A 72,089-nucleotide genomic window follows, 5' to 3' on the forward strand; every position below is an offset into this window, starting at 1 on the left:
GGTTAGCAGCAGCTAAGATAGCCAATGAAGCATGGCAAACCCTCAAGACAGCCTACCAAGGAATGGAAAGAGTGAAGACAACAAAACTACAATTGCTGAGAAAGGATTTTGAGAACTTGAACATGAAGGAGTCAGATAACATTGACTCATTCTTCACTCATGTGATTGGTGTAATCACACAAATGAGAACTCATAGAGAAACCATTGAAGATAGAAGGATTGTGGAGAAAATATTGAGGGTCTTACCCTCAAGGTTTGATGCCATAGTCACCACCATTGAAGAGACAAAGGATCTCTCAAACTATTCAGTTGATGAGCTACATGCATCACTGATAACACATGAGCAGAGGTTGAGTAGGAATGAAAACTCATCCCTTGAGCAAGCCTTCAAGACCCAGATGTCCTTTGGAAGAGGAAGAGGTCAAGGAAGAGGAAACCGAAGAGGAAGAGGCAGAAGCCAGAACAGAGGAGGAAGGAACAACCCATCAAATGCACAAGGAAGAGGCAGCAATCCAAATCAGAACCAAAGTCAAGGCAGCAGCCAACAAAGAGATCAACATCATGCTCAAGGACAAAGGTATGATAAATCTAATGTTCAATGCTATTATTGCAAAAAGTATGGACATTATGCTAGTGATTGTAGAAAGAAACAACATGATATGAACAGCAGACAAAATGCAAATGTTACAAGAGAAAACAACAGTCAAGACAATGTTCTGTTAGCTTGTAACATGGCTGAAACACATAGTGAGGACATATGGTTTTTAGACTCAGGTTGCAGCAACCATATGACCGGAAACATAGCCTTCTTTTCTGCCCTAGATAAAAATGTGAAATCAGAAGTCACATTAGGAACTGATAGTAAAGTGTCTGTTATGGGAAAAGGAGAAATAAAAATACTTTCAAAGCAAGGAGAAAGGAAAACCATAGCAGATGTATACTATGTCCCCGGAATGAGATGTAATCTCTTGAGTATTGGACAGCTTGTCCATAAGGGCTACAATGTTTTCTTTAAAAATGATGTGTGCACCATCATGGATATACCACCCAGCAAAAGATGCATTGCTGAAGTGAAGATGACAAGGAACAGGATGTTCCCTCTCAGGATCAGGGCTGATTTGAAAAACAAAGGTGAAATTGCAGCAGTCACCCAAGAGGCCTTCCAAAGCGTGCCAAAGGATGAGAACTGGTTATGGCACTTGAGATTTGGGCATCTCAATTTTGGAGGCCTAAACTTATTGAGCAGAAAAGGAATGGTAAAGGGATTACCATTGATAGAGAAGCCGGACAGCCTTTGTGAAGGTTGTATATTGGGCAAACAACATAGAGAGAGTTTTCCATCAGGGAAAAGCATAAGGGCAAAGACACCCTTAGAGATTATCCACTCAGATTTGTGTGGACCAATGCAAGCTCCATCATTAGCTGGCAGCCAATATTTCTTGACATTCATTGATGATTGTACAAGAAAAACTTGGATATATTTCCTTAAAAACAAAAGTGAAGTGTTTGAGAAATTCCAAAATTTCAAAGCACTTGTGGAGAACCAAAGCGGGCTGCATATAAAAGTTTTGAGAACTGATAGAGGAGGTGAGTATATCTCCAAGGAATTCCTAAGATTTTGTAGAGAAAATGGAATTCATAAACAGTTTACAACTCGGTACACCCCACAGCAAAATGGAGTTGCTGAAAGGAAGAACAGGACCATTATGGATATGGCAAGGAGCATGTTGAAAGCAAAGCATTTGCCAAATGAGTATTGGGCTGAAGCTGTACATTGTGCAGTTTATATATTGAACAGGTGTCCTACAAAAGCAGTGATGAACAAAGTGCCAGAAGAGGCATGGAGTGGGAGAAAGCAAGGAGTCACCCACATGAGAGTTTTTGGGTGTGTGGCCTATGCACACATTCCGGATCAGCTAAGGAGGAAGTTGGACAGCAAAGGGGAGAAGTGTCTTTTCATTGGATACAATGAGGAATCCAAAGCCTACAGGTTGTATATCCCATCCACCAAGAAGTTTTTTGTCAGCAGAGATGTTCAATTCATTGAAGAGGAAGCTTGGGATGGAAGCATAGAGAAAACAGTTAATGTCAAGAACTGTTTGTCTCATGATGAAGATGAAGAGGAGGTGGCTGAAATGCATCCCCAAACAATAGCGCCAACACAAGGACAGCAAGAGACACCATTGAGGATCAATGAGAGTGCTTCTCCAATCACACCACAAGGAGGAAATTCAAGTGCATCTTCAAGCACTTGCACACCAAGTGAAAGAGGTAAGAAATTTAGAAATCTAAGTGACATTTATAATGAAGGAATGAATTCCTTATTTGCCTTGTATTGTCATGTTGGTGATCCTATTCATTTCGAGGATGCAATCAAAGATAGGAAATGGATAGAAGCTATGGATGAGGAAATTAATGCCATAGAGAGAAACAAAACATGGGATTTGGTTGAGTTACCAAAAGGCAAAGAAGTCATTGGTGTGAAATGGGTTTATAAGACCAAGAGCAATGCTGAAGGCAAGATTGAAAGGCACAAGGCAAGGCTGGTTGTCAAAGGGTACAAGCAGCAGTATGGGAGAGATTATGAGGAGACTTTCGCACCGGTTGCAAGAATGGAAACCGTGAGAGCAGTGCTGTCCATAGCAGCTCAAAACAAATGGAAAGTCTACCAAATGGATGTGAAATCAGCATTCCTAAATGGAGTGTTAATGGAAGAGGTCTATGTGGAACAGCCTCTCGGATATGAGAAGAAAGGTGAAGAGCACAAAGTGTGCAAATTGAAGAAAGCTCTTTATGGGCTGAAGCAAGCGCCAAGAGCATGGTACAGCAGGATAGATTCTTATCTATTGGATAATGAATTTGACAAATGTGAAGGAGAACCCACCGTCTACATCAAAGAAAAGGATGGTAAGATTTTGATTGTGGTCTTATATGTTGATGATGTTATTTTTACAGGTAATGATGATCAGCTCATTAAGAATTTTAAATCAGTCATGAAGGATGAATTTGAAATGACTGATATGGGTTTCTTGAGATACTTCTTAGGCATAGAAGTAGAGCAAAATGAAAAAGGAATTTTCATATCTCAAGCAAGATATGTAAATCAAATTTTGAGCAGATTTAAGATGGAAGAATGCAAGGCAGCAATCACTCCCACAGTGATGGGATTAAAGCTCAGCAGAGAGGACAGCAGCAAGGATTTTGATCCTAGCCTATACAAAAGCATTGTAGGCAGCCTTATGTATTTAACAGCAACTAGGCCTGATTTAATGTATGCTGTTAGTTTAATTTCCAGGTTCATGGAGAGGCCAAAGGAGGCACATTGGCAGGCAGCAAAGAGAATTTTGAGGTATGTCAAGGGTACCAAAATGTTTGGCATATTATATAGCGTCTCAGAAAGTTCAGATTTAATTGGTTACACTGATAGCGATTGGGCTGGAAGTGTAGATGATCGGAAGAGCACTTCCGGTTATGTTTTTCATATGGGTTCAGGAGCCATTTCATGGGCTTCTAAGAAGCAGTCCATTGTAGCATTGTCTACAGCAGAGGCTGAATACGTGGCAGCTACAGCAGCAGCATGTCAAGCAGTGTGGATGAGAAGAATGTTGAGAAGCTTAGGCCAAGAGCAGGCAAAAGCGACAGTCATCTTTTGTGACAATAGCTCTGCTATCGCATTGTCAAAGAATTCAGTGTTTCATAAGAGAACGAAACACATTGATACAAGGTTTCACTACATCAGAGAATTGGTAAGCAATGGAGAAATCAGTTTACAACATTGCAGTACTCAGGAACAAGTAGCAGACATTTTGACAAAGCCATTGGATCAGAAAAGCTTCGAATTTTTGAGGAAGTGTTTGGGTATGATTGAATGCCCGACAGTTGAAATTAAAGGGGAGTGTTGAAAATATAATTTCAACTGCGATCGCCGATATCGCATCGGCAAAGTCGAAGTGAAGAAATATAAAGAAGCTTTTGTGTTTCCGACGAGCGATCGCCGATATCGCATCGGCAAAGTCGAAGTGAAGGAATTATAAAGAAGCTTTTGTGTTTGCGATGAGCGATCGCCGATATCGCATCGGCACATCACTATCGGCAATATCATAGGGTCGGGGTCTTTGACATGAGTAAAGTTGCGATGCGATGGAGTGGACCCGATGGCTTCCCAAAACCAAATTGCATAATGTTTGAAATTCACCCGACGGCAAATATTAAATGTTGCGTGGAGTAAATCTAAGTTTTGGTTGACCATACGTCTTAATGAAATGTCAGTAAAACAGTAAATGCAATTTACTGTGGGTTGGTAAGTTTTGGTGAAGTTTTTAATTTTATTTCAGCGGAAGTATGGGCAAATTTAAAGAATGGTATGGGCAAGTCATCGCTCTATCTTTAATGTTTTTTTTGGTATATGTTTCTAGAGTGTGCTCATTTTTCGTAGATGAGAAAATTGCACAGGTAATTAAAATGTGAATGATAACACACAGCAGTGTGTAAAAAGATAGAACCAGGGTGATGTAATTTCAGGTGTAGGGAAAAACCATGTGTGGTTTTGCACAGCAGTGCATAAAGATAATGGTGGAGCGAGTTTTTTGTAACTCTGTAAGTTTTGTTTTACAGCAGCATGTAAAAGTGTTTTTCACACCAGTGAATGTAAATTTTGTTTTACAGCAGTAAGCTCATGTAAACCTTTGTTACAGCAGTAAGTTATTTTTCACAGCAGTGAATATAAAAGGGATTTTACAGTGGTAAATCTTTGTATCAATTTTTAATGAATAGAAAGTTTTATGGTGGTGAATTACTCTGTTTTCTCTGTGAAATTTTTTTAAGTCTCTCTGTGCATAAAAGATCCTGGAGCAAAGTAAAAACAGAGCATTGCCTCTGTGTGTTTGAACATTGGTTTTTGGTATTTTCCCCATTTTTAAAAGAAAAATATCCAACACAGCGGATCTGCGGGTTTGATTTTGCTTCTTGGCTACCTTCCCACGGTTGATTCTCTGATTTTCAGTTTTATAGTTTGTCGGAGACCACGGAAAAAAAGAAAAAGAAAGAAGAGTTGAAGTGATTCTACCATATTCTCTATGTATCTCTAGGATTAGTGGGGTTCCTTATGGTTCTAATCGTGATTGAAAATGTGTCAATATGTGTCAATTAATTTCCCTATTGGAGGCTACATCATCGTAGTTTCAGTGATCATTCTTTAATTTGACTTAGACCCTTTCAAATATTATCCACGTATTTGCCACCGTTTTAATTTAAATAAACAAATTATTTCAAATGAGAAATTGTCAGCCATTTAGAATATTCCTCAAAATGTCTTTACTCAATCGCTGAGGGTTTGTAGGCATATGGTTTTGAGATTACAGAGCTGAAACGACCTTGCAATGGGCATCCTGAAAGCATTCAGAGCTCAAATTCAACCACATCGCAAAATTCTGAGGGGTGCTTTTAAGAATTGTACAACACTTTCAATTTGAAAATATATAATAAACGGATGATCCTCGGTTTATTATTCACCTAAAGAGGCAGCGACACCCCCGGGCCGCCCCGCCCCGTCCGACCGGCGGTGGGTTGATTCCGGGAATCGACCCGCCGCCGGTCGGGCGGGGCGGGGCGGCCCGGGGGTGCCACTGCCTCTTTAGGTGAATAAGCTTTTCTTTTGAATCAGTTTACCTCATTTTTTAGTTATTTATTTCATTTTGATATGAGGCTAACAAACATTTACGTGGACTTGTTACGAGTGATCTGCCGGGGAGAGTGGAAGAGTTAAAATCACCGCTCATTTTCACCTCTCCTTTGCAGCCATTGCCGTGAGCCACGATCGAGTCCGAGCCGCTTAGCGTGATGTGGAAGTACGAAATTTTTATAATAATGATTTCTTGAACGATTTGATTGGGTACGTGGCACAAAGCTATTTATTCGGAGTTTTTTTTTTTTTCTGGTCACTTGAAAAAGTGTTGAAATAAGAATGGGTGAGCTGGCTCTGTAATGTTTGATAAGAATAGGGGACTCGGCTTTTTCAATGTGTTGTCTAACGTTAGTTCGCTTTTCGGTACAGCTGGATAGGTCTAATTTGTGATATAGTTCAGGAATGTGAGAACTTATCATAAAATGTTTTAATTAATAAAGGGGGTTTGAACTTCGTTGAAAAATAGATATTAACGGGATTGATTGTGATAGGTAATAAAAAATTTCCTTTGTTTATAGATTTAGTTATATAACGTATACTTTTATACACCAATTATTATAATTTGTGTAATATAAAAAGTAATCCTGAGTACAAATTCATTGGAATAAAATAACGTGTGGCATAAAATAACGTGAGTAAATAAAATTGGTTTGGTTAATCTCGAAATGGCTTTGTTGATTTGCTCGAGTTGAAAGTTTATTGTTGCGCGCGTAGCGGCACCCCCGGGCCGCCCTGCCCCGCTGCCCCAGCGGCGGGGCAGGGCGGCCCGGGGGTGCTGCTACTTCTTGGAGTCCATCCGAAATATAAATCTGGATTTACAATTAGGGCTACTAAGCTTCCATTGGACATGGATCAATAATTCTTAAAAAGGATAGTCATGTTAATTGAAGCATGATTTTTATATTTTATGGAGACTTCAATATTTGTTCCATCCTTATGATTACTATCTATATTATACGATCTGAAATATAGATAGATATTTACATAAAAGTTATTCGAATATGGATTTTTTTTTCAAGAAATTTTGATAGAATGGTCTAATTTATTAACCATTTAAAAATAAATGACTTACATCAAAGAAAAAATTGTTAATTTTTCGCTGTCATGAATACTCTCTTTTATATAATAATAATTAACATAAATCTATCTTAAGCCTCAATCTATTAAGCTTCTAGAAAGATTAAATATCTTTAAAATGCAAACCTATTTTAAAATGAAAAACTTGAAGAAATCATCACTTAATAAATATGAAATTAAGATAAATCTTACATTAATATATAAACTATAAAAAATCTCTTATAAATTTTATGATCTTTAATGTTTTTCCCTTCTCTCCCGTACGAAATTTATCATTCAAGTATGATATATATGAATTAAAAACCCAAGCATAGAAAAATCAATTTTTTTAATTCAAAAGCACTTAAAAGCCAAACATTTAATTTTGATGATGTTTGGTGATAAATCATAAACTTCATGTATAAAACACCATATGAACTTTGTAGGTTTTGAGCATTAAAACCTTCTATAAAAAAATTCCAAATATCATTTTCAAAATTCTTAAAATAAAACAAAACTTTAATTAGGGTAAATAGAAATTGCTTTGGTGGGAGACAAACTAACACAAATAAGCCTACGAAAGACCACTGTTAATTAATTGATGATGTGGCTACCATAACCCAAATTTTCACTCACAAAAACCTTAACACAACTTTCTATGTTTGTTTGTTTATATATATAACCCAAATTTTATATAAATATATTCAATCTTTTATCGCACTATAATATTAAAAATGCATTAATATTATTATATATCTCAAATTCAATTACACCTCACTATTTTAATATTGGGTTTCATTAACTTATAATATTTTTATATATCTCAAATTCAATTACACCTCACTATTTTAATATTGGGTTTCATTAACTTATAATATTGGTCTATGGTAAAGAAAATATCATTTTAAGATTTAATTAAATCTTAAAATTAGTGGATAATATATCTATATTGATATTAATTGATCTATATTGATATTAATTGTACATGTCTATTGGTTAATTTTAACTTAATTAATTTTATCAATCTATATCTTGAGAACCATTATTGTCTCCTTGATGGGGTGATTAATGTGGGCTCAAAGATGGCGAAGAGTCGAATAGTTGTTGGCAAAGCCGCCCCACCCCGCCCGACCGACGGCGGTTTTCCATATTTTGTTAAATGAGAAGTTATGAAGCATTTTTATGTTGTTGGATTATGTCTTAAGTATGATAAATTTTATTGTTTAAATATCTACAATGCAATATCAAATTAGAGATATAATGTCTGTTTTATTCAGTGTACAAATAAAGACTTTTAAATTCATTCAGTGATATAATTTGTTCATAATGTCATGTTTTTTAGTTTTTTAGTTGAAAAAATTTCAATTTCTTTTGTATCTAGCATGTTGTGGTTGAAAAAATGTTAAATTTATACTTAGGAAAGAAAAATGATATTCTACCAGAAACATTAATGTGTTTTTTCCTTAAAATTTAGCTTTGTTTGAGACATAAAAAATTGGTTTTATTAGCATTTTTTAAAAAGTATGAAAATTGACCCTAAAAAAAAATCATTATTCCAGTATCAACACTTTCGTTCTGAAGCTATATTTTGCAGGAAAATTTCGTAGAAAATTTCGTAGTCACTGCCATTTTTAAAACACCCGCAAAATTGACACCTAAGAAAAAAAAACATCGTTCCAGTATACACACTTTTCGTTTTGAGCATTGTTTTTGTGGTTTTTTTGGGGTTTTTGGGCCAAAGTTCCCGTTTTGAGTTTATAGTTCCCGTTTCAAAGTTTACATTGTTTTCTCCTCCCATATGAGAAAGGGGAAGTCTTTGACCAGCTGCATCCACATGCCCTTAACTAATTGCATGAAGTCTGATTCCCTAGCCCAAAGTGGGCTAAATCTAAAGGGAATTGGTCCGAGGTCAAGCTGAAACACCAGTTCCAGCTTGATGGGTTTATGATCAGAAGTGCTGCATGGGAGAATATGAACTATAGCCTCTAATCCAAGTAGAAGAAAAAAACTTTAAAGTAAGAATTTGTCCAACCTGGCAGCAATGTGGCTAGGACCAATTCTTTTATTAGACCAAGTATACTTACCAGAGATTGGCTTGATGTCTAGCAGATCCCAGTCCTGCATAAGGTCCTTTGCCCATTCCCTTGGTGGATCTTGAACAATGCTGCCTCCTCTCTTGTATGCTGATAAGAGAGTGAGGTTTAGATCTCCTGCAATGATGGTATTCTCTAGATTAACGAGAATTGCTTGGTTTCTTATGGATTCCTAGCAGGCCTTTTTTTCCCCAACGTTCACAGGGATGTACACGTTGAAGAGACTAATAATCTCTTTTGAGTCTAGATGTTCTAGTTTTAACAGCATCCAATGAGTGTTGAGGGTATCAGATACGACTGAGAATTTGCTAGCATTCCAAAGAGTTCCCAACCAACCGGAAGCCCCACAGGCAGAAATTGTTTTCGCCTCACATTTGTTCCAGAGGTTCTTACTAGCCTGAAGGAAGACAGAGTCTTCCAATTTGGTCTCCTGGATGAGGATTATATTAGGAGCTTATGTTCTTATTAAACTTTTGATGACTTCTTCCTTGATTCTGCTCCCCATACCTCTACAGTTCTAGGAGACTATCTTCATCATTTGTATTTCTGGTTGGCTCCCTTGGAGCCTTGGGGCTGGTTTCTTGCCATCTTTGTTTTTGATGCTAACAGCTTCTCAAGGGTTGGTTGGCTACCTTGGAGCTTATCTTTGAAAGTTTCCTGCTCTCTTTTTTTGCAATTTGTTTTGCGGCCTCTTGTGGATCTCCATATCGAAGCTTGGGATTCTCCTATTTCCCCTTCTTCCTCCGAGCCATCCGATTCATTCTCATCTTCCTCTACTTCGACAATATTTCCTTTGGAACTCTCAGCAAGGCTTCCCCCACTGGGAGAAGAGGGGGTACTTTTAGAGGGTGGGGTTGATTTTTGGTTATTTGGATCCTGTTGTTCCTCTATTTGCAAGCTTAGAGGGGCGAATTTATTTTCTTGATCCATTCTGGAAGGGGGTTGCTAAGGAGGGGTCTGGAGGGGACCTCTTCTATTTGGACCAACATGCTTTTGGGTTTTCATGGCTCGCTTTACCTGGTTCCAGCCTTCTTCTTTACCCTTGTCTCGTTCCACATTGGTTGGGCATCCTTTGGCGAAGTGACCATAGACATGGCGCTTTTGGCATTTGAAAGGCAACTGCTCGTAATCTAGCTTCTGCAAATGAGTCTAGTTTCCTACTTTGATTTTCATGGTTTTCGAGTGACCCATACCTAGATATACTTCTATGCAGATACAGGCACAGTCATATTGATCTTTGTTGTTTGCCTGACCTATGAATTTCCCAAGGGTGTTTCCGATGTGCTTCAACAAGTCTCAATTCCAACAATGCACTGGGAGGTTAGGGAGTCTAACCCACACAGGGACAGTCGTGGGAACATCGAATGCAGGGTCGAAATATGGTGTCCATCTGTTGAGATTCAGGGCCTGGGGGCCCATGAAATAGGGGCCATTTTGAAAGATCAGGTCCTTATCGTCCTTTGAGGCGAATTCAAAGAGGAAGAACCCTCGTCCTAAGAAGTAAGAGGTGACACTGCCCTTGATGAGAGGAGCCCAGTTCTTGTTGACCTAGGTCTAAGTGGTCTTAGGAGAAGGCCATAGACCGGTGAACTAGCCAACGAGAGTCCGCTCAGCCAAGGAGAGGGCGACATGAACCAGAGTCTCTAGTGGCAGGGAAATTTCAGGAATGTCTTCAAGCCTCTTGACAAACTTGGCTGCTTCACTCTTTTTCTTCTGCGGCAATCCGGCCAAGAGCCGAGAGAAGGCTTCGATAGAAGAAGGCGGGGGGCGGGACCTCCATGGGGGCGAGCCCGTCTTACTAGCCTTGCCCAACAACAAACGAGCACACATAGACGCAGGAATTCAAGAGGGGAATGCAGGAACGATGCAGGAGGGCAGAGGTCCCAAACCCACGGGCCGCAAAGCAGAGGGATCAAAGACACAGGGGCACGGAAGCGTAGGCTAGGGCTTCATGGCAGTGCTCTAGGTCTCGATCAAAAAATTAACCCCATACTATAATGTTAACATTATAGAAAAAATAAATTTATTTTTTGTATTATTTCATTTTTTTTTTTTTGATTGGTTAATTGGGTTGAAACCTTATTCTATAATCATAGTTCCACGATTGGAGTTGACATACATGCAATTCAATGCAATTTGTCACATCTCCTTTCCCTTGCTGCTCGCAGATTGTGCACACAAACCAAAAATCCTTGTTGATTGCAGATTGCGCAAAAAACAAAAACTCAAAATGTCTTTAAAATATGCTTCAATATAACTTCTCCTGCATATGATGACTTCAGTAGCTAGAAGTTGTCGATTGTTTGCCTATCTCCGTTGGTCTCTTCCCTTGTACGCATTCAGAATCATCAACATGTTGACATTTGAAATTTCTACTTTCAACTAAACCCGAGTTGTATGTTATTATATTCCAACTCCCTTTGTATGCTTTATGAAACAGTGAAATATGTAACGTATGTATCTTCCAATGTAATGTATGAATTGAGGGGATTATCAGGGGATTATTCTTTTCATTTCTTAACTATGGGTTAAATTTATAAAATTCTAAAATTTCGATATATTTATTTTAATTTTTTAAATTTTAATACATTTACATTAATCGTTTTCAGTAAATCATGAAATTATGAGAAAGTAATTTTTTGCCAAGTGAGATTTGTGAAGCTCAAAAGGTATTCTAAATATATTGTGCAAAATATTTGCTATAGGGAAAAGGGGTATTTTAAATAACATATTTAGCAAAAGTTCCAATCAAATTAAAGCTCGATGTTATAATGTATAAAGTCGACTTTGTTCCTCCATTCATATATGTCTTCATTTTTATTTTACTCTAATTTAATTATAATTAAACCAAGCAAGAGTATCTAGAATGCAACATTTGTTTAAATGTGGCAATTAGTTCATATTTTCAAAATTCAATAAGTAAACTAAGCGGTGCTAGCTATAGGGCCTTGTTCCCTATTCAGAATGTTGTGAAACTTTATCTTTATAACTCATTTCTTATTATTTTTCATAACATTAACATTCATGTAATAATACGGAGTTGTCTATAATGCGACTTTTTGAGATTCCGGTGACGGAATCCGGCGGAAGAAATTGAGATGAAATCGTGATTTGTTGGAGTTAAAATGGTTTTTTAACTGCATATTCGGATTCAGCACCCTGAAAAACCCCTGGGACGCTTTCATTGTGCAGAAATTAGTTATCAAACTTCGATTTCAATAAATCACTGCCGGATTTTCACCGGAAAAAATCGCCGGAAAAGCTTTCAAAAAAGTCGCATTAAAGACTACGGCTAATAATACTTATTTTAAATATTTAAAAATATTTCATAATTTTTTTTATCTTCTACCTTATCCTAAACTTAAAATTAATAAATTGTATCATTTACCTTCTTAATGGTTGAAACAACAATTTTGATATTTAAAAAGAAATTTTAAAAAATTATTTAAAAAGGGAACCTAATTTAATATAAGAAGTAGCCTAATGTAGTAAATTATGGTAATTTAGATTTTTATACCATTTGACCGAATTTTTATTAAATTTATATTACAGTTGTGAAGATTTAAGATTTCTATAATGTTATAAAAAAGAATTAGGGATTTTTTAAAATATTGAATCGATTTACACTATCAAAAACACACTTTTACCACCAAATTGAAAAAAAAAATTATGCATTGTACTCGTAACATCTGCTTTCTCCCACATGTTTGGATGGAATGAGAGATAGAGTCAAAGTTGTTTTCGGGTCAATGACGGCATTTTGTATGGTCTGAAAGAGAGTCAAGGTTCATACTTACTCTGCCTTTGAATAGTAGTAAAAGATATCTGGTCAAAGACTACATGTATATCTATTCAATGGTATGAAATACTACTGCTCTGGCCAGTATATTACCTAATACCCTGTAACCCGATTCGTCGTCCTCTTCTAGTTTTACTTACAGTTTCACTTAATACTCAGTAACCCAATTCGTCCTCCTCTTCCAGTTTCATGACCCATGCAGCAGAGTAGGATGAAATTGAAAATGCAAGGATATAATTTTATGTGTCTCATAGGATTTCTAGTTTTCAATATTTTCCGGTATTTTGGCAGCTTACCTGCACTCATTTGCTGCGTTAACGCTCTGTCGGAAGATGGAGCCGCCCTTTTACAAATAAAGTCATCCTTTGTGGTTCCAAAGAATGTTCTTTCAAGCTGGACAAAGGATGTGGATCCATGTAAGTGGGAAGGTGTGCAGTGCAGCACCCATGTAAGGCGGGTTATTTCAATTTCCCTACCAAATAGAGGTCTGTCTGGCCGTCTTTCCAGTGCAATAGGAAAGATGCCTACCCTGCAGAAGCTCGATCTTTCGGGCAATAACTTGTCGGGTGCTATTCCTGGCCAAATAGCCAACTGCTCTCAGCTTCGTCAACTCAATCTCGCTGGCAATTCCTTAACAGGCTTCATCCCTCCGGATATCGGGAACTGCAGCCTTCTTACCGTTCTGAATATCAGCACCAATAATATTTCGGGTTTTATTCCATCTGAACTGGGTAATCTCGTAAGCCTGATTACTCTGTCGTTAAATACAAATAAACTCAGTGGTGTCATTCCATCGTCTCTGGGAAGGCTTGCCAATCTCGATACCATTAGGGCAGAGTCGAACTACTTCAGTGGCTCTGTACCACCCGAAATAGGCAATTGCAGTAAACTGCGCATTTTGATCTTGAAACAATCAGGATTGCGAGGAAGAATTCCCTAGGAAATTAGGAATTTGAAAAATCTTGTTATGTTGTCCCTGTTCGGCAACAATTTGACGTGTACTATCCCTCGTTCTATCGGAAACTGCAGCAGCCTTGAAACCATTGCTGTTTACGAGAACTTGTTACATGGTACGATACCAAGGGAGATAGCTCGGTTGGAAAATCTGAGACATCTATGGTTTTATCAGAACCATATTACAGGCTCAATTCCTGCAGGATTTTTCAGTGGACTGCTAAAATTGGAGTCGTTTGATGCATCTCTCAATTATCTGAGTGGGGTTATACCATATGAAATGGGCAATCTGAAGAATTTGAGAGTCTTGCACTTAGAATCCAATAACATGTCAGGGTCGATCCCCTCATCCTTTGCCAATCTTACAAGCCTGCAGCAGCTAGATTTATCAGAGAATAAGTTTGAAGACACTTTGCCTCAAGGAATCGGCCGTCTTCCCAATCTGAGAGAGTTGTATCTCTACGATAACGACTTCGAAGGTCCGCTGCCTTCTGGACTTGGCAGCTTCAGCAACCTGGAGTGCCTGGAATCATTTTCCAGCGGACTGAATGGATCCATTCCTTCGGGGTTGTGCAGCGGTAGGTCGTTGACCCAGCTTGCCATATTCGACAATCGGCTGGAGGGGAACATCACCGGCCTTCTACAAGACTGCGTCTCACTACAACGCGTCCGCCTGCAGAACAACCTCTTCACGGGCTTCATACCGAGTAACATCTCTAAGCTCTCCGAGTTGAATTACTTTGAGATTTCTGGTAACAAAATCCATGGAAGTATACCCTCTTCCATAGGACAGATGGAGAACCTTACTAATCTTGTGCTCGCGGACAATAATATCTGCGGCATCATTCCTGCTGAAATAGGAGACTTGAGAAAACTGGGAAAACTGGATCTGAGCAGAAATAATCTCACTGGAACGATTCCTCCAGAAATAGGAAATTTAATTAATTGAGAGGTTTTAAATCTCAGCACAAACTCGTTGGAAGGCAGCATACCGGCAGCAGTTGGTCACCTTCAGATGCTGGAGAAACTAGATTTGAGCGTAAACGCACTGACAGGAAGGATCCCCGGTTCATTGGGGAATTGCGGAAAATCAGGCGAGCTATACCTGGCTAGAAATAAACTGAGCATGACCATTCCTTTGGAGTTGGAAATGCTAGCAGACACTCTCATATATGAGTTAGATCTAAGCTGGAACAATCTTTCAGGATCTCTTCCTCCTCAGATTGGAAGCTTGACGTTACTTGAATCCTTGGACGTCTCCCATAACCAGCTCTCCGGTCAGATTCCTCAGTCTTTCCTAGACATGAGGAGCCTGGATCATTTCAATTTCTCTTTCAACCTTTTTACAGGGAGCATTCCTTCATTGAGGAAATTTTTACAAGGTCCGCTGAATGCATTTGAGGGAAATCTAGGTCTCTGTGGACCTCCGACAACCAAGAATTGTTCCGATGCAGAAGTTGCACGTAATAAGAAAACAATAAGCTCGGTGGCAGTGGCGGGGATTACCATCGCCTGTTTTGGGACCATAATCATTTTCAGCCTTGCGCTGATGTACATGATAAAAATATCAAGGTCGAGGAAGGAACGACAGAACAATGAAGATGCTACAGTGGATATTAATTCGGCGGATGGGCGAGGTATAATCAAATACAGAGATATAGTAGAAGCTACTGAGAACTTCAGCGATGATTACGGCATCGGCTCTGGCACATCCGGGATGGTTTACAAGGTAGTTATTCCAGGACGAGACAAAATCCTTGCGGCCAAGTGCTTAAAAGTAGCAAATCATGGCATGGACGATAATGGATATCGCAGTCTGAGGCACGAGATCGAATCCTTGAAGCACGCCCGTCACAGAAACATCCTGCGTCATCGGGACCTGATAAGAGAGCATGATGGAACGAATGAGGTAATAGTTCTTTTGTGTGACTACATGGTCAATGGATCGTTGTGGGAATATCTGGGCGGAGCATCGAAACGTCCCAATCAGAGGCTGGACTGGAGGACTCGGTGTAACATTGCAGTGGGCGTGGCAGAGGGTCTCAAATATCTACACCACGACTGCGAAACTCCAATAATTCACTGCGACATAAAGTCTGCCAACATATTGCTGGATGATGAATATGTAGCACACATCGCAGATTTTGGACTTGCCAGGCTACTGAAAAACCCATCAGTGGATTCTGAATCAAGTTCTCTTTTCGGAGGGACTCTTGGCTACATTGCACCCGGTACCAAACCTCCATTTGTTTTCTGTTTACAAAGCTAAATGCATTATTGTTATTATTATGTTAGTAAATCATATTCCATTTGATGGAATAGTCATAAACTCCGAAGATTAATGTTTTGTGCAGAATGTGGGTATGGAGTGAAAGCATCGACAAAGCAAGACGTGTATAGCTTCGGAGTGGTGTTATTTGAGATGGTAAGCGGAAAGCCTCCAGCGGTAGAAGAGGACGATGAAGAATTTGTGCATATCACTGCATGGGCAGCGAAGATGGCGCAGGAAGGGAGGGTTGATGAAATAATTGACGAGGATTTGAGACGTAGCAGTGATTATAATAACGTGAAGGATGAAATAGTGAAGATAATGGAGATTGCCACGCTTTGTAGTCGATCTGCTCCCAATCTGAGGCCGCCGATGAACGTAGTTGTTGACATGCTTAATTGTCTAAAGTCTGATCAGGTGGCTGTCTCTTCTCCGTTCCCATAGAAAGCCGGGGTTTTGTTTCTTTTGTTTTGTTAAATGATGATAGGTGTAGAATTGTTTATTTTGGAAAAGGATTTTCAAAACATTTAATTAGGATTTAAATTTATAATTTATAAATAAATAAAAAGTGGAGATTTATTTTTAAAGTAATTATATTTTGTAATTAATGATATGAGTTAGTTTTATAGGAAAAGAGTGATAGTTGATTTGTTGGAGATGTGTTATTGATAATTAATGTTGTAACAACGTCTATTAATATATTAATAATCTTTATTGTAAAGTTGAGGACCAATTTCCATGGGTTGTTACATATTTTTTAACTGCATATTTTTAATTTTAATAAGAGACATGTATGATGAAAGAAGTGCATGCTTATCATGAATTCATGTCTATCACATGCATTAATGTAACATTCTTAAAGTGCAAGTGATGATTCTATACTTATGTATATATGTATTTTTTTTTTTTCTTTTGGTATGTATACTTTGTAGAGTTAATAGCTACCATTATATATTTTTCCTTTGAGATGTTTCATAACTTATTAAGTATGGGAGAGATGTTGTAGTAGTATATTTAGATGAAAAATAACTAGCCCAACCACATTAATTAAATGATTCATAAATGTTGATACACATCAAAACACTCACTTAACCCACCATATGTTACAATATATATAATAAAAAAAATTAATTTAAATAATAAAAAATCACATTTATAACTATAATAACTTAAAACATATAATTAATAAATTTACACAATAACATATAAAAACTTAATATTTACCTAATATATTTTTTTCATAACTGCATGTCACATTAAAAACTACAAAATAAAAATTATGTCAATGAAAAATTGTTAAGTTCATAAATATGTAACAATATTTATTATCAATATTTCAATCATAAGAGCTCGGTGGATCTGAGGGGAAGTGTTAGTGTTTCCCGCGCTGCAGGCTTCGCTGCCACAGAGCCCCTATTTGTTTTCACTTCATGCAGCAATTTTCGACCTCTGGAGATCAGCTCTAGACAGGCGATGGTGGATGGTCTCCTTCAGGCGACAGACCTCTTGCACAAAATACCAAACATGTCTCCATTCCACAGATCTCCTCATGTCGTGGTTTCTCTCTTCTCATGTAACGAGACAGGGGCCTCTCGCGACGTGTTTTTCTCCACATCTGGATTTTTTTTTTGTTATCGCAGGCTCTAAGCCCTCGTGTGGGTTAGAACTATCGTTTTCACTACGGGATCTGGGCGTTGGGACTGCAAAACAATGCTTCTGTCTCCAAAAATATTTGTAGTTTCGTTATGCCTTGTATTTTATTTATGGTCAAGGTCTTGTTGGGTGTGTTTTCATGGGAAAATACCAAAAACAAATAAACAAACACACAGAGGCAATGCTCTGTTTTACCACCACAGGATCTTTTTGTGCACAGGGAAGCTTAAAAAAAAATTTCACTGAGGAACAGAGTATTTTAACACCATAAAACATTTCTATTCATTAACATATATGCCTGATACATATTCATCCTCTTTGCTGGGAGGGATTCACCACAAAAATACATTCAACAAAAACATTTACTATGTTTTCACCTGAGAATTCACTGAGCTGGGTTTACTGCTGTAAATCCCCTTTTACATTCACTACTGTGAAAGACATTTTACTGCTGTAATAAAAATTTACATATACATACAAATGCACTCCACCATTTTCTTTATGCACTGGTGTGCAAAACCACACATGGTTTTTCGCTACTCCTCCGTTTTACGATGGCCAACACATAAAAAAAAATTACATGCATTCTTTATGCGCTCTACGTTTTTCATTCATACATTATGCACTGCTGTGCATCACCATAGTTTTCATGGAGGTCAACCCTTTTTCGCTGCAACAAAACTCAGTCGTTTTTGTTTCTCCGTGATATGATATACAAACCCAAAACAAAAACATGTGTATTAAAAAAAACGACTCCCAAAGCAAAGATATTAAGTTTTACGTGTCGTAAAAAAAACATAAAAATCTACGTACGCATATGACAATTCATTAATAAGAGGTATGGTCAACGAACTTAATTTTTACTCCACGCCATGTAGTTAATGCTGGTCGTATGCAGGTGTACTTAATTTTTACTCCACGCCATGTAGTTAATGCTGGTCGTATGCAGGTGTGCAGGTTTCACTGATGGACGGTGGAGAATGATGGAGCTGATCGGACGGCGGAGGTGAATATCGGAAGGCCTCATGCTACAGAACTTTAGCTTCCGATAAATTACGTTGGCTGATGTCAGGTGAGTGACACGCGTCTGCACCAAATCGCATCAGAGCCAAATATACGGAAACAACTTTTACACAAAAGCGGTGCGATATGCTCTGGGCGGTTTGTGGTTTTGTTCGGTGGTTTTGGGGAGCGCAGTACGGCTGCGTTGAAATTACGACTTCAACACTCCCCTTTAATTTCAACAGCTGGGCATTCGGTCATACCGAGACACTTCCTCAAAAATTCAAAACTTTTCTGATCAAGTGGCTTTGTCAAGATGTCTGCAACCTGTTCCTGAGTCCTGCAATGTTCTAATATAATTTCTCCATTGTTCACCAATTCTCTGATGTAGTGAAACCTTGTATCAATGTGTTTCGTTTTCTTATGAAACACTGAATTCTTTGACAATGCAATAGCTGAGCTATTGTCACAAAAGATGACTGTCGCTTTTGCCTGCTCTTGGCCTAAGCTTCTCAACATTCTTCTCATCCACACTGCTTGACATGCTGCTGCTGTGGCTGCCACATATTCGGCCTCTGCTGTAGATAATGCTACAATGGATTGCTTCTTAGAAGCCCATGAGATGGCTCCTGAACCCATCTTAAAAACATAACCGGAAGTTCTTTTCCGATCATCTACACTTCCAGCCCAATCACTATCAGTGTATCCAACCAAATCTGAATGTTCTGAGGCATTATATAAAATTTCAAACATTTTGGTACCTTTGACATACCTTAAAATTCTTTTTGCTGCCTGCCAATGTGCCTCCTTTGGCCTCTCCATAAATCTGGAAATCAAACTAACAGCATACATTAAATCAGGCCTAGTTGTTGTCAAATACATAAGGCTGCCAACAATACTTTTGTACAAACTGGGATCAAAATCCTTGCTGCTGTCCTCTCTACTGAGCTTTAATCCCATCACTGTGGGAGTGATTGCTGCCTTGCATTCTTCCATCTTAAATCTGCCCAAAACTTGATTTACATATCTTGCTTGAGATATAAAAATTCATTTTTCATTTTGATCTACTTCTATGCCTAAGAAGTATCTCAACAAACCCATGTCAGTCATTTCAAATTCATCCTTCATGACTGATTTAAAATTCTCAATGAGTTGATCATCATTACCTGTGAAAATCACATCATCAACATATAAGACAACAATCAAAATTTTACCATCCTTTTCCTTGATGTAGACTGTGGGTTCTCCTTCACATTTGTCGAATTCATTATCCAATAGATATGAATCTATTATGTTGTACCATGCTCTTGGTTCTTGCTTCAGCCCATAAAGAGCCTTCTTCAATTTGCACACTTTGTGCTCTTCACCTTTCTTCTCATAGCCTAGAGGCTGTTCAACATAAACCTCTTCCTTTAACACTCCATTTAGGAATGCTGACTTCACGTCCATTTGATAGACTTTCCATTTGTTTTGAGCTGCTATGGACAACACTGCTCTCACGGTTTCCATTCTTGCAACCGGTGCGAAAGTCTCCTCATAATCTCTCCCATACTGCTGCTTGTATCCTTTGACAACCAGCCTTGCCTTGTGTCTTTCTATCTTGCCTTCAGCATTGCTCTTGGTTTTGTAAACCCATTTCACTCCAATAACTTCTTTGCCTTTTGGTAGCTCAACCAAATCCCATGTTTTGTTTCTCTCTATGGCATTCATCTCCTCATCCATAGCTTCTATCCATTTCCTATCTTTAATTGCATCCTCGAAATGAATAAGATCATCAACATGACAATACAAGGCAAATAAGGAATTCATTCCTTCATCATAAATGTCTCTTAGATTTCTAAACTTCTTACCTCTTTCACTTGGTGTGCAAGTGCTTGAAGATGCACTTGAATTTCCTCCTTGTGGTGTGCTTGGAGAAGCACTTTCATTTATCCTCAATGGTGTCCCTTGCTGTCCTTGTGTTGGCGTTGTTGTTTGGGGATGCATTTCAGCCACTTCCTCTTCATCTTCATCATGAGACAAACAGTTCTTGACATTCACTATTTTCTCTATGCTTCTATCCCAAGCTTCCTCTTCAATGAATTGAACATCTCTGCTGACAAAAAACTTCTTGGTAGATGGGATATACAACCTGTAGGCTTTGGATTCCTCACTATATCCAATGAATAGACATTTCTCCCCTTTGCTGTCCAACTTCCTCCTTAGCTGATCTGGTATGTGTGCATAGGCCACACATCCAAAAACTCTCATGTGGGTGACTCCTTGCTTTCTCCCACTCCATGCTTCTTCTGGCACCTTGTTCATCACTGCTTTTGTAGGACACCTGTTCAAAATATACACTGCACAATTTACAGCTTCAGCCCAATAATCATTTGGCAAATGCTTTGCCTTCAACATGCTCCTCGCCATATCCATGATGGTCCTGTTCTTCCTTTCAGCAACTCCATTTTGCTGTGGGGTGTACCTGGCTGTAAACTGTTTATGAATTCCATTTTCTTTACAAAACTTTAGGAATTCATTGGAGATATACTCACCTCCTCTATCAGTTCTCAAAACTTTTATATGCAGCCCGCTTTGGTTCTCCACAAGTGCTTTGAAATTTTGGAATTTCTCAAACACTTCACTTTTGTTTTTAAGGAAATATATCCAAGTCTTCCTTGTAAAATCATCAATGAAAGTTAAGAAATATAGGTTGCCTGCTAATGATGGAGCTTACATTGGTCCACACAAATCTAAGTGGATAATCTCTAAGGGTGCCTTTGCCCTTATGCTTTTCCCTGATGGAAAACTTTCTCTATGTTGTTTGCCCAATATGCAACTTTCAAATAGGCTGTCCGGTTTCTCTATCAATGGTAATCCTCTTACCATTCATTTCCTGCTCAACAAATTTAGGCCTCCAAAATTTAGATGCCCGAATCTCAAGTGCCATAACCAATTTTCATCCTTTGGCACGCTTTGGAAGGCCTCTTGGGTGACTGCAGCCATTTCCTTCTTGTTCTTCAAGTCTGCCTGGATCCGGAAGGGAACATCCTGTTCCTTGTCATCTTCACTTCAGCAATGCATCTTTTGCTGGGTGGTATATCCATGATGGTGCATACATCATTTTTAAAGAAAACATTGTACCCCTTATGGACAAGTTGTCCAATACTCAAGAGGTTACATCTCATTCCGGGGACATAGTATACATCTGCTATGGTTTTCTTTTCTCCTTGCTTTGTAAATATTTTTACCTCCCCTTTTCTCATAACAGAGATTTTGTTATCAGTTCCTAGTGTGACTTCTGATTTCACATTTTTATCTAGGGCAGAAAATAAGCCTATGTTTCCTGTCATATGGTTGCTGCAACCTGAGTCTAAAAACCATATGTCTTCACTATGTGTTTCAGCCATGTTGCATGCTAACAACACATTATTTTGACTGCTGTTTTCTCTAGTAACATTTGCATTTTGTCTACTACTCATATCATGCTGCTTCTTCCTACATTCACTGGCATAATGCCCATACTTTTTACAATAATAGCATTGGACATTGGATTTTTCATACCTTTGTCCTTGAGCATGATGTTTTCCTCCTTGTTGGCTGCTGCCTTGGCCTTGGTTCTGATTTGGATTGCTGCCTCTTCCTTGTGCATTTGCTGGGTTGTTCCTTCCACCTCTGTTCTGGCTTCTGCCTCTTCCTCTTTTGTTTCCTCTGCCTTGACCTCTTCCTCTTCCAAAGGACATCTGGGTCTTGAAGGCTTGCTCAAGAGATGAGTTTTCATTCCTACTCAACCTCTGCTCATGTGTTATCAGTGATGCATGTAGCTCATCAACTGAATAGCTTGACAGATCCTTTGTCTCTTCAATGGTGGTGACTATGGCATCAAACCTTGAGGGTAAGACCCTCAATATTTTCTCCACAATCCTTCTATCTTCAATGGTTTCTCCATGAGTTCTCATTTGTGTGATTACACCAATCACATGAGTGAAGAATGAGTCAATGTTATCTGACTCCTTCATGCACAGATTCTCAAAATCTTTTCTCAGCAATTGTAGTTTTGCTGTCTTCACTCTCTCCATGCCTTGATAGGCTGTCTTAAGGGTTTCCCATGCTTCATTGGATGTCTTAGCTGCTGCTAACCTTGGAAACACACTCTGGTCTACTGCTAGATACAACAACACACGGGCTTTTGAATCTTTCTTCCTATTGCTCTTCAGCAGATCTCTCTCTGCTGGAGTTAATCTATTAAACTCAGTTTCATCTGCTGGTTCTTCAAAACCATCTTCAACTATTTCCCATAAATCTTGAGAGGCAAACAGGGCTTTCATAGTTATTGCCCAATAGTCATAGTTCTTCCCATTAAACTGTGGGAGTTGGGTGTTAAACATACCCATACCAGTGCTGGTGCTGGCCATTCCTTGTATTTTGAACTATGGCTTTAAATCCTTGACTGAATGTTTAAAAACACTGACTGCTTCTTCAGCAACACAAAAAAAACTTTGTAAAATACTTGAATCCTTTGTTGTCTGAGTCTTCTGTCTGCCTGAAAAGTTTTGCTGCCGCAACAATCTTCTCCCTTCAGCTTCTTGTCACCTTCAAAGAGCCTAAGCCTGCTCTGATACCACTGTTGGGTGTGTTTTCATGGGAAAATACCAAAAACAAATAAACAAACACACAGAGGCAATGCTCTGTTTTACCACCACAGGATCTTTTTGTGCACAGGGAAGCTTAAAAAAAAATTTCACTGAGGAACAGAGTATTTTAACACCATAAAACATTTATATTCATTAACATATATGCCTGATACATATTCATCCTCTTTGCTGGGAGGGATTCACCACAAAAATACATTCAACAAAAACATTTACTCTGTTTTACCTGAGAATTCACTGAGCTGGGTTTACTGCTGTAAATCCCCTTTTACATTCACTACTGTGAAAGACATTTTACTGCTGTAATAAAAATTTACATATACATACAAATGCGCTCCACCATTTTCTTTATGCACTCTGTGCAAAACCACACATGGTTTTTCGCTACTCCTCCGTTTTACGATGGCCAACACATAAAAAAAAATTACATGCATTCTTTATGCGCTCCCACGTTTTTCATTCATACATTATGCACTGCTGTGCATCACCATAGTTTTCATGGAGGTCAACCCTTTTTCGCTGCAGCAAAACTCAGTCATTTTGTTTCTCGGTGATATGATATACAAACCCAAAACAAAAACATGTGTATTAAAAAAAAACGACTCCCAAAGCAAAGATATTAAGTTTTACGTGTCGTAAAAAAAACATAAAAATCTACCTACGCATATGACAATTCATTAATAAGAGGTATGGTCAACGAACTTAATTTTTACTCCACACCATGTAGTTAATGCTGGTCGTATGCAGGTGTGCAGGTTTCACTGATGGACGGTGGAGAATGATGGAGCTGATCGGACGGCGGAGGTGAATATCGGAAGGCCTCATGCTACAGAACTTTAGCTTTCGATAAATTACATTGGCTGATGTCAGGTGAGTGACACGCGTCTGCACCAAATCGCATCGGAGCCAAATATACGGAAACAACTTTTACACAAAAGCGGTGCGATATGCTCTAGGTGGTTTGTGGTTTTGTTCGGTGGTTTTGGGGAGCGCAGTACGACTGCGTTGAAATTACGACTTCAACAGGTCTTGCTGGGGGCGTTTCTTGTTGTTTTTCTGGATTTGCAGTTTTGTCTGTACATGGGACGAGAAACAGGTTTAACTGTCGAAACCAACGCTGGAATATGCACCCAACGCTGGAATATGTATGGGATCGCTTTTTCACAGTACAGAAAAGGTTCCTGGGCAGATCAATACATTTTTTGGTTGGAGAACGATGGTGATGGGGGAGTAAAGCGAAGCTTTCTCCCATCAGTCGTTTGTTGGGACCTATGGATCTTTTAATCTTGAAGAGAAGTGATCCAGGGGCTATTGGAAGCGTAAATGATAGTGAAACCTCCTTTCCAAACTTTCGTTAAATCTATCACTGGGAAATCAGTTATTATTATGGTATGGGCTAGGGATCTGGTAAAAGACCTAAAATGGAAGATCCATAAAAAGATGTGTATTCCACAACCTCTTAAAAGTTTGATCTTTGCAGGGAAATCATCGCAGATGTAGGATTGTGGCATTAAAAGTGAGTCGTCCATCATATTAAATCTGAGGTTATGTGGAGGAAGATCTGGATTTAGTAATCGAAAAGGCCCAGCCTCCTTTAAGAATGTCGTAAAAGCGAAGACTAAAATTCCCAAATCTTATGATCTGCACCTAAATGTTCAGGGTCCCTATATTGTGGAATAGACGAATCAACTGCCCGCGCTTACAATAAAATTGCCAGGGGTAAATGACCTCCATTCTAAGTTTCAATCCAAAGAATTTATATGCAGATTTAAGGGTTTATGGCCAAATAAAGAGGCTTTATTATTGTATATTTTCTTCTTGGACTGAAAACTGTGATATTCACCTATGTTTAAAGGTATTTTTTTATTTTCAAATTTGATACATCAAAATATCTAGACTTCATTTTATACGGGGACCATGGTTTTGGTGTAGCTCAAGGTTTTTTTTTTAATGATCCCATAGTTTCTAGACAATATTTTTAATGCAAATACCATCGACAATTTTTTAGGAAACTTTCTTAAGGTGGATGTGGAAAAGGCTTCAAAAGGAATCTATACTTTTTCCAGGATTTGCACAAAGGTGGGCCTTAGTAAAAGTTTACTTGATTGTATTTGTCTTCTCGACATCTTCAAAATTAGTGTCCACAGCAAAGAAAGATCCTAATGGAAAAAGGGACCAGCTCAAAAGCCTAAGGAATGGCAGTTCTGAGATCCATCGGATGTTGAAGCAAAAGAAGATGAGTCCTCAGAGAATACCACAAATAATGTTGAATTTAATTCCCAAGAAATTATAGGAAAAAAGGGTGGAGCAAGAGAATACCACAAATAATGTTGAATGTAATTCCCAAGAAATTATAGGAAAGAGGGGTGGAGCAAGAGAATACCAAAAATAATGTTGAATGTAATTCCCAAAAAATTATAGAAAAGAGAGGAGTGGAGCACGTAGAAATGATGGTTTTGTCCACAGAAAAAAGGACTGCTGCAACTTATGAGCAAGGGATGCAACTCATAAGCAAGGGATCAAGAAGGCTTTATTTAAAAAAAGAAGCAAACGACACTAAAAGAATTCATGCATATGAGATATTCTAAGGTCATTGAATCTCGAACTCCCAACCCGGGTGGTTGGTGAAAAGTGAAGAAAAAAAAGGGTAGGAAAGAATAGTTAGTCTGTTTTTTGGGGCACTGGTGAAAAGTGAAGAAAAAGAAGGGTAAGAAAGAATACTTATTCTGTTTTTTGGGGCACTGGGTAGGATTGGTCTCATCCAATGTTTTTTAGCATATACAACATGTAATTTTATTCTTTTGAATAAAATTGTGATTTTTCCTTGGGAAAAAAAATCTTTCAACAAAATTAACAATGTAAATATTTGTATAAAAATAAATTTAAAAATGTAAATATTTGTATAAAATGAATTGTGAAATTTATAGAAATATGAATAATATTATTAAGTGTTAGTAGAAATTCATTTTAATTTTGGACTTATAGAGTGTTAAGGGTAATAAAATATCTTAAAATGTAAAACTTTCTTTAACTTGTGTACTCAAAAAAAAATTTACATCCTCAAAAGTTAAATCTTTTCTAACTCTATGTAAATCTAGAATTAAATGAATCTTTAACTTGTGTACTCAAAAAGAATTTTACATCCTCAAAAGTTAAATCTTTTCTAACTCTATGTAAATCTAGAATTAAATGAATCCATATAATTATTAAATTATATTTTCATTAATTAATCATTGCATTATATTTGAGAAACTCTAATGATTATCACAATTATTTAATCTAACTAATAGACAAAATAATATTTTTATTTATTTTTTTCTAATTCCCATACAAAATTATCATATAATATTATAATACAATAATCAAAATTGAGTTTAAAAGAATTTAATATTTCATTGAAAAAAGAAAAAAAGAAATTACATATTATGTATTGTTATCCAGTAATCTAATAGTGGTTGGGAGAAATTTTAGCTACCATTTTACACTTTTGGATTGTTGCATGGATTTTTAATATCATGTCCATTTTGATTGAGAATGATCGAAGTGGCCTACATCAAACTCGGTAGAGAATAATTAATGTAAAAATCAAATGAGAGTTTGTTAGTATCTATTTTTGTATGGATGTTTTTTCAGGGTTATTCATAAGTTGGTGGTGTTGTTATTATTGATATTTAGTATCAATGCGTAGAGTAGCTTTTACTTATTTATTTTTATATTTAATTTTTTTAGATGGTTAATATTATAAATGGTTATTTTGTAATATTAATGTTTTATAGAAGGGTAATATTGTTATGGTGTAGTTGAATTTATAGAAAAATGTTTTATATAGGGGTAATATTATTGTGGTGTAGTCAAATTTATAGATTAAATAATTTTTTATCATAATTCATTAAAATTTGGCAATATAATTTCAGGATTTTTTGATGTTTAAAATATATTTTTGAATGTATAAAAGGATTCAACACCTTAATAAACCCCTATGGCACTCGAATTACTCATATTAAACAATTTAAACTCATGTTTTTAAAAATCGATGTTAGAGTTTGATTAAAATTAATTAGAAAAATCGTCGTGAAAAGGGCATTTCATCTATAAGTTAGACTATGCCTATTATTATAATGGTGTTATTTGATTATTTAATATTTCAGATGTTTTTGGAGAAATTATTTTTTGTTAGATCAAATTTCTAATTTCAACAAAAATTTTTTGTAAGATTTGGGAAAATATGGCAGAAAAATATAATCAAAAACCTCTAAAATGTAAAATAATTAGACTAACAACAATAACAATTTAATTTTGGTATCATGTTAAAGTTATACATAAAATTGATATATCTATGGATAGTGAGCTTTGTTTGTAATTTGGAATTACGAAAATCTATTTGTATAATATAATTTTTATTATTGTTTTATGTTTATAGACACATTACTAATATATCGTATTGCTTGAGTAAGCTCACCATGTGCTTCTTTATAACAAGTTATAGAATCATATTCAAATATATATTTCTTTATAAATCATATAAAAAAATAGAGTATATACATTTTTGAAAGTTTAAATTAAATTCCTTATCCTATAATTATATATTAGTTATTCAATTTATTTATATTAATAAATAATATCATAAATATGTATTAGTTATTGACTTTATTTATATTAATAAATATTATTTTATGTTTTCGTGTACATAAATAATTTTTTAATTTATTGTTTAATCATAATAATTATTGTTTATATATATGTTAACCATAAAAGTTCTGATAAAAAAATATCTAGCAAATATTTATTAAACAAAAATTAAACTACTTGTAAAGCAATTGAGTGTTAAAAACATTAAAATCTAAACTACTTGTAAAGGAATTGAGCGTTAAAAACACTGAAATCTTAATTATATAAGATAATAACGAGAATATTACGGGAATAACTCAGTCTCATATATTGTATTGGGTTTTTTCCTTGAGATCATGTTTCACTTGAGCTTTATTTTTTTTTTTATTTTTTTTTTGGATATATTAATGTAATGACTCATATTTTCGTGGGCCGATATATTAAAAATATTATTGGTTATTTATTTTAGGGAAAAAATTATTCAAAATTATTATGAGTGGTGGTATTAGTTCTTGTAAAGAGTGATAACCAGTGATGAAGAATCTTTCGTTTATTCATAAAATATTGAATGAGAAAGAATTTTATTATATATATTATTTTCTCTACATGATACTTAAGTGAGATAGGATCAATTTGGTGCAGTGGACACAATTGAGGCGTGGTACAAGTAATATGATACTTGTAACTTACATAAATTTTGTGTAAGGAATTCTTTTTCTTGATAAAGTTAGATTTGGTATGATATATATTTTTTTGATGTAGTAATGTGGATATAGAGGGATGTACGATTTTTTTTTTATAAATTTATGAAACACATTAATTTACATATTTGAGTGATTTTTTGTGGAGTGTTTAGTTATATGTCAATATTTAGGCCAGGTTAAGAATTGCAAAAAAAAAACTTGGGTTGTCATCTTCTTTTCATTCACATTCATTCATGATATTGTTTGGATTTAATCAAGGTTATATTTTCTTCATGGTTTTGTTTGTATTTAATGAGTGAATCTATATTATTAGCCACCATGAATCCTTCTTAAAATCAACTATTAAGATAATCCTCATAGTTACTTAATAAAAGGCTTTATATCTTATGAGAAGCTTCCACGTGGCATTTTTTTTATAGGGTCTGTTAAAAACATGAAAATGGGTGACGCATTTTAGACTAAGGCACAATAGTGCTACATGAAAATTCAAAAAATCTCGTATAATAATTTTTTATACATTCTTTGATGAGGTTTTGAAAGTTTCTACCCCATATAATTATTAAAAAATATTGGTGAAGAGAAAACAAAACTCTCTTAGGTAACCTAGGTTATTTTCATGGCATCAAATATCATGAAGTCTATTCAATGGCATAGATACTATAGTGTAAGATGTCTCATAATTTATTAGGTAACTTAATTGTTTTTAAATTCCTTTCACTTAATTATTAACTGAAATTGTAATCTTGTAAAACATTCACAATATCTATATATATGATTTAGTTATTTCTAAAAAAGAATTACTAAATGATAAATTTTAAAACAACCAGATCAAATTCAACAAAATTTAATCAAATTTGTTATCTATAGAATTATTTAGTTTAACATCTTATTATAGCATTTAATAATTTAATGTAATGACCCATCCTAACAATATATTATTATAACAAATATAAAAATTAACTGTATTATATAAATATATATAACACTTATGAAAACCAATTTGTACATTACAAATTATGTACATCAAAGGACTATATATATATATTTTATATATTACAACTTAACCATAAATACAACATTGTCAAAATAAATGTATTTTATACATGTAATATGTATCGTTTATGTAATATGCAATTTAACAAATTTATATCGAATATATTTTCACGGGATACTACTTTAAGACTTGAATCAAGTGTTACATCCGTTAATTTAAATTGAACGCAAGACACACTCACCCAGTCAACTCGCTCAAATCAACTAACTTAAATCAACATAATCAAACCGACATAATCCAATTTCATGGTTGTGCATATTTTTTTTAAAACCGAAAGGTTAGTGTAATGTCGAATATTAATAATAATAATAAATAATATAATATAATATTCAAATATAAGAAAATAAATAATAAACAATAAAAAAAATAATAATAATAAATAGATAATAAATAATAAAGAAGTATAATAATAACAATAAATAAAATATTAAAGTTTTAAAAAATATATATAAAAGTAAAATAGTAAATAGTAAATAAAATTAACAAAAATAAAATAAAATAAGAAATAGTTAAATAAAATAATTATAAGAATATTAAAAATAAGTAAAATTATCAAAAAGTAAAAATGAATAAAATAAGAAATAAATAAATTAAAAGAAAATTTAACATAAGTAAAACATAAAATAAAAGTTACATGTTGACAAATGAAATGTGTGCATATGGTTCTCCTTCCAAAGTTTGGTTTTGTTAATAGAAGGTGAAGAAGATGATAGATCATTCCATCATTTTGTGCAATTGAACCTACCGTCAGGTGGACAGTCATCCCCAAAACCTTGTTGTGGTTAGCGGCATTCAAATAAGGTTGAGGCATCCCCAAAACCTTGTTGCAGTTAGCGGCATTCAAATAAGGTTGAAGTCCGGAATTACAAGTAAGGAATATTATTGCTACAGGTAAGTTGTTTTTGTTCCTATTTCTATGCTAATTAGTTAAAAAGAGGTGTGTTGATTGTAAATCACATAAATGATATAATTAATTGAGTGTTTTAATTTGGAGTTGTTACATATAATATCATAAGCATGTTTCAAACTCTCTTGAACCTTTAGATTATCTTCTCATAATTGATTAATTTTTTAATTAATTTTATTTTGATATATACAAATGAAAATTAAATTATTTTATTTAATAAATAATTATATATATTGAATATCATATATATCCAAATATATTTTTCTAATTAAATTTCAAAATAATAAAAATAAATATATGTTTAAACTCTGTTTCAATTAGTGTATTAATAAAAATAAATATATATTTAAACTCTGTTTTAATTAGTGTATTAAAAAAAATGGCCTCGTAATTATGGATGTTAAGGCTAAGTGTTTCCGAAAGAAAGAGTGCCATATATATGCATTATTGATTTAATTAAAATTTATTAATAACATATAATTAAATTAAAATCTATTAATAATGCCAAATAAAAATTAGTGGCGTGCAATAATCTTATTAAAATAAAATAAAAAAAATTAACATACAACCCTCACCCGCCCTCAAAATCTCACAAACGTCCCAGTACCTGCTCCTCCTCGTCGGGTTCACAGAGGGGGGAGAAAATATGGCAGTCGCAATGTGCATACAACATATTCTCCATAAATTTTTGGGCAAATTAAAAAAAATTCTTGGCCTTTAAGTCAGTAACAAGATTCAGGTTCAGCTTGCTAATTTGCTAATTAAGTAGCGTAGGGCATTTTGAAAATTTCCCTTCAGAGTAAAAGCTTTCTCTAGTTTTATATATATAAATAAATAAATAAATAATAACAGTGTATGATATAATCATCACTGGATTATGGCCGTAAAAAATAAAATCTGCAAGGTAAACTGATTGATTAATTAAATACATGTTTATATGATTGATTAATTTTGCACGGAAGGTAATGAATATAAAATTACATTATGAGTTATTTTTACGGTTTTTATATTTTTAATATAGAAAGCGTTAGTTTTATAATATATATAAAATTGTTAAATTTAATTTATTTAATTATCATTCATTTTGAAATAGGTATGTAGGAATAGGAAATTATTATATATAGTTATATATATAGGGATTAATAAAATGGTTGATATAAAATTCAAATTTAATTGTTTATATGATATTATAAGTGAGTTAATTAAATATATGATTGTAGAGAGAAATTTCATAAATTATTTTTTGAATATTTTATATACATTGATTATTGATAGTGGAGAAAGTGCAAACTTGTGAATTTTATGAATTTCATGGTTGATTTATAATAATTTAGTGACATTTTGAATATAGTTAGTAATAATATTTGAAATGTACATAGTTATTGATAGAATCTAATAAGAATTCTGAGTGTTTGCAAGTGTGCTTCGGAGAGGAGCAAAGCGGAGGCGACTAGGGTTTTAGTTTACTAAGGAAGGATTTCCCCATGGACGGGTGCAGAGGAGGGAGCTCCACTCCCTCCTACAAGGAAGCGGTGGCCAACAAGGGCAAGAAACCTCCAAATAAGGGCAGAGGTAATGCTAAGGAAGGAAGAAGAAATAGGGAAGAGGAAACAGAAGGTACCAAATCGAAGGAGAATGATGGCACAAAAGGCAAGGAGGAAAATGACAAAAAACAGGGAACAAAAGACAAAAATCAGAAGGGACCGTGTAAACCCAAGGCTGAAATCACTCCTAGAGTAGTTTTAAATGATCCAGCGCTGCAGGCGCACAGGGATCACATGCAGACTTATGCAATCATATGCAAATTCATGGGGTTATGGCCCACTAAAAAAGCTTTACAAACATGGATCAGATACCACTGGAGGCCTAAAGGGAGCATTGATCTTCATCTGGGGTCCAAGGGATTCTTCACTGTGGTGTTCACTAACAGTGAAGATAAAGATAGAGTGTTTGAAGGCATGCCCTACTTCTATGCAGTAGTAGGGCTCTATATGAGGTCATGGATGATGAATTTCGTACCGGAGCGGGAATCTTTTACTTCAGTCCCAATTTGGGTAAGACTATCCTCTACCTCTTGATTATTGTCAAACATAATCGCTTGCTGCCATAGGCAATAAATTAGAAGGGTTTGTCAAAGCTTCTGAAGCCAAAAGGGGGGGAATATACCTCCTTTGCAGGGATCTGTGTGGAGATGGATCTATCTGGAGCTCTTCTGAATGAGGTCATCTTGGAGGTTTTTGATGAGGAATGGGTGCAGACAGTTGACTACGAGCACATTTCATTTAGATGTCGTAGATGCCATGAACATGGGCACCTTCTACGAGACTACCCTCTCAGTAGAGCAGAAAATAAAAGCAAAACTAACACAATGAAAGACATAGACATCTTTCACAAAGTAGTTAATAAAGGAAAAAGCAGCAAAAAAGGGCCAAAGCAACACCAAATTGAAGGAAAAAAGGCTATTCAGATTCAGTTCCAAGTCGTCAGAGAGGATGAAGAAATAGCAGTAGAAGATCAAGTAATGAATGAAGGTTATGAGAAGAAGGAGAAGGAAGAAGACAATGATCAGACACAGGAAAATGAAAAACAGAAAGGGATCATGATGAGTGATTCAGAACTGGAAATGGATCAGGAAATGACCTAGAGTGAGATGGAAACGGAGGACAATGAGCTACAGGAGATTCTTGACAGAGAAAACCTGGATCTAGAAGGGTTCTTGAATCAGGGAACTACTGGCGAGGTAGAATCACTACCACAAGAAGAGTTCAATCGAATACAACAGTTATTCTTATTGAAAACTTAGGAAAAGGGTTTGGAGGAAGTAAACAACATTGAAAGACAGAGTAATGAAGGGGTGAAAGCAGTAAAAACGCTTCCGAGGTTAGCACCGAGAAATCCAGGAAAAAAAGAGGCATGAAAAAGTAGAACGAGCTACTGATGGAATGTGAAAAGCTTATGGTAGACTCAAGTAAGATGAAAGATCTAACCAGTTACTCTTTTACCAATCTTTAATTATGAAGTTCGCAACATGGAATATTAGAGGTCTAGGCAGCAAGAGAAAACAGAGAATGTTGAATAATAGAATGAAATAGGTAGCTCCGGATATAATTCCTTCAAAGAAACGAAATGCTCCATTCAAAAGTTAAGGCAAATCCATAGTAAATGGCTCAGTAGATTTGAGTTTTTAGAAGTTAAAGCAGAAAATACAGCAGAGGTTATCCTCACTCTCTGGAATCCCCAAAAAAATGGAATAATTGATGCAGAGGCATCAAGGAATTATTTATCAGTGGTTATACAGCCTATAGGAGACAAGGACACTTATCTAGTCACGAATGCCTATGGCCCTCAAGGTTAGATGACAAGATCAGGTTTATAGAATCCTTGGTGGATCTCTGGTTTAGGCATGCAGGATTACCTTGGGTCATAGGAGGGGACTTCAATATGATAAGATCTCTCTCGGAGAAAAAAGGGGGTACAAGAGCTCTAAACAAAGATTCCTTAGCCTTCCAAACCTTTTCAGAAAACATGAAGCTTGTTGACATTGAGACAAACAATGGCCTCTACACATGGAACAATAAAAGAGGAGGGGATTCCTAGGTAGCCTCCAAGTTAGATAGATTCATGATCTCTGAGGATCTCATGCTTATAGACAAGGAAATAATAGCAGGAATTCTCCCTTTTGGAGGCTCAGATCACTGGCCGGTTCAAATGGAGATCAAGGGCATAGGTACCCCAAGAAATCGACCTTTTAGATTTGAAAATATTTGGCTTTCACACCTAAAATTCATCAGCAACATTGAAAAATTGTGGGCAGAAGATTTGCAGATTCAGGGATCAACAATGTTCCTGCTAAACAAAAGATTAAAGCACATCAAGATGAAGCTAAAAGCTTGGAACAAGAATGAATTTGGAAATATTTTTGCAGGTAAGGAATCTGTGGAAAATAAAATTCTGGAGCTCAACCAAGCTTTGATCAAGGAAGGCTTTGATAAGAACAAAAATGATCAAGTAGAGAAACATCATCAAGAATGGGAAAAGTTGTGTAAACAAGAGGAAATTTTTTGGAAACAAGAATCAAGAGTTCAATGGCTAAAAGAAGTAGAGCGTAACACAAAATTTTTCCATAGATCCACCATTGCAAATAGGACTCACAACAGGATCTCTTCCATCAAGGACGAGGATGGGTAGATACATCAATCCCATAAGGAGATAGAAACAGTGTTAGTTAAGCACTTCTGAGGTACTGCCCAGGAAAACATTTTAGTAAGGGAATGTTATGAAACCAGCTCAAGAAAAGGTAGAAAAGATAGATCAACGCCTTAGAATTCAGCCTCTTCGAGGGGGCAACCTCCTTTACATTACATAAATGAACAATTATTCCATGATACAAATGACAAAACCTACTTTCTATATATAGGAGTCTAAGGAGTCACAATATAATCCAGCCGACCTAACAATAATAATATAAAGCCACAAAAATAACAATAGAGGGATTCTATGGGGCACAAAAATAACAACATGGGGGTAATAGCGGCACAACAATATAAATAAGGGGTATAACTACAATAGTAATGGGGTAATCACTAGTATTATAGGGACCCAACATGCCCCTCTCCTTCAAAAAAGTGTTGTCCTCAATGCTTGAGTAGTTCTGGATACTTCTACATAAAATTCTCATCCTCCCATGTGGAATCTTCAGCGGATAAGTTTTTCCACTTGACAAGATACTCTGAAATTGATCGATTTCGTAGCTGTCGAGTTCTTGTTTCTGTGACTGCTTCCGGTTCCAATATAATTTTACCTTCCTCGTCAAGTTCTGGCAATATTGTTTGAATTGGGAGCTTGTCACCTATAACCTTCTTTAAACATGAAACATGGAAAACTGGGTGCAATCGAGAAGCTGCAGGAAGCTCCAATTTGTAGGCCATAGTACCAACCTTTTGCAACACCTTGTACGGACCATAATACTTTGGTGATAATTTATTATCCTTCTTAGCTTGCTTTAGGGACATTTTCTTATATGGTTGTAGCCTTAGGAATACCCAATCACCTACATCAAAACTTCTTTCACTGCGATGTTGATCTGCCTGTTGTTTCATTCTATTTTGTGCCAACACGAGGTTATCCTTTAAGAGTTGGAGGACTTGTTGTTGATGTTCGATGTGATGTTCCACTGCCTGAACCTTAGAATTTTCTCTTAAATATGATGTGATGGATGGTGGTTGATACCCATAAAGTGCCATAAATGGGGTCATTTTTGTTGCTGTATGGAAGGAAGTGTTATACCACCATTCAGCCAGAGGCAACCATTTGACCCATTGTGTCTGTTTATCAGATACAAAGCAACGAAGATATCATTCCAAACATTTGTTTACTATCTCAGTTTGCCCATCAGATTGAGGATGATAAGATGAGCTATGAGCTAATTGAGTACCAAGACAAGAAAATAATTCCGTACAAAAATTTCCAGTGAAAATGGGATCTCTGTCACTTACAATAATCTTTGGGTTTCCATGTAGCTTTTGAACTGTTTCCATAAATGCAGTAGAAACTGTACTGGCTTTAAATGGATGTGATAATGCACAAAAGTGTGCATACTTGGTAAGTCTGTCAACTACCACCATGATGACACTCTTTCCCTCAGACTTGGGTAAACCTGTGATAAAATCCATTGAAACCTCCTCCCAACGTTGGCTTGGAATGGATAAAGGTTGTAATAGACCCAGTGTCTTAATTGTTTCAACTTTATTTTGTTGGCAAACCAAACATTCCACCACAAAATTTTGAATATCTGATTTAAGGCCATCCCAAAAAAAATTCCTTCTTAACCCTGTGGTAAGTTTTTAAAAATCCTGAGTGCCCTCCTAAGGGAGAAGTGTGCAATTCCATAAGAATATGTTTTTTTAGCTGGGAATTCTTACAGAGGTATAAGCGATCTTTGTACCATAACGAATCATATTGCCAGCTAAATGTATCAGAAGTACTGGAATCTTGTTGTAGCTTTCGAATAAGTGCCCACACTTCTTCATCATTCTTCCATTCCTCCCTTGCTTCGTTTATCCAATCTGGTTGGATAATAGAAATGGCACACAAAAATGCTTCCACATCCTCATCCTTTCTTGAGAGTGCATCTGCCACCACATTTTGCTTCCCTTTTTTGTAGATGATTTCAAAGTCATAACCCAACATCTTTGTGACCCACGTTTGTTGCTCTTCAGAGGATAATCTTTGTTCTAAAAAGTATTTAAGGCTATCATGATCCGTTTTTACCTTGAAGTGTCTTCCCATTAGGTAGGGTCGCCATTTCTTAAGTGCATGGAGTATTGCCAACATTTCCTTCTCATAAATAGCTTTGCTTAAAAACTTTCCCTTGATTGGACGACTTTCAAAAGCAATGGGTCTTTCATCTTGCATTAGAACAGCACCAATTCCATTTCCTGAAGCATCACATTCCACAATAAAGGTTTTTGTGAAGTTCGGTGTAGCTAAGACCGGTGCTTGGCACATTGCCTCTTTAAGATGTTCAAAGGCCTTTGTTGCTTCCGGAGTCCATGAAAATGAATCTTTCTTCAATAATGTTGTTAGAGGTGCTGCTATTCTCCCATAATTCTTAACAAACTTGTGATAATACCTTGTCAAACCAAGAAATCCTCGCATATGCTTTATGGATGTGGGGATTTTCCATTCCTTAATGGCTTTAATTTTGCTAGGGTCTACCTTAACTCCTTCATGAGATACAATATGACCCAAATATTCCACCTCCTAGACTCCAAAGAAACATTTGGATCTTTTTGCATATAATTGTTTCTCCTTCAATAGTTGTAGCACCCTGTCAACATGTTCAACATGATCCTTCCAAGACTTGCTGTAGATTAGTATATCATCAAAAAATACTAACACAAATTTTCTAAGGAATGGTTTGAAAATTGAATTCATCAAACCTTGAAATGTTGAAGGTGCATTGGTAAGGCCAAAAGGCATGACCAAAAATTCATAATGACCCTCATGAGTTCTAAATGCCATTTTCGGAATGTCTTCAATCTTCATTCTGATTTGATGATATCCCGAACGAAGATCCAACTTGGTGAAGTAAATTGATCCATGCAATTCATCCAGTAATTCATCAATGACAGGAATGGGGAACTTATCTTTAATAGTGAGCTTGTTGAGCTCCCTATAATCTGGACACATGTGCCATGATCCATCCTTCTTGTGCACCAATACTACTGGAGCTGAGAAAGAACTTTGACTCGGTTGAATTATACCAGCCTCTATCATTTATGCAACCAAGCGTTCAATTTCGCTTTTTTGGACATAGGGATATCTATACGGCCTGATGTTTGGAGGAACACTTCCTGGAATAAGATGAATAGCATGATCATGATCACGCATAGGTGGGAGACCTTTGGGAGTCTCAAATACCTTGGAATGATTTTCCAGGACTTTTTGGAGATTTGGAGAAATAGATGATTCCAATGTGGAAACATCTAGTGAACATAATTGTGCAATTACACCTCTTCGCTCCTTTTTTAGAAGCTTTGTCATGCCATTAGAGCTGATCATCTTTCCTGGTTTCTCTGCAATACCCCTTAATTCAACTTCCTTTCCTTCCGTAGAAAATTTGATGAAAAGTTCTTGAAATTAAAAGCTATTGTACCCAAGGATTGTAGCCATTGGACTCCTAGTACAACATCAACACCTCCCATTGGAATGGAAAGCATTGGGCTAGTCAATACATATTCTCCCATGGATAGCTTGATATTATGGCACTTTCCAGAGCAATTTATTGTTCCTCCATTTGCAATCATCACTTGACACTCTGGTGCTGGATATAGGAAGCAATTCAATTCTTTTGCTACCCTACAATGAATAAAATTGTGGGTGCTTCCTGAATCAATCAACACTATTACCTTTTTCTTCTTGATTTGTCCTTCTATCTTGATGGTTTGAGGAGTGGTAATTCCCGCCAATGCATTACAAGATATGGTCGGATTTATTTGTTCTTCATCTAGGCTTTGTTCCTAGAGTATATCCTCTTCTTTTGACCTTTCTTGCTCCTTTTCTTCTTCCTCTTCACAATCTATGTAGAATAATTTCTTCTCAGCACACTTATGACCTTTTGTGTATTTGCTATCACAATTGTAACAAAGCCCTTTTGCTCTTTTTTCTTCCAATTGTTGTGGTGTCAACCTTGTAGGTTGTGGAAGACTATGGGCAACAACACTTCCGTCTTTATAGTTGTGAATGGTATGCTTCCTAGTTGCCATAATTTTTCTTTCCATTTTTCTTGCTAACCTGAATACCTTCTCTAATGAATCAGGTTCCCAAAGGCGAACATCATGTTGGATATTATCCTTTAAAGACCCTATGAACACATCAACCCTATGCTCCTCTGGAATATCTTTTACCCTTATGTTCAATTTTTGGAACTCCTCAATGTGCTCCATTATTGAACCCTTTTGTTTGAGACTTATCAATTGGCTAAAAAAAGTGTTGCTTTTTGTATCCTCATAATGTGCTATCAATTCTTCCGTAAAAATTGCCCAAGTGATAAATTGTTTACGAGAACAAAGCCATTTATAGCATACAAACTGATTTGGTTCCAAATATACAGTTGCCATACGTACCTTTTGTGCATTTTGCACATTATTGAGATCGAAAAATTGCTCCATCTGTAATATCCATGTTGCGGGGTCCTTGCCATCAAACTTTCTCATATCGATTTTTGGAATATGGTGGGTCTTCGATCCAACATTAGATTCTATGATATCATGATTAATATTTCTTTTGTTCGCATCATGAGTTTCCTTTACTACCTTTTCACCATTAGTAAGCATTCCTTGTAGAAAATTTGTCAAATCTCTCTTCATATCTGTCATGCCTGTCTTCAAGTTTGTGTTCAAATCTATCTTCAATTCTTCCATGTCTGTCTTCAAATCTATCTTCCAATCATCCATCTTAGCTTCCACGCCATTTATCTTAGATTCCATGCCATTTATCTTAGCTTCTGTTAACTTTTGTGAGCGTGACATTTGTTGCACTTGTTCTTGTAATTTTGATATATCATGTAGCATTTCTTCCTCTTCTTCATGAGTCATGCTAGAGCTTTCAGGTTCCTTACTAGGTGTTTGCATTTTCTTTCCTCGGGGCATCAGTTACCGATAATAATTCTTTACTATGCCCTTTGAATTCCTTCAAACCCAGCTTACACAAAAATTAAAAAAAAAACTACACACCTTTTTTCACTTTGTAGAAGCCTGATATTGAATCTGATGTATCTCTGTAATTCCAAATCCTCCAATTCTGAAATTGTGACCTGTGGTAGCCTTCTGCGTCCTCTTTCTAATGCCACAAGTCTAACCCAAATTGGATTCTCCAAGGAAGAGTTATGCAAAATCTTCCAGAGTGACTTGATTATAGACTAGTTCAGTAGAGCGAACTTGTATGATGTGCCACGAGTCACTGTTTCGACCTATGGATCCAAAAATTGCATACAAGAAACTACAGTCCGTCTCTTTCTGTACCTTCTTACGAAATTTCAATCCGATCCCCAGAGAGAAAGTGATGACGATTTTCCCCAGGTCACCTATTTTGAATGTAATTCAGGAGTCTGCAAAAAGACCAACTTCCTCAGATCATATCTCCGCAAATATCGAGCGAAAAGATCTGAAATTTGGACCCAAGGTTCAGCGCGATTTCTTCTCAAATGGGTTTTTTTTTGCGACTTTGAAATGTCACAGAAAAAAAGTTATAGCGAAAATGTCACGATGACCTATTTGGAGCAGCAAAACCCTAGAATCCAAAGCTCTGATACCAAATGTTATGAAACCAGCTCAAGAAAAGATAGAAAAGATAGATCAACGCCTTAGAATTCAGCCTCTTCGAGGGGGCAACCTCCTTTACATTACATAAATGAACAATTATTCCATGATACAAATGACAAAACCTCCTTTCTATATATAGGAGTCTAAGGAGTCACAATATAATCCAGCCGACCTAACAATAATAATATAAAGCCACAAAAATAACAATAGAGGGATTCTATGGGGCACAGAAATAACAACATGGGGGTAATAGGGGCACAACAATATAAATAAGGGGTATAACTACAATGGGGTAATCACTAGTATTATAGGGACCCAACAGGGAACCTTTCATCAACGACTTCACTAAACACATCCCTAAGTTGGTATCCAGAGAGGATAGCTGTAATCTCAATAGACCTGTAACTGAAAAGGAGGTCAATGAGGTACTCAAGGAAATCCAAAATGGAAAGGCTCCAGGTCCGGATGGATTCAATGTGGATTTCTTCAAATTTTGTTGGAATATTGTCAAAAATGATATTTTAAGGGTAGTGGAAGATTCCAGGCTGAATAGAACTATTTTGAAGGCTCTCAATACCTCCTTCATCGCCCTAATTCCAAAATAGGATAATGCTCAAACGCCAAAGAGGTATAGGCCCATCGCTTTATGCAATGTAGTTTACAAGATAATTTCCAAGGTCGTGGCCAACAAACTCAAACCTTTGTTGCCTACACTTGTTTCAAGGGAACAATCTGGTTATGTGGAAGGCAGACAAATACTAGATAACATCATTCAAGCTCACGAGGTGGTTCACTCATTAACTAGTAAAAGGAAAGCAGGTATGATAATGCAATTGGACATAGCCAAATCATATGATAAAGTGAACTGGACATATATCAAGAAAGTGCTTACCGCGTTTGGTTTTGATCATAATTGGGTTAGATGGGTCATGGCCCTCGTGACTTCCTCTAGCTTTTCAATTTTAGTTAATGACTCTCCCTCTGAAATTTTTCTTCCTTCTAGAGGACTCAGACAGGGAGATCCACTCTCTCCTTTTCTCTTCATCCTTATGATGGAAGGGCTAGGGTGGTCCATTAAGCATGCTAAAGTAACAGGCAAAATTCAAGGACTCCAACTATCGGAGAATGGTGAAGTTTTGACTCATTAACAATTTGTAGATGATACCATGTTACAGGGAATTCCCACAGTCAAGGAAGCACATGCATACAAACAAATTTTGAATGAATTTTCTATGGCAATAGGTATGGAAGTCAATCTTTCCAAATATATTTATTTTTTCTTTAACACCCATATAGCCATTCAGAGAAATGTCTCCAGAATTCTTGGCTTTCGAAGAGAATCCCTCCCCTCTAGGTATTTGGGAGTTCCTCTAATGGCTAAACCTTTGCACAAGAGCATTTGGGAACTGTTAATCATCAATATGCAATATAAGGTCAAGAAATGGATAATCAGGTCTTTAAATCTGGATGGCAGACTGGTTCTTACAAAGGCAGTGCTCCAAGCTATCCTAGTCTTTATGCTATCAGCTCTCCAAGCTGTAAAAGGAGTCTTACAACAATTTAGAAATATCCAAAGAGATTTTCTTTGGGGCAAGGAGGAAACTAGGAAAAAATGGGCTTTAGTCTCATGGGAAAAGATCTGTAAACCCAAGAACCAAGGAGGCCTAGGATTGGATGATCTAGAGATTCTTAGTAAGGCTCTAGGGGCCAAACTTTGGTGGCGGTGGGTTAAGGATCCTAAGGCTCAATGGGCAAGCTTCTGAAAAGAAAAATATGCCAGCTCCTAGCATTCTTCTAAGCTAATAAGAATGCCTGGAAACATGAAGGGATCTCCCATATGGAACAAGGCCTAGTAGAATAGAGGGGTGGTCCAAAAAAACAGTTTCTAGGAAATCAAAGATGGAGATCTGGCACTCTTCTGGGAGGATAAATGGCAACAAGAACCAACACTATTGAAAGAGGAATTTTTGGGCCTCAAGCATGAGATAGACAACCAAGTATTAGTAAAGGTAAAGGACTTTTAGGAGTAAGCTCACAATATAGGAAAATGGAGAACATGGAGAAAAATAGATGGCAGAGAGGACAAAACCCTCAACAGTAAAGAAGAGACCCTAAAGAGGATGTTGGATCAGAGGATGATTTTAGTTACTGAAGGGTAGGATCAACTAGGATGGGGTAACAACAAAGAGGGCAATCTTAATATTAAGGAAGAAAAAGGTATTCTCCTTGGGCTGGAATCCCAAGCTCCGGTTAGAATCTGGCAGAAGCTATGGAGGCACAAAGGCTAGATGAAGATCAAACTCTTTATGTGGCTAGTTCACCACAGGAAAATCTTAACCTGGGACAATATTAGAAAGAGAGGTATGCTGGGACCCTCCAGATGCCAGCTCTGTGAAGCCCAAGAGGAGACAATGGAACATCTTCTCAATAGCTGCATTTTCACCTCAAGGTTATGGGATATTTTTTCCAGCATATTCAATCAATCTGATAGAGACAAAGAAAGTATCACTAACACGCCAAACAATTGGAGGAATAATTTTTCAGATTATGAAGTTCTTAATTCTGCCTGGTCTCTTTTGCAAAGTTTCATTATATGGAATGTGTGGAAAAAAATAAACAAAAGAATTTTCAAAGAAGAGAAGAATTCCTCTCTTCGCCTGTTGGAGCAGATCTTGAAACAACTTAAAGAGACAGTTGGCACCACAGTAAGGGATCTCCCCAAAAATCCTCCCTCAAAAGCAGAGTTGAGAATTCTCAAGCAGTTAGGTATGCAGGGGCTCATTCCACAAGGTCTAGATAGAAAAATAATCATGAGGGAAATGGTTAAAGAATTCTGGAATCCCCCCCGGGAGGTTTTTTGAAGTATAACATCAATGGAGCTTCAAAACATAACCCAGGAATGGTAGGCTTTGGTGGAGTTCTTCGAGATGAAACCAGAAGCATTATCTTCCTCTTCCATTGTCATTTAGGAAAAGCCACCAACAACATGGCGGAAATAATTTCTCAAACAGGACAACTACCAAAATGTGATAATAGAAGCTGATTCAAAGTTAGTCATCAATGCGGCCAAGAGAATTAGTCATGGAACAGGGCTAGACAAAGTTACAAAACACTGGAGGTTAGTAAGGGTTCTCCATAAAATACAGGAACATCTTCAGGGACTACGCACACTTAGATTCATCCATGTGCGTATAAAGGCCAACGAATTGGAGGACATTCTAGCCAACCAAGGTGTCAACTGTAAGGATAGCATAATTTCGACGGGTTGGCTTGAAATGTCACAGAGCAACCTAAAAGAACTTTGCCATAACAAGGTGAAAGAGGATAAAGAAGTGTATCAAAACAAAACTAAGGAAGCCAATACGCAATGAGCAGATTTCTACAGGATTCACAATTTTGGTCAGACAGGTCTACAGTGGAAGGCTGGCCAGGGTCGGCCTCAGCTACTATGGTAATCAAAACCCTAAAAATCCCCTAAGTCTGGCGCTTGGTTTTCTCAATCAGGAGAAAGGTTGAGAGTAATAACCGATGGCCTAGTTCTAGCGGCAATATTTCCCAATTTTCTGGTGTCGGGAGACAAAACCACTTCCTGAGTGGTTTTGGAGCAATCACACTACTTTCAAGCCGAAGGTGGTTTTGGAAATTTGGCAGCGATTCCATATAACTCTTGACACGTGGATGAGGGGTGGGGCGGAAAACCACCCTCATCACACACTAAAGTTCAATGACATCAGACGTGGGATTTTCAACTCTACTGTATGATTTAGCAAGACCGATCAACGCTCAGGATTGTGCAAGTAGTTTGGTGGGGTCGGGGGTTATACATCTTGCTTCTTCATGGAGCGATATGTATCTCCGATGTTAGATTTAAAAAGAAAAATGGACGGCAGCGATTAAGAGGCAGGTTAGGAGTTTGTTGGCGCGGATATTTGTGGGGAGGGTTCATGTGCCCTATGATTCCCGTTGCTTATTTTTGTTCTGTACTCAAAAGGGTTTGGCGGGTACTTTTTGGGGTTTGAGGGCTTTGATTCTGTAGGACATCTCCCTATTTTTCCTTAGACCACATAGTTTGGTGGAAATGTGTATATATTGTAAATTATGTTTGATTTAATGATATAGAAGGTACGACTCTTGCTTTAGCAAAAAGATAGAATCTAATAAGAAGTTCAAATGAATACTAAAAATAAAAGAAGAGCATTTCATTTTCTTTATGGAAAAGTAAATTAGATAATTATAGAAACAAATTGAAGTGTATATAGTTGCAATTGCAATTAAATTTTAAATACAATTTTGAAGCATTAACAATGTTCAACTTTCATGATTATTGATTGTCTTATTATATGGTCACAATGCGCTATTTTGTGTAAGTGTGAACTTTTGGATAAATGTAACATTGGAAGTGGTGTAGAATTCAAACTTGATTCGATATAGGAGAGATCATGGCTCCAAAATGTCGAAGGCAATCCCAAGTCACCCTTGAGGTGGAAACCCCACCTCCCACTACTACATAGATTGGAACCCTAGCTGAGCAAGCTATATTACGTTCCCTTGGGGAAAGGACAAATATCTTTAAGGATTGGGTCATAAGCCAAGGACAAGGTCAAAGAAATGATCAAGGTAAAGGAGGAGAGTTGGGACAAAAATAGAGACAAGAGCTAAATTGTCAGTTCAATGTTGAAGATGGAAAAACAAACCTTGATATCATGAAAGAAGTCCAAATATCCAAATTACCAGAGTTCACAGGTCAAGATGGGGGTTCAAAAGCAGAAGCATGGGTAATTGTTGTCAAAAGAGCACTTCGCTTTAAGGCATACACTTCAAGGGAAAATGCCCAAATAACAATGAGTGTACTAAGAGGAGAAGCTCTATTATGGCAGGTAAATGAAGAAATAAAGATGCAAGTCACCCCATTGCAAGTTACTTGGGAAATGTTTGAGGAAGCTTTTAGAACTAGGTACCTATGAGAAGAGTACAAACAACAAGTAGGGGCTTTTCATGCAGTGCAACAGAATGGTATATCTATCAAGGAATATTGAGCTAAATACTATTTGTTGGTCCATCATGTGGACTATATGGCAGATGATAAACATCAAGCTGAAATATTCTTGCATGGACTCAATCCTTTAGTCCGAGCAGAAGTTGACATGTGGAAACCCACCATTATGGCAGCAACCGCTAGTTTAGCCAAATAAGTGCTGAGGACGATAAATATGAAAAAGCGAATGGTGGCTGATGGGAATATAGAGAGGGAACAACCCACATCAAGGGTAAATAGACCGGGGGGCACCCATATGGATTCCACGAAATACAAAACAATGTTGCCTGGATTGTTAGCGCAACTTTTGGGCTGCCTCCAGGAGGACGTAGGGATCAGCCCTACTTGAGAAGAACTAATAGTGGGGGTCGAGGATTTGGTGGCCAAGGCAAGGACATATAGGGGATCAAGTTCAATTAGAATGTTGGGAATATGGGGGTCCACATTATAAAAGGGATTGTCTGAAGTATCAAGTTGGGATGAGACAACAAGGATGTCATGGAAAATGAGAAAAACCACAAACCCAACATTAAATTCATGCCATTGTAAACTATCGTCAGGATGAGCACCAAGCCACCATTATGGAGTCCACAAATTCCCTAGGAGGGAGTCCTTCTGGTTGAACCATTATGTATACTTCACTATCGGGTTCGTTGACTTAGGAATCATGAGTTTTAGCAAGTCAAGGCCAATGGGACCAATATAGCCTAGGGTCAGCAACGTGGGAAGATGCAGCTATTATTTTAATGACCTTCCGTATCTATTTGATTAAATTGTGTGATGAACTAGATAGGAGTGCATAACTTAGCTAAGGTAGATACTTTTATGGAACATCTAGATCATGTCTTATTGTTTAAATTTTATTGATACATATAAATCGTACACTATGATTTCAATTATGGTTTAGTTAACTATTATTTCAAATAGGGTCGTTGAGTATAATGTTAGATGAGCTTCAGGATATGATGGTATGAGGATAACGATGCACATGTGGTTCTTATTTATTTATTTTTGTTATGATAATGATATTGTATGTTCATGATGGATATGATATGAATGTTGTGGCATAGGGATTACAATGTTATGATGTGAGGTTATATTGATATGTGCTTCATTTATATGTGATGTCATAATATGACTTTGATGCTGATACGTTGATGTTATAATTTAAGAGGGTACTTTATGTGGTAATAACATGTTGATTTTATGATATGCAAGAGTATGCAGTTATTTAGTATTCAAAATGTGATGATTAACAATGATCTTTTGTCATCACGATGAAATGCAAGAATTGGCATGTGGATTATTTTCTATGATACTATGGTTATTGCTAATGCATTGGATGTATGTTGAGATGTGGTGATGGACAGGAAATACACAAATGGGCCGAGAGGGCCGATTTATTTTATGATCTTGTAGGGGCCCATGCCTACAAGGGAGAATATGTAATAGCATATGGGCTGGGGATATACTCAATTAACACTACATATGCCAATGGTTCCTTTGTCTTATATATATCTTGATTGATAGCTCTTGAGGGGCTATGGGACCATCTTGAGGAGGCCAAGTGCCTGATATTGTAGGCTAGGTGCCTAGTATTGGATTGGGATACCGAGCTCTGGTGGGGGTGTAAGGACTTCAATGCCTGTGGTTGTACACCTTAGTAGGTGTGGTGGGAATGGGCCAGCCTTGCGAGATTCCTGAAGGAATTGAGTACCGTACCAGATTCTTGCCTTGAGGCAGATGAGGGTTGAGTCAGGCGTGAGCCTTGGGGCCAACCTTGGACTAGGATACAGACCGATGAGGCTTATGCCTGGTCCCAAAACTGGGAAAAAGGACAAATATCCCTTGAGATTTCCCGGGTGTTGTGAAAACTTTCAATGCCTGCTGGTTATACTAGTTCAACAGAGGGTGTAGAGCAAACATGAAGTAATAAATAACTAAATAAATAAAATGTTACATGTTTCAATTTAACGTCAGGATGAAGTTCCTTAAAGAAGGGGAGTATGTAATGTCCTCTAATAATAATAATAATAATAATAATAATAATAAATAATATAATATAATATTAAAATATAAGAAAATAAATAATAAACAATAAAGAAAAGATAGTAATAGTAAATAGATAATAAATAATGAATAAATATAATAATAACAAATAAATAAAACAGTAAAGTTCTAAATAAGTATATATAAAAGTAAAATATAAAATAGTAAGTAAAGTTAACAAAAAAGTAAAATAAAATAAGAAAGAAATAAATTAAGAGAAAATTTAACTTAAGTAAAACTTAAAATAAAAAAATAAAAGTTGCATGTTGTCATATGGAATGTGTGAATGTGATTCCCCTTCCAATATTTAGTCTATTTAATAGATGGTGAAGAAGATGATAGATCATTCCATCATCCATTCTCTTTGGAGAAAAGTGTCGTGAGACAAAGGATTCCCTGGCAGTAGTATGTTGATTGAGGGCTCGGGAGTGGCTAGTTGTAGAAATATTTTGTGCAACTGAGCCTACGGTCGGGTGGAGAGTCGTCCCCAAAACATTGTTGCAGTTAGCAGGATTCAAATAACATTCAACTCCGAAATTACAAGGAATATCATCGCTACACGTAAGCTGCGTTTGCTCCTATTTCTTAAAAATTCTATGCTAATTGGTTGAAGAGAGGTGTGTTGATTGTAAATCACATAATTGATCTAATTAGTTGCATTTTTTAATTTCGGGGTAGTTAAAGTTAGTGACCAAAAAAACTAGAATACCATAAATAGAACCATAATTATCAATTCCTTTATTAATGAGATTAATGCTACTTTCCTCTTCAAGTGGTGAACCTCTAATTGACTAGAAATATAAACATAGTTTTCTTTAGAAGACATCTAATTACATTACTTAGAATATTTCACATAGTTTCTATCTAACTCCCTATAAAGTTTCTAATAAAAAAATCTTCCATACAGATATTTTCACAATTATTTCTTTCATATTATATCTAATACATAAAACTTAAACCTTATATACCAAAGATAACTTCTATACTTAGAATCCAATCTATCTTCTAAAAAAAAGTAAAAATAAAGGTCAAACAACATGTACAATGTGTATTCAAAAATCAATTCTAAAATAACAAATTTTACATCAAAAAATCAAATGTGACTTAAAATGAACATACATAAAATAGAATACACATGGTTTCAATATTGTTAGGCCCTTGAGTTGGTTGAATGCGCATAGTGTGCGACATCCCCATCGCACAAATTGCAACGTATATATCTAATAAAATTCGACATTTTGGGTGTTCTGGTAGAGGAATTATGCGTAAGTGAGGGCATACCAAGGTGAGTTTGGTTGGACAAGTTAGGAACGAAGCGAGTCCATGTTGGAGAGCGACCATACAATTAGATGAGGATGAATCAATTGGTTGAAGCAAGTGATGGAGCCAATTGGCTTGACACCTTAGTTAAATGAAATGGGGGCATGCTCGATTAGACGAGTCAGGTTCCATTAGGGGAATTTTGAGGTCTAAAATGGGTCTCCTAAGTAAAATGTACAACCAAAATAAACTTTATTAGAACCAAGAGGATGCAAGATGATGATGTCAACCATGGGGGATGATTCACCATTTTTGGATTAAAAAGGTTAAAAGATTAAAAAATAATAATATAATAAAACTACTTTTTCAATTTATCTCCTTAAAGTTTTACTCAAATTTCAAGCAGGTTTAGACATTGGATGAAAAATTTGGTTCCTCATCTAGGGAGTACCCATGTTGCATACTTTTGATGGACCCTGCTACATGAAAAAAATGAGAAATACATGAAAAATGTTATTGCAATCACATTTTTCATGTATTTAATAATTTTTCGTGTAGTAGGGTCCATCGAAAGTATTAAACATGGGTACTCCTTGGATCAGGAATCAAATTATGCATCCAATGAATGTTTTCGCTTGAAATTTGAGTAAACCCATAGGGAGATAAGTTGAAAATATGAGTTGAAAAATAGTTTTTTTCTTTTTTCCCTCTAAAATTTGATGATGTAATCTAATATTATTTTATTATTTCCACTATTATTTTATAATTTCCTTAGGAGCTCCATTTTAGACCTCAAAATTATCCTAATGAGGCATGAGCCACCCAATGAGGGGTTTCCATTTTGGCAAACTGAAAGGTGATAGAGAGGACACACAGCGTATAAGGTGCATGGCTATGCAATATCAGCATGGTGGAATGGGCACTAGGTGTACAAGGGTATTAGTTCGAATGAGCAGCTGCCCTTGTGAAGGAGGAGGTGTGTTGGAAGAACGAACCGAGTTAAGTGGTGTGAAACAACATGTGAACTAACGCATAGACAAGCGAATGCGAGTGTAGTCTATGCAAATGCGAGAAGAGTTGAGCCAACGTGATGGTTCACTTGTCTCGTCACATCACATAAATAGAATAGGGTAGCGTCCATTTGAGAAAAGAATAGAGTCACAAGGTAGGACAAACAAGAAGAACAAGAGCTTAGACGACCTATGATAAGAGTTCATGCAAACTACGTTAAGAATTTTGGGTGAGGAGTGAACAAGGGATTTCGACCAAATTTGTGGTAGCGCAGACTGTATGAACAAATAGGCAAGATGGTTTTTCATGAAACTTGGTATTTTGCAGCTGGTAGTTGGGAACTAGGTTAAATGGGCCAACAACTAAGTTTCCATAATAGACCAACCCTAGAGTATATTTATTGACTTTTTTCATGTATAAGGAGCGAGTGGAGTGAGGGGGCTGAGGCTACCCATTTATTGTAAATATCACTATTATAACAATTTTGAAGGCTAAAGAGTAGTTCCATGTAAAAATTGCATTTTTTTTAACCTTATGTATGACTACGGACTTATGATATTATGCTTCATAGTTATTTAAATAATTTTTATCCACATATTTTGAAAATATCAATGCTTATTTTTTTTGTGAAGAGTTTATGTAATTTTGTTAAGTAACTTGTATAGAGGTTTTATAAGTAACATATTGTGGATTAACTTTGTGCTACTCTAACAAGCTGCAAGACACATCGATGTCACACGTTCAATGGGTTACAATGTGAAAAAAATGCCTTACATAACTAAGTAGATCCATGGGGTTTTTACAAGTGGAATTAAAAAAAACAGCAAAGTAGAATAATATTGAAGTAGAAGCGGTAAGATGATAAGCTAAACTTGGTGGTAGCGGTTGTAGGTGAAGTTTCTCTTTCACTATTGCAGATGATAAGGAAAATTTCTATATGATAGATTACTGAGAGAGAAAGGTTAGGTTTGCTATTGGTTTCTTATGCAAGATACATTTGGAAAAATAACTTGTGTGAGATATAGCAAGGCCATACTAGAGATATACAATTATCAGGTTAGAATAGTGAACACGAGAGGAAGCTTAAGGAACCAAGATGAAGCTACATTGGTAGACAGGATCGAAGTTGTTGAAAGAAGCTTGGTTCAAACAATGGATGTTATGGAAGGCCATGGAAATTATTTTGATGAAATTAGGATAGATATTGGAGAGATGAAAGAAGTTATCCAGATAGATTCATATGTGCTTGACGAAGCTACCAACTACTGAAGGATTCTCAATATCAAGAAGTTTGTATGAGGTACTTGGAAGAGAAAGTGGCATTGCTTGTGACTTTGACACATGATCAAGCCAAAATGATGGTAGTATTGAACAAGCCCATTGGATAGGGTTTGAAAGGTTGACCATGAAGGTGAAGATGAAGGAAATAGAGTTGTACGATGGGACTAGGAGTACCAAATTACTTGGGAACTTTTATTGGGATGTAGAGCATATGTGGCAACAAATGGGAGGTAGTTCCTATGAAGTTAAATTAAATGTTGTTGCAATGTATCTCATGAGAAATATAATTTTATGGTGGAAAAATCAAGTGGAGGATTTGGCATTCGATCATATCATGGATAAGGTATCAGATTGGGTTGAGCTAAGTACAACTTTGCACATGCAGTTTGGACTAGGAAATCAACCATGGGTTGAAAGAAATCACCTTAAGACATTGAAGCATACAAGAAGGTTCTGAACTTATATGAAGTAATTTTCTAGACTTATGTTGGATATTATGGAGATGTACGATGAAGATAATTTATACCACTTCATTGGTAGTTTGTAGCCATGGGAAAAAAAAAGGAATCAAGAAGCAGGGAGCCCTAACACTTGTACAGGATATTACTATAGTAGAAAAACTATTGGATTACCATATTGATGGGAAGGGAAAAAAGGAAGGACATGGTGATAAGGAAAATAAGAAGAAGGACAAAGAGAAGAATAAGTCTTGCCAAGAAGGAAAATCAAAACAGGCGGGTACTGTAAAGGAGATAAGACTCATCACATGTTGGATATGTGGTGAGACATAGTAAGAGCTAAGGAAAGTTGTGATAAGAAATCTGGGCGAGCAACAAATGAGGTAGCTCATGTGGGTTTGTGGTAATTCATAATACACGAACATATATAAAATTTAAGTTCACATGCAACTTGGTATTTTGGAGCCATGGGTTGGGAATCAGTTACACAGACCAAAAATGGAGTTTTGGTAATAGACTGACCATATTGTGTATTTGGTTATTTTTTCATGTATGTGGAGGGAGATGAGTCGAAGGGCTCGGGCTACCCATTTATTGTAAAATATAAATACTATAATAAAGTTGAATGCTAGAGAGCCATTCCATATAAAAATTACATTTTGTATATCTTGTGCAAATTATGGATTTATGGTATTATAATGTATAGATATTTGAAGAATTTTTATTGGTTGCCATAATATGAAATCTTTGTGTGAACAAGTTATGATATTCCACTAATTAACTTATATATAACCTTTTAACAAACATCATATTATTAGGCATAGTTCACGTGGATTAATAATGTGTTACTCTAGGAAGTTGTGAAACATGTTTGTGCCTCATGCTCGAATTGTCATGGTGCACCAAAAGCACCATGAAATCGTACATAACCCTAGAGTTATAAAAAACATGAAGTGGAAAAATGAAACAACATATAAAACCTAATATTTCTTTTTGAAACTTTAAAAATAAATATTTCAAAAATATAAATAGAATATATAGTTCAACTTAATAATATTATACAATGCCCAAAAAAAGAGTTCTTATTAAAATAATTAATATAAATCTAAATTAGTTATTATAAATATTAATATATAAATACTTAGAATAATGCTTACAATAGCATATAGGTAGGATCAGTTTGTTGGTTGTTGGAGTTTTGTTGTGAGATTTTCTCAACAATATTCTCCTGGTTTAGAACCTGTTGGATCTCATAAGCACTATTTATGTGGTTTTCATTTTGGTCTTCATTTGCAATATGCAAATAGTTTTTGTGTGGAATTTATGTGCACTATGTGTTCTCCTCAAATTCCTTATTTGGTAGCAAAGCGTGTATGGGCTTCAGTCACTCAAGCGAGGGCTTGGGAGAATGGAAGAGATATGAGAATTGATACGCTGTACATAGATTAATATATGTGTGTGTGGGATTTTAGTGTCTAAGAGAATATTGTTGTGTTTCTTTTTTTTAGAAATTTTGTAGTTCGGTGCATAACTTTGTTTGAATTATGTCCAATCTATGAGCCATTGATAGTCGAAACTCTGTCTAATTCCTGAGCCATTGATAGCGTTTGACCTTAGGTGTAGGTGTTGTTGTAGTATGTATTCATAATGAGGATTTAGCATTGTGATTTTAAGCGTACCAATCAATGCCACATTGGTGCCAATTTTCATTTTTAGTTTGAAATTGTTGAGTTTACTATGTTTGTAAGAGTGTTGTAGTGATGAGCAACAGGGGAACACAAAATGAAAGATGATGCAGGTGTTTTCTGGTTTCCACTTGTCTTTGATATAATATGCTCATGTGTTAATCAGAAGATTACTGTTCGATGATTTCTAAACATAGGTGTTTGAATATGCAAACTTTATGGAGATCTCATGTCAATGAATACCAAATCGAATTGTTGTGGTCCGTTGTATGATTGCATAAGGCATGCAACAATGTTATTTTTTGGCTACAGGGTCTTCTCTATAATGAGAAGGCATGATATAATTTCTAACATATACACAATTATTATACAATTGTGCTACAACATTGTCAATTCCCATCCTATAATCATGGAGGAAACTATTGTGGCGAGGCCCAATCCTTCCTAGGGAGTAACCCTCTATGCTTTTTATGAGCACCAGTCCGTCATTGAATGACATAACAGAGGCAAAGATGATTTCATTTTTCAGAAAGCGATTGCCTCACTACATGGTTCCCAAAACTGTGGTGTTCATAGAGTCGTTGCCTAAGATTTACATGAGTAAAATACAAATTCTCCCATGCATTATCCTATATGTTGGGCCAAAACTGGTTTACTGAGGAAATGAAAGAACGCTCAGAGTCACAGGACATACACTGCGATTGATTATACCTAGATGACAACTGTAGTTTCATGATCATTGATTTTGTTGTTGTAAAATTTGTGTATTTTTCCATTTCGTTTGTGAAAAGTGCAGAACGAATTATTGAATAGTGTTGCATAAATCATATTAGTGGTTCTTGGCACCTGAAAACCCTCAAACACATCACTAGTTTGATTTTTTTATACTGTTATGGATTTTTATTCTTGGTGATCGAAAACCCCTGAAAAATGACTATAGGTTATAATATGAGATCCTTTTGTGTTAGTAAGGTTAAGTTGTTTGATCAACTTTTGAACATATTCAGTGTCTAGACTGTTTTCCAAGAAATTAATGGATATTCGAAAGCGAAATATGTGACAGATGGTGATTGGGCGATAGGATGGTTCATTACATGACAACTTTTATCAGGGAACCCCCGACAAGACGAGTTTGTCAACATTGTTGATCATGCAAGTTTGTCAATGATGGTCACATGTGTTTATGTTTTAAATGGAGTTCAAGTGACAGCTCGACGATGATGTGGTGAAGAAAGATAAGTGTTTGCGAGATTCCAGAGTGGATATGAGTGTCGATGAAGAGCATCTAGACAAATGTGACTATATAAAATTTTATGATTCTATTAATAATCTTTGTAATGATTTTTTGTAAGCATTAAATGAAGACTTGGAATAATGCTTACAATAGTATATAAGTAGGAATGCTTCGTTGGAGTTTTGTTGATATATTTTCTCAACAATACTCTCTTTTCTGGAATGTATTGGATCTCATGAAAATTATTTAAGGGTTTGTATTTTAGTCTTGATTTGTAATATGCAAATAGTTTTTGTATAAAATATTTGTGCACTATATGTTTTTTTCAAATTTTTTATTTAAATTATAATTTTATTTAAAAATATAAAATATAGGTAATAATATAAGTAGATGTTTCACATTTTTATCATTAATAAATTAAATTAGAAAATTCAATTATAAAAATAACTAAATACAAACAAAAACACGGTGAAGTAAACGTATGATGATCCAAATCAAGTCATACTCAATAGGGATTGTGCATATTTATTGTATACATGATTTTATGATCCACTTTGTTACAATGTCATGATTATTGCTTCATAATCAATAAAATGTTGTTTAGTTTAAAATTTTAGGTTATGTATTGCTTTTTAGGGGATAGCTAGAAGTAATGTAATTAGGATTTAGGGGATAACGTTAAAAATAATATAAATACGATCATGTAACTTTTATTAATGATAATTAATAAAATGTTGTTTTGTATAATATTTTGGGTTTTATATACAGAGGGGGATAACTTTAGAGTAATATAATTAGGCCTAAAAATATTTAATTGTTAGATATTTTTGACATTTTTATTAAAATATGGTGATATAATTTTTAGTAAAATTGTAATTTTTCATTATTTAAATTTTAATTTTCAAAATATAAATTTAGTTGACAATATGATTCTAAATAAGATTGTAATTTTTTGTTTTTAAAATTGCATTTTTAAATGTATAAATAAACTCAAAACCCAATTTTTTTTTATAAAACATTTAGATTATACACACTACACAACTCAATTCTATAATTATAACAAATCTCCATAAAAATACTATTAAATAATAAAACTACAAAATTAAATATAATATAATTATTTATAAATATTAAAAATTATATAATTTAAAGAAAAAGAACATATACATATTTCATTTTTAATATAATCAATACAATTTTTAAAATAAGAATTCAATAATTTTTTAATACTATTTTATTTATAATTTAAAAATTATTATATTATAATTTCTAAATCATATAATAATTTTCTCTATTTACTAACATATATTCTCATAAAACCAAAACGAAGTCACTAAATCATGGAAATAGTTCCGTCATGGTATGGCGATGCCAAACATGCAGTAATCCATAAAAAGTGCATAGTAACATAATGGTATGGCCATCCCAAATATCCAGTAATAAAAAAGCCTTTGCCTACATAATCCCATCATCGAGAATTTATTGTCAACGTTAATTATGGGAAAGGAATTTGTGGAGCAGGCAAACAATAACCAAAATAATTTGTAGAGCAGACAAACAACGACCACTAGTAGGACATGATTATCTCTTATTGAGGAGAAATGTAATGAATAAATCTGATTTTGGTTGGCTTCAATAATCCCCAAGTTTTATATAATGTTTATTCGAAAGTAAGGAAATATTATTATTAGGCTTGTTTCAATTAATCATTATTGTTTTATTTTATCAGTTGAATTTTACATTATTCTTTATGCATTTGTAAACATTAATTTATTATTCAAATCTGATTTTGGTTGGCTTCAACAATCATAATGTTTATTCGAACGTAAGGAAATATTATGATTAGACTTGCTTCAATTAATCATTATTATTTTATTTTATCAGTGGAATTTTACATTATTCTTTATGCATTTGTAATCATTAATTATTTATTTAAATAATTATAGTCAATTTTATTGATTTATAAATTATAATAATTATATTATAATTAAATTAATTAATTAATTAATAATTTGTTATTTATACTACGAAAGTACTGTGGTCAAAAGTCACACGCGGTGAAAAAATATTTGTGGTCTGAATGGTGTGAGGTAGAACAGTCTGCTCAAAGACGGCAGGGTTGCTGTTAGGCCCGTGAAGAGGGCTACGTTCACATTCGCCGCGCTAACACTCCGTCGGCCTACGGAACGACGTTTAGAAATAAAGTTACCTTCTGCAGCTTCTCAGACTGTATTCTAAGTAATGGGGTTCCCTCCAATAGAATGAAGCACAAAATAGATGTGCATCCATCCAATAAATTATAATTTTCTTTAATTGCCAAAACAATAATCAACGTAAATATTTATTTCCATCCTATGTTCATATAAAATATGAAATGTCCAATCTATATTCCTTCCCTTAGGACTTTCAAATGGCGATCACTGTTTTGAACCTTCAATATGACTGTCCTTACAACTTTGATATCCCTTAGGAATTACTTAAAAACTAAGAAATTTAAAAATAAAGTACTCACATAAAAATAATCAAAAATAACAAATAACAAATAAATAATATATATATATATATATATATATATTATTAATAAATAAATTAAAGATAAAAAAATATTTTGAAATAAAATAAAATTGTGATGTTGAGTTGGAATTACTTATAATTGGCCCAAATTCATTTCAAACTTTTATATTTCAAGCATCAAGAGAGAGATCTTTGAAGGTGTAAATTTTTTTAAAGTGTAAAATTTGATTAGATTTGAGATTAACATAACTTATTATTAGGATGTTGTCTAAAGTCACGGTTGTTGGGATTCTATTCGTCTTAAAGGACAAATTTAAGTGGAGTTTTTCTGCATTAAAATATGCTACATGCAAAACATGGGTTTTCATAAACAATCATTAAATTGACCGAGTTAAGTTTACCTAAACCACACTAACAATCCCCCATTAAACTTCACTTAGGGAGATTAACTTGGTTTATACAGATTGAGCAGGCCTAATGGTTAAGAGCATGTGTTTCCTCCTAAGAGGTCACTGGTTTTACACCATGGTAACAATCCCCCCATTAAACTTGACTTGGGGAGATTAACTTGGTTTTATAGAGCTTGAGTGGGCCTAATGGTTAAGAGCATGTGTTTCCTCTTATAACAACCCCCCATTAAACCTGACTAGGGAGATTAACCTGGTTTTATAGAGCTTGAGTGGGCTTAATGGTCAAGAGTATGTGTTTCCTCCTAAGAGGCCACATGTTCAAATCCTTAGGGGTAGTGTATGTATGCCTTTGTAGACTTAGTTGTTAAGACCAACAAACAAAAGAGTGGGTCTGGGGACCAACAATCAAAGAGGTCTACACATGTCACCTAGCCATTCCTAAACTTCAACACCATTGACTCCATCTTCATTATAGAATAGATAGTATTGAAAACTTCTTGAATCTTGTGTGCATTGTTTGAAGAGCCCAATCTTCCTTCTTTCTCTTATCCATACCACTCATCTCTATTGTATCTTTTCAAATCCCTACCTTAACATGGCTTTTCAATACCATTCACTTTCTAGTTACATGCTGTCAATCCAAATCTTCTTCATCACCATGGATCATGTACTCTTTGAGTGCTTTCTAATCTGTTTGGACACTGGCCACACACCAAACACACAATACCTACCCAGCAATAACCTGTCTGGACACTGGCCACACATGAAATACATACAATACCTACCAAGCAATAACCTGTTGCCACGGGAAAAGAATTCGCGCCCGAGCTGCAGCCACGCGAGTGACCTAGGCGATCACAGAGCAGGAGACTGAGCTTCGGCCTCCCTTCATGGCCACTCCAGAAGCTCCACCGGAGGGGATCGATCCTCAGCAGGCCTTTTCGACATTGATTAAATCGTTGCCCCCACAACGCCCCCGACCAGTAGTTTCGAATTTCATCAAAAAGCTGGATGTTCTTCAGGAGGTCAGCCTGCCCCCAGTTCTTCCATGCATGCTTGCCTTGCCTCTGGCAGAAAGAGGACTTATAGGTCAATTCACGGGCCTCTGGCCATCTCCAAAAACTGTTCAAAGATGGGTTGAAAGGAACTGGTCTGACAAAATACAAGGGAAAATCTCCATCAAATTCTGCGGGAAAGGGTAGTTCACCTTCCACTTTGAAACTAAAGAAGATAAGGATTTAATCTTCAGAAATGGGCCCTATTTCATGGACTCAATGGGCCTGTATCTCAACAAATGGACCCCAGATTTTGATCTAGAATTGGATGTTTCTAGTGCAGTCCCAGTATGGGCTCAGCTCCCTCACCTCCCTCTTCATTGCTGGGGAGATGAATCAGTTTGCGACATCGGGAATGCAGTCGGCAAATATATTGATTGCAGTGAACCAAAAGAAAATATGCAAGCTTGTGCGTGGATCTCTGTTGAAGTGGACCTCGGCAAAGGCCTCTCGGAAGCCATCAAGCTTAAAGTGGATGACTGGAGCCACATACAGCAACTAGATTACGATCATATCCCCTTTAAGTGTAAGGTATGTCATGAATATGGCCACTTTTCCAATAAATGCACTAAGCTTATTGATGTAGAAAATGGATTACAAGAAGAAAAATGGGAAATGGTTAAAAAAAAAGAAAACGGTCTCTTCAGTAAAAGCTCCCCTTGATTCAGGCCCTTCGACCTCTTCTGTAGCTCATCCCACCCCTTCCTCCCCTTCTCCCTCTAAGCCACCTCCCCTCTCTCGTCCTCTGACCCTCCCCTCATCTAACCCATTCTCAGTCCTCTCCCCCCTGATACCCAGGAGCCCCCTCTCCCTGGAAGCCAACGCCATGACACTATCGAATCCTCTTTGCCTCTTATGATTTCCTCTTAGCCTTTTCTTGATCCTCCCCTCAACAGAGTTACCAGAAGCTCATCCAAAGATCACGGGGGTTCTAGTGAACCCTCCAAGAAACCTGGCCCGGGCAGGAAATCTGCCAAGTAGCATAGGGATGAGAACGCACAAAAGGACACAGCAATGGGAACACAGACACCCATAGAAACTTATATCCTGGGACAACATGACAAAGAAGAAATCAACAAGGACCAAGGGGGGCGAGCACCTCTTCGAACACCACATATCCAATGATGAAAATTTTATCTTGGAACATCAGGGGACTTGGGCACCCCTCTAAGGTAGCAGCCCTAAGGGATCTTATCATTTCTGAGAAGCCAGGAATCATTATGTTACAACAAACAAAACAAAAACACAAGGAAATGAGTAAAGTCATTGAGTAGCAGAGACAATATAGAGGAAGCATTAGTGAGGCAAGAGGAGCCTCAGGAGGAGTAGCAAGAATTTGGAATCAAGGTATATGGAACTGTATTTCGGAAACAATAAATCAACACTGGATCAAAACAACTCTGGAAAATAAAGCAGATCAGCAAGCCATTATCATTTACAACATCTATGTACCGAATCACTGCAGAGATAAGGAAAGATGTTGGCATGATCTAAAAGACAGTCTAGACACAGAAGAAAACACTAACATTATTCTAGGAGGTGACTTTAATTTAATCCTCCATGCCAATGAGAAAAGGGGAGGTAGTTTTATACCTGATCCATACATAATACAATTGGAAAATATCATGCACGAGCATGATCTTATGGATGTCCCTCTTATGGATGTCACTTCAGCATGCCCTACACCGTTGCTAGAATGTCACTTAAAGTACATATGGACAAATTTATCTAGAATTTTTTTGTCTTTTTCTTTTACGCAAATACATTATTATGGTTTTGAACCTTAAACATGTTAAAAGGAAACACATGTTTTTAATTATTAGGCTTACTCAAGTTCTAGTAACACAATCAATTGATGATGGGCCTCGTTAAGAAAGCGACGAAGGATCAAACCTCATGGGGGTGGTTGTGTTGTGTGCTAGAGAGAGGCGACATGCTAAAAAATCCAATCCGCTAAGGGCGGGGTGCAATCCCCGTGTGACTTTGATGGCTTAAATATCCCTAGATTGCAGCACCTCAAACAAACAAAAAGATTATAATAATTATGGTTAAGTATAAAATGAATTAATATATAAAAACTACATATATTTTTTACTATGGAGATATGAAATGATTTGTGGCTTTTTCGACATGTGGTATTGATAAACCATGTTGTTGCTCATGGTATTATAACTAAACTTATTTACAAATTAAGAATCTCCATACTAAGTAAGAGTGAATGTCCAAAACAAAACTAAAAATCTATATATATATATATATATATATATATATATATATATATAACCCAAAATATCCTCTGGATAAGAAATTTGCACCTAGAATAATATCGACATACATAGTCGCTCACAGGAATGGAACATAAGCTTATGGGGACTTAATCCCACATTCAGTTATTGGAGATAATTTAATTATATTTTTATGATGTTTTTGCATATCATGATGTAATTGTTTTCATGTGTATTATAAATTGATTCTTATAGATATTTATAAATCCTTTAATTTGTATAACTATGCTAGTAATTATCGATAGATCAAATTATAATTTTGAAAATCCTTATTCTAAAAGAAACATATCTTTGGTTTTTTTTGTAATTTTTTTTTATAATTAAATGTATCTTATCAACTTCATATTGGAAATTAATCTTAAGTTCTCAACCATGAATTGGGATTCAACGGGAACATGTGTGAGCACTCTACCATATCGATGAATAAGATTTTGGACATTGAGTGGAGATTCAAGGAGATTTAAGAATTGGCGAATGTGGACGAAGGAGTTATGTTGACTCTCGATTTCATAGTATCAAGGTATCCCCATATCTCACAGGAATCAACTCTTACATGCCCATGTGTTAACTAATGCTCCTTGTTATCTAGGTAAATTTAAATCTCCAAGTTCAACCATTGAAATTGGTATGTCATAGTATCAAGGTATCCCCGTATCTCAGGAATCAACTTTCACATGTCCATGTGTTAACTAATGCTCCTTGTTATCTAGGTAAATTTAAACTCCAAGTTCAACCATTGAAATCGGTATGTTATTTGTGTGTAGTTGATGAAATTTGGATAATGTGTGTTTGTAGACATATGGGTGGAGACATTTTGATAATGTCTGAAATAGCCAAGCAACTTATGCTCATTCTCACCCTCCAACGAACCAACCAGAATGAAACACCTTCCCTCAATACCCAACCACTATGTTCTTCGAGCTTATGAAATGAGGCACATATCTACATTCCGAACTGAATTGACTCCATCCTTTGGGTAGCCTCCTAGGTTGTAGCTCATGTGATTCAACACTGGTAACACTCTTTCTTCATTCCTATTCAGTCATAAATCTCACCTGATGTGAAAAAAGGAACGCTTAATACTCATAATATAGTAATTCGAGTCAAGATAGAAATTTGGGAGTTAAAAGTGGTTATTAATAAAGTGAAGCACATTTGATGCAATTTTCTTCATCAATGGCATGGCTAAAAAGTGTCTCCTTTTGAAGAAGTTGTAGTTAATAAAACGGTGCTTTTAAAAAGTAAGTTAAAACAGGGGAATACCTAGTTCAATATCTCTTTTCTACTTTTTATACGGAATAGCTAAATTCTAAATCAAACAAAATTGCCATGCATCCCTCGTAAATTTTAGGTTTTAAAAATATTTGGATAAATATAAATATGATTTATTATAATGTGGACTAAAATTAACTGAACCAAATTAAAGTACTTCAATATTTTTGTTTAATTTCTTTACCCTATCAGGACTCGCAAGTCCTTGGAAAGTGCATGCCTATGATTACTTATATAATGTTCAGTTCCTCATGGGAGGTTTACTGTAGTAGAAGAGTAAGTCTGGAAATAGGTATATACACAATGATGACTGATGAAACATGTGTAATATGATAGTAACCTTTTAATGTACAAATAATTATTGCAGCTACCTGCAACTTTTGCTTTCACTCTTCCTCTTCCATCTAATATTAATTTAGACATTTGGATGATGTAGTAAGATTTATAGATATTATAATAATGTAAAATCATTTTTTTATTATTGTCATAGTTTTTTCATTAGAGATTTGCTTCGAGCGATGTTGTACTCGTTTTGGTTATGAGGAGGGGAGAATAGGGGTCAGTGACATTTTATTATTGAATATTAAATATGAGGTTCAGTTTTAGGAAATTTAATTGTAACTATTTTTAGTTGTGAATCATGAAGTACTTATAAGATAATTGTTTTTATAGTAATTGTTTGCCTCATATTTCTTGTTACTGATTATGTTAAACATAAAGATATTTTGTTTTCAATAGGTCAATTTCACATTAAGAGGGAATTAAATAGGAATTTATTTAAACATTTAATACCCAATCCAAGTTATTAGTATCTTATTTTCTTCACGATATTTGAGGTTGGGATGGTGGAAATACTACACTTGAATGGCTCCTTGAATCCCACATACAATATGTAAAAGCTAAGATGATCCAAAAAATGAGAAAGAACAAGAGCAATAACTACAAGGATTAGGCTTTTAAGATGTTGCCTTTTTTGTTTTCTTGGAATTGAGGCTATTTATTGTAATTTTACCATTGAAAATACAATATAATCACCTAAAATCCAAATTAAAACCCATGTTTTGAGCTGCAACTTGAAAAAAAAATAGATTCAATGCATTACAAAAAATATTGGATGGTAAAAATGATCATATTGTTCAATCATAAATGTCCACCATTGTTAAAAGGGAAACTATATGCTTGGATTATCCCTAAAATATGCCCAAAACATCTCAAAAATATTCCAAAGACATCTTTGAATATGTCCAAAACCTGTTGGAGATGAAATTGGAAAATTGAAAAATCTTGTTGAGATGTCCGAGTTCCAGATCAATTTGACAAGTAATACTCCTCCTTTTATCGAAAATGTAGCAGTTTTGAAACCATTTCTATTAATAACAACTTCTTACATGGTAAGATAATAAGGGAGATAGGCTGGTTGGAAAATATGAGACATTTATGGGTTTACCAGAGCCATATTATAGGCTCAATTCCTACAGGATTTTTGATTAGACTGTTGTAGTTGGAGGAGTTCAATGCATCTACCAGTAATTTGAGTGAGGCATCCTTATATCTATTATTGACTGGGACTATACCAAACGAAATGGGTTGTCTACATATTTTGACACACTTGTCCTTTTCTTTCAATAACACATCCAACTTGATCGCCTCATATTTTTCCAATCTAACAAGCCTGCAGTAGCTAAGATTATCAAAAAATAAGTTTGAAGGAACTTTGCCTCAAGTAATTGGCCACCTTCCCAATCTGACAGAGTTATTTCTCGACAATAACAACCTCAAAGGTGTAATATCCCTCTATTATGTAATGTTGTTTCATTTCTTCTGTGAAATATCTATGTGTATAAGAATGGCAGAAAAGCCATGAAGATACTTTAGAAGAAAAAAAATTGTTGTAAATAAGTAATTTTTTTTAATAAACTGGATGAAACTTAGGCGCTTGGAGGAGACACTCGAGATTGGTTTCCAGAAAGAGGAAAACCTAGAAGATCTCATTGCTAATGAAATTGGATAAATCCTTCAAGATAATAATTGTAGAGAAATTTTAGATAAGACTAAGGGATGGGAGATAAAAATCCCTTAGAACGACTTAGCTGAGGAAAACGCTAATTTTATTGCACTTAAAGCACTGTGGGAGAAAAAGGCAGGTTGTTAAGGAAAAAGCCTAGGAAAGTGGGAAATAAAGCCCACAAAAGCAGGACACCGCAAAAATGAAACAATGATCATGAAGGAAGAGTATAAAATACCCATGGAGGGGATCAATGAGGACGTTCTTACCTTGACATAAAATCTCAGCTTGGGGGTGAACCTGAGGAACTCAGTTTTATGGTTGGGTGGCAAAGGTGTCAGATTCCTACGTTTGTTTCACAAAAGCCCTAGTTAGATTGTTCATTGTTTGATTTACTTTTGTAATATGTGAAGATAGCTTTAGATACAATTTTTATCTGAAATATTGTTGGCATATTTTTAGTCCTTCGAAGTTGGAATTTTAGTTAGGATAAAGTGTTATAGTGAAAATGAATGCTAGAAAATAATTTGATGTTTTGCAAAATGGGAAATGGAATTATGTGCATATAAACTTCCTCAAATATAAACTGATTTATGACTATGTGATACTTGTACTCATAATTGTTATAAATTGTCATTGATGTATTTAAGTTTACAAAATTATATAAGTATAGATTGCGTGACCACTCTTGTTGCATAGGAAGGTATGACTCTAGGTTAATTACTATTTGATGGATTTTATCATAGCAGGAAAAAGCCTGGAATTAAAAGAATTAAACTACCATGCAATTGTACCCCCTGGGGAGATGTGGTTGTTAAGTATTCAAGGTGTGAAGTTATTTTGGAAAAGTGAGATAAAAATATGTCAAAGTGTGAGTACTATACTAAGTATTACAGGAATAACTAATATTTATTTGAAATTCTAGTTCTATTTATGTAACTTATAAACAGAAATTGGGTTTGTTATAGCTAAAAAATGAGAGCTAATGAGAAGATAACATGATGAGTGCAATACTCAGTAGTGCACAAGATTTTAAATTAAATCAATTTAGGGAAAAGGAATGTCGAATGGACATTTTGGGATAGCACGAAAACAATTGGATGTTGGAAAAAAAAATTATATGTAAAAATATAGAAGACCACGGTCATGGGACACGTATTCCAAGTTGAATGGTGGGAAAAACCTCCTAGTGGGTGTTCATTTCAGTTATTATTCCTAAGGAAATTGGAAAAGGAAATGGAAATGTCTTTGTAAAGGCATGACGCATTTATTCGCATTTATTTATGAAAATAATGAAATTAGGAGAAAAGGGAGGTGAAAGGTCACAGGTTACATGTGAGGAGGAAAATGAAGGAAAATAATGGGAAATGAAGAAAATACAGGCCTCATTAATAAAAAGGCTTATGAGGATTAGTGGGTAAGCTTGGTTAGTTCAGTGTTGGAGCTCTCTCATTATCTCTCTCTCTCTCTCTCTCTCTCTCTCTCTCTCATTCACTCTTCAACACTTATAGTTTCCTTGGAGAATTTTTCCATTGGATCAAGAAAGGAAAATAAGGAAAGAGGAAGGAAGGAGAAGGAAAGGAAGAGCAGGATCAAGGAACTACAATAGTATTATTTGTAGGTATCAATATGCATGTGTGTTTTCCTTGCTAGATTTGGCATGCATGGTATTGCATGTGGTTCTTTTCTCTCATGCCATGGTCTTTTCCAGGTGTGACAGTGTTTTCAGCCTAGCCTTGCCATTTCTAGATAGCCTTGATGAGATGGGTTCTCATACTTCAGTTGAGTCAGATTGCCAAATGGATTCGAAGCTAAGTGGGGTGGATCTCTGAAATGACAAACACATGGGCTAGTGGTCCCTGAACCAGACTATGGATCATGGTAAAGCCACAGGCCTAGTAACCCCTAAGCCACACTATGGGTTGTGGTAAAGCCATGATTGTGTGCCTTGGCGGGCCTACGAATCCTTCTCAGTGAATGGAGGGATATACAGTAAAACCGAGAGGTGGATTTCTCTCTGTGGGCCTAGTAGTCCCGACATTGGATGTATAGTAAAGCCTAAAGAGTGTGTCTCGGTGTAGGGCTTAGTGATCCATAGATCAAACTATTGATTATGATAAATCTTGAGAGAATAGGAGGCAATAAAATTCCTCATGGTGTAGGCGAAGAACTCCGATAGCATCCATGCTTGTTTTGTTCTTTTTGGTTTGTTATGAGTCCCACATTCATGCATGGAATATGGCTTCAGGGTAATTGGATGAAATGATATTTGGCTTAGCTAATCTATAGTCAGGTGGAACATGGTAGCCCCATCCCCAGTTGGTTTATACATTCATTAATGAGAAATTCATTCCCTTGGATTTTCATGTTTACATGTACTGATTTATATGTGGATACTAAGGCTAATGTATTCATGTTATTTTTGTTAATATGTTTTTGGTTATAAGCATGTATTTTGACAATGATGATGTATGGATCTCCTCATGTTTCTATTTCTAAATGAATAAACAATGTATCTATGACCTAACATATGGTACTGTAGCTAATGATGTAAGGGTGCAATGATTCTTAGTGATTCTTAGATAAGTATAAGACCCCGTTGTTCTAATATGTTATTTAAACATATAGATTTCATTCATGCCAAGTATTTGACAAAATGTCAATAATGATTGGGGATGGTCAAGCCCAGTCCTGGAGTTAGTTTATGGTTTATTGGTCTTGTCATCATGTGTTTAATGGATTCCAAAAGTTATAGCATGTTATGGGTAGTGGCCAGAATTATAGGCTTGAAAAGTGCCTTAAATTACCCAAACTCTGGCACACATTTGCTGGAAATAGTGCATAGAGGTAGGCATGCAGGCTTGTGGGAACGTTCAAAGCTCTCTGTAGACTAACATGTCCATATCATTAGAGAATCCAGAGGTTTAATAGCTTAAACAATTAGTGGGACCCAAGGGCATGATACCTAAGTGGTTAGGATGGCTCCTAGTAGTGTTGTTGTTGATGTAGAAGGTATGTTTGATGTGTTTCCATCGATTCCACTTTCTTAAGATCACCTAGGAGGTTTAATCATATCATAGTAGCCTCTCATTGCATGTTTACCCCAGTTTGTTGGTTACTTGGGTAGATGTGGGATGAGGGTGTTATATAGTGCTATTAGAGCAGGATTCACCCCTCGAACTGGATGGGATGTGTTTTTCTCATGGATTCATGTTGATTTCATGTGTGTTTATCATCCTTGTGGTCTATGTGCTTGTTGCATTTGCATGTTGTTGATCATGGTGGTAGTGATGTCGCCATGTGAAGGTTGATGGTTTTGTCATCATGAGTGTGCGGTTGTATATGAATTTGTTATGTGTGTATGGTAGGTCGAACATGCATTGTGAGGTCATTGTATGCAATTAGGTCATCATGAGGCTGTTGGTTGTTATGATGCTGATGTGTTGGCTGAGATAGAACAAGAGATGAAAATCATTAAAGTGAAGTTTCAGCATTGGACCTTGAGGCAAGAGCTTTTTGTCATACATGTTTGGATTTTGGGCATACAAGAATGTTAGTTAATGGATTGTTATATGCATTAGGGTTATATACATGTTTTTAATTCTATTATTATTATGGTTATATGTATGTTAAATTCTAGTTGATTAGTGTAGTCATACACACATGTGTTGGATCATCATGAATGATAGTAACATGTGGTCGTATGCATTGTTATTGTTGTTTTATGTTAGATAACTTGATGATTATGTTATATGTTGTTGATGAGCATGATATATAACTTGTTGTTGTTATATGCTACTAACTTGATGATTAGGGTTATTACATTAATATCTTGATGTTATATGTATCATACTAATATGGATTTGTCTATGTGAATGGTTAGGGACATGACATTCATGTATGAGTTAATATGTTGTAATATTATGTTATTCTAATCTAGACTAACTGTGTAGATGTGATTATTATGTATGAATGAAAAATGTTTATGAGCTTATGATGGGGAGATGTTAGCTAGTGACTATTATGGATATCATGACCTTATTTGTGGTTGGGTTGATATGTTGTGAAATTGTATCGTGCTAATATAGCTTGATTGTGCAGACGATATAGCCTCCTCTGAGATACATTAAGGTATGAGTTTTCTTATGTCGCCTATTTGGTGTTTAAATGTTACACTATGTCATTTATTTGGTGTTTGAATGTTTGGTGCCTATTATGTCATCTATCTAATGTCTGAATGTTTGATTACTTGAATGATATGAGTATGTGTCTATATGATTTATTGCCAAAATTATATTGTTTTAAGATGGTTGTACTAATACATATGTGTTGAGACAACTGATATGTGCTTGAGTGTATGTAGGTGATAGTTATAGCACTATGTATTATGATTGATGACTATGAGTTAACTATGGATTATGACATGACTATTAGTCTTGGTAAAGGTTGATTGCAAATTGATAGATATGATTGTCTTGATATTTGGAACATGTGGCTAACATGTGTGAGAAGTTCTAGGGTGACAAGGTAATAGATGATGTGTTATATAACTAATAGTTGGGTGATGTGATAGTTCATAGTAAGACTCTATTGCAAGCAAGTAAAAAGGTAAAAGAAAGGAATTTGGCAAGAATTCTTTTGGCTATGTTTGGAAACCCTATTTCCAAACGAATGAGTACTTTTCATATAGGAAGTCTTCTTAAACTTGATTTTTTCTGACATTATGTGGATATGTGTTATATTCATGGACATGTATTTGACAAGTACAACAAACGGTGTCTAGTTATAGCTAGATCCGTCAAGGAATTGGAGTCCCTTGAGAGATGGCGTGGATGTGTTCAGTTGCAAGACAACATGCTTGGTACAACAAGATAAAGTAGCTGGTGTATTTCTATGTTTAATTATGTACTGACAAATATGCATTCATGGAAATAAGATGCAGGGGATTGCATGTCAAAGAGACTGCCATGAAATCTTAAAGAAGGCTCAGGTTGAGATCTCCTTTGGAAGCACTGGGAACCATGGGGATTGAGTCATGGTGTCTATTGTTAGTCTTGTTCTTTTGGTCTTTTGTGATTTTCTTGTGCTTGATTTACAATTTTTTTATGTCTAATGCATGATTGTGCCACTTTATTTATGGTGTTGTATTGTTATTGGTTTTCATAGTTTTGTTCTTGTTTGTTTCTTGTGCTTTCCTTTCAAGTTTTGAGTCTTGGGAATTGGTTGGGAAAGAGGAAAGTTACTGGAGCTCAGAGAGAGCTAAATGAAATCTACTAGGCAATATAAGACTCAAATGAATCCGGTGCATGTATAAAGGAAGTTGAAGGCAAGAGTATAATAGCCAGGTTGACTGGTTGGGTCCATTGGTGTAAATGGATGATGACGGGATAGTCATGGGAAAGGTAATCAAGAAAGGTTAAGTAAATGGATATGAGGTGGCAGATTCCTTTGCTATAATGGGAACTGTTGTTCTCAATGTTGTGGATGGTGTGCACAAATAGAGGAGGGAGTTCTCTTAACCTTCACCTTACGATATCTAATAATTGTGTTATGATCATGATTATGATGATTTTTATATATGTATACATGTATATATGTATGTATGTATGTAGTTGACTGACTAGATCATTATTATCTTATGTTGATTCTTATATGTATATATGTGTATGTATGCATATCGTTGCCTGATAGGATCATGATTGTTTATGCTAATGTTTATGTATATGTATGTCATGTCTGACAGGGTCATCATGGATCATGATTATTTTATGCTAATATTTATATGTATATATATGGATGTGTGTAGTTTGTTGTCTGACAGGGTTGTTAGGAATCATTCTTGTGGAGGATGATTGCTTACGCAAGTGAATGACATGAAAAGGTTCCTAGTTCATAAGGAATAAAGTGGGAAGAGTAAACATGACAAATATATGAGGTCAGTATCATGTGGATATGAATTGATATTATATGCTTGTACTATGTCAACATTTATGTTATGACAAGTAACTCTGAGGCATACATCAATTAAATGAAAGCAATGTGGTCTGCAGGATGCTAGGAAAAGCATGGATAAGCCACTAAAAGCAAGAATTCTTGGTAGAGACAATGTAGTTTTTGATGTGTGGTACTATTATTGTGCATATGTTGTATATGTTATACATGTTCCATATGTGATGTGTGCATGTGGTGGTGTGTATATAGTATGTGTACATGTTGTTTATGCAATTTTATATATAGGGTGCTACCAATAGTGTTGTGTGAATATTGCATATGGAGTGGTAGGTATAGATGGTGCTATGTACATATTGTGTTGTGCACATGATGGATATGTGGTGTTGTGTGCATATGGTGTTGTGCACATGTTGGATATGGATTGTTGTGTAGATAGGGTACTATGTACATGTTGTATATGCAATGCTATGTACATATGGTGTTGTTTTCATGTTTTACATTTGGTACTATGCACATATGGTGTTGTGTGCATGATTGTACATGTGGTGCTATGTGCATGTGGTGCTTTGTACACGTTTTACATATGGTGCTATGTGCAGGTGGTGTTGTGTACATGTGGTATTATGTGCATGTTGTACATGTTGTGTTGTGTACATGTGGTACTATGTACGTGCATTATGTAGTCATGTTATCGTGACCTGTGTATTGGTTGTGTTGTACTCTGTGTAGTACATGTATTGTGTTGTGTTGTACACCATGTGTAGGTACATGTATTATGTGGTGTTTTATATTAGATATAGATGTATTGTTTTGTACGATGAGTGTAGGTGAATGTATTACGTGGAGGTGTACATCGAGTGTAGGTGCATGTATTGTGTTGTGTTGTACATTGGGTGTAGGTGTAGGTGTATGTGTTGTCTGTCAGGTGTAGATGCATGTATTGCATGGTGTTGTATGTCGTGTGTGGTTGTATGTGTGTGATACACACTACATGTATGTGCACATGGTTGAGGAGAAGGCATTGGGTGTTGATGGGTGTGGAAACTGATTCAGTGTGCATACAGAATAAGGATAGAGGTAGAAGCTAAGGATTGATTAAAAGATAAGTATCTGTATTTTATTTTAGTTTTATTATGCATGTGATTTATGATTCTGATCTATGATGATTACATGTGAACTATCATTCTGGTTTATGATGGTTACATGTGATTTATGATTTTGATCTATGATGGTTGTGTTTTGAGTTAACCTAATGTGAAATTTTTATACATGATGATTTGATCAAGGATGCTAGTTTGACTTGTTGTAACAGGAAGTGAAAAAAATTGAAAGCATACCTTGTTGGCTAGCTACCAATGAGGTATGCTTTGAAGTCATTTCAATTTATTTTTGAATCTAATGAAAATTATGCGCTTGGTACAGGAAAGCATGAAATGCCTAGTTTTGTGGTTGAAACTGATTTTAAGAAGTAGCAACAACAACAAAAGAAATTGGAACATGAAACAATGTGTTGGTAAAGCATTCATTAGCAGGGCCATTGTAGGACACTAGTATCTGATAATTTCCATTGATTACCATGAGAATGCTATGACTGGTATGTTGGTTTTAAGGTAGGGATATGCCTTGGTTTTTGTATATTCCGATGCTAGCAAGCCTTGCCGAGGGATGGACTACTCGGGATGGGGGTGCCAGCAGATCTTGAAAGGTGTGTGATTGTACAGCAGGGGGTGACCAGATTGCCCAAGGGACTGTGTAATAGAGAAGGGAGGGTTGGGGATGGATTTTTTTTTGTCATTAGAATTGCTAGATGGAATTTGATGCACATTGGGAGTGCACCCTTGATAAATGAGACTGTAACTATTCATTGAGAGGACAAGTAGCGCAGAATTATAGCGCTAGACATTGGCTGTAGATTTGACATTGTAATGGATTATGGAATTCTTGGGAAGGAGGTCAATCATGGTATTACTTTTGAGGGTGGACGTGTGAGCTTCCAGATTCCCTTGTTGTGGATGAAGACATCATATCCTTTTATTTGTTGGTTGAGCAAGTTTGCATATTTGTATATGTGTCTATTACTGTAAATAATGTATCAAGCTGGATTTATAAAGCTCCATAGACAGTATAATTATTTGTTGGGTGAAGAAAATGTGTATGTGCGTATATGTGGTTATTATTATAAATACCGTAATGAGCTATTTTATAAAGCTCCAGTAAATGATATGTTTGTCATGTTTTAGGAAATGGTCATTGTAAATACTGCGACGAGATATGTTATAAAGCTACATGGGCAGTATGTTTTGTTTTAGCAGTCTTGTTGGTTATAGGTGTCATGAACACCAAGGA

The 72,089-nt window shown here is 35.8% G+C and overlaps 1 protein-coding gene across 1 annotated transcript; it reads left to right on the forward strand.

Moving 5' to 3' along the window:
* Positions 1 to 14,600: 14,600 nt before the first annotated feature.
* On the forward strand, positions 14,601 to 16,298 carry LOC149247775 (putative leucine-rich repeat receptor-like protein kinase At5g63930). The gene is made up of 2 exons (XM_089445560.1): positions 14,601 to 15,816; positions 15,940 to 16,298. The coding sequence occupies exons 1-2, from the start codon at positions 14,601 to 14,603 to the stop codon at positions 16,296 to 16,298; spliced, it is 1,575 nt and encodes a 524-aa protein (XP_089301686.1).
* Positions 16,299 to 72,089: the final 55,791 nt, after the last annotated feature.

This window comes from Pinus tabuliformis, chromosome 7, assembly GCF_031772625.1.
Source record: "Pinus tabuliformis cultivar Carrire ecotype Pingquan chromosome 7, CPIR1, whole genome shotgun sequence".
Classification (NCBI taxonomy): Eukaryota; Viridiplantae; Streptophyta; class Pinopsida; order Pinales; family Pinaceae; genus Pinus; species Pinus tabuliformis.

Coding starts and splice junctions, on each gene's coding strand:
- LOC149247775 (XM_089445560.1), top strand. CDS start 14,601: ATGCTGGAGAAACTAGATTTGAGCGTAAACGCACTGACAGGAAGGATC. Junction 15,817..15,939: donor TCTTGGCTACATTGCACCCG/GTACCAAACCTC, acceptor TGTTTTGTGCAG/AATGTGGGTATGGAGTGAAA.